The sequence below is a fragment of the Arvicanthis niloticus genome, chromosome 4 (genome assembly GCF_011762505.2).
Source record: "Arvicanthis niloticus isolate mArvNil1 chromosome 4, mArvNil1.pat.X, whole genome shotgun sequence".
Classification (NCBI taxonomy): Eukaryota; Metazoa; Chordata; class Mammalia; order Rodentia; family Muridae; genus Arvicanthis; species Arvicanthis niloticus.
Genome location: NC_047661.1, coordinates 77,959,905 through 78,031,993, shown reverse-complemented (window position 1 = coordinate 78,031,993; position 72,089 = coordinate 77,959,905). Strand labels below are relative to the sequence as shown.

The window sequence follows — 72,089 nt, the reverse complement described above, 5'->3', positions numbered from 1 at the left end:
ACCCTTGACTAAAACACATCAACTAGCTAGCTAGCTATATGATAGTATTACTAAGTACCAAGCATACTACTTATAAGTGGTTTTATTCACCAGCAATCACAGGCATTTTATAACCAGAATTTCTCTGTTAAAAGCCTAGACTCACTCACCCATCCTCCCATAAAAAGTAAAGAAACAAGTAAGGGCTAAAAGCAGAAGAGGAAAAAGAAAATCTTTTAGACATGAACTTGGGAAGAAAAACAGATTGAAATATTCTGTGGCCCCTCCCCCAGTCCATTTTCTTTTTTTGTTTGTTTGTTTGGTTTTTTATATTAATTTATTCTGAATATGTTTTAAAAGATAGCATTGGTTATTTTATTTATTTACATTTTAAATGTTATCCCCTTTCTTAGTTTTCCCTTCGAAAACCCCCATCCCATCCCCTATCCACCCTGCTTCTATTTATTTTTTTAAATTGGATATTTTATTTACTTTCATTTCAGATGCCATTCCCTTTCCCCATTTCCCCTCCCTAGAAAACCCCTATCCCATCCCCCTTCCTCCTTTTTGTTTTTATACTATTTTAATTACATGCAAGTAATAAGGTCAGTTCTAGGTTGAGGAGCTAGCAATATAATACATGCAAGCTTACTCTAAACTGAGGAATAACTATTCCATAAGCAAAAGGTAAACATAATTAGGCAAGGTCTGTCAAGGTGTGGTCTAATTGATCATTTTCTCAGTCCAGCTTCTTCAATGTTGCCCAAAGCAGTCATTCTTGTTTAAGATGAGAAGGTGAGTTTCAGAAATTGATTACTTGCCATCAAGGATAATTGCTCTTCTCTTTTGTTAATGTATAATCTCAATACATCAGAGGAAACTGATATATTGATTTTGTTTCCCGAGAGGTGCCAGGAAGCACATGACTGTAGATCACACCCCTTTCATGCCATTCTCTTCCTGTAGGTCTCATCACACAATTATTTCATAAAAATTAGCACTGTGATTTAGAGACAACTAAAACATGTGGAAAACAGTGTCCCAGTGCACAGGAACAGACAAACTAATAATAAATAGGGGTCGAAACATTCCACCGCTTTGTCACTGTTACAGAGGATACCCAACATGAGAGTCTTAAGGATGGAAGCTCTGGATCAGACTGTTGCCAGATGGATCTCAGAACTCCATGGGTTTGAACTAAAGCTCCCATCCTCACCAGCCCTCCAAAGATAAGAACTATAGGAATTATTTCTATGTCTTTTGCTCACCAAAATATACTTCATGAAAGTAAAAGGAAAAACAAGAAATGGTGGCAGCAAGAAGGTGTGTTGCCAAAGAATTCTGTCATTGTTCAAGTGGTCTGACAGTAGCTAGTTGGGCAGAGGATTTGGTTTTAAAGCTGCACAGTGGAGAATATGCTTGGGTTAGTACAAGAGCCATGGAAGCAGAAGGCATACCATTGTAGAACTCTACATGACTAAAACTGACACCCCAAGTGGGGTGACCAGCCTAGTGGAATAAATAAAGGGCACTCTAGTCATTAACTTGGCACTAAAACAACATAATATCAGAGACAATGGGCTGCAAACTTAAAGTGTTTGAACAGGCATCATGTGATAAGCTGAGTCACTTTTACCTGAGTCTTGTTTGGGAAGCAGGGTGATGAGGTGAGCACTGCTCCCTGAGGAGGTCCTCTCAGACCTGGGCTGTATCTTAGTGAAGGCTGAGTAGATACAATGGTTGACGAAGACAGGCTTTCACAGAAGGCATACCTTTTTACCAGACTTTTCCTGAAGTCCTTATCTGTTTTACCTGCTACTGTGGAAGAAGAAAGTGTATCTAATGAGGAAATCTCTCTCCACCCTGAAGTGTAAAACAGAAACTATTCAAGTCAGAGGTTAGATTAAATAGGTGGTGTGTGTGTGTGTGTGTGTGTGTGTGTGTGTGTGTGTATGTATGTATGTATGTATGTATGTAAAAGTATTCAAAAGTATGACATTTTGCTTTCCATATCACTTGAAAGATCATCTCCTAAACACCAAGGGTATGGTCCTGGGAGCAGTATTCAAGCAACTGAAAGTGCTAAGCTATGGACAGAGCCCATGGAAACTATTTTCAGACTTCCTGGAGGTCTAGGGTGAAGTGGACCATATTGGGTGCTGACATATCAGCTGGTTGTCCAGATATCCCCTGAGTTCTATAAGCTGTAGCTTACCCTACTACTGCATGCAAAAGAAGTTACTTATTATACTAGAATTGTTCCATGCAGTCTAGATGGGCACGAGGCCTCACCTAATGTCCCTTCCAAATGTGAAAATGTTTGAGTGTTGATGAATTGGGAGAAAAAAGGGGAGCCCCTGAGAGAACAAACGGGAAAAATGGGCTGTAACTTGTGGGTATCTTATTTCACATCTACAGTTCCAACAAGGCTAGAGTACAACACAATATTATTTCATAGCCCAATTATACCATATGTCTGACAGGCAAGTGGATGCTTGCCAAAATCTTGAGGAAGTGTAGTGGCCCATTCCCTTGAAAAATATATTCAGATAGTATGAAACACTGAATGTATTAATAAAGGTTGAATTGAATCCCATTGACTTATTAGATTTTTAAATTATGTATCTGTTTGACATGAAAAATTTGGAAAAACAAAACAAACAAATGGGCTATGGCTTTTTGTTGAGGCCCACACTCTGCCTCAACACTTTGCCTCAACGCTTTGGGGCTAAGTGCTCTGGTCAAGAGAGAGAGTGGGGCTGCAGGGGCAGGAGACACGACAGGGTGTGATCAAGTCTCTCTTTTATCAAGTCTCTCTTATTGAAGGGAATTCTGAAGTATTTATATACGAAAGCAGGAGAACACAAGTGAAAACACTTTACCACATGCACCATACAGCTGAGGTCACTAAACAGCAAAACCAGCTATGTGGGATAAACAATATATTTATCAGAGTGTGCTTCAGCTGTTATAGGCTTTTGACAACCAAGTCTTTCATCAGGGTATATGGTTCCAGATGGCTGCAAAGTTGATCTAGCCGCTTTCTACTAAAGTCGGCTCCCAACAGCTTTTGATACTACCATTTAAAAGTTGTGCTCTTTCTCTGCAGTACATGACTTGAGTCTCATTCCAAAGTGGGCTGTGGCTGCTTGACAGAGCCTTCCTATACCAGATGGCTTCTGTCTCACAGCCTCAAGGAAGAAACGGCTGAGGGATTTCAAAAGACACGACTTACTGGGCCACCTATCTAGTTCAATTGCACTTGGCTAAACTCTGTGTCCTGTCATGTTTGGACAAAATTGTACATGGTTCAAACATGCCCATAAATGGAGTATAAAAGACAGATCAACAGTGACAGGTTCCCTATGTTCCAGACACTGAATCTGTAGAGCTTTCTGGAGGCTGGTATATTCCCCAAGAGCATAGAAACCCCAGAGCATTCATTCATGCTTTACTCCATGACTTCCCTCATCACCCCTCACCTTCATAGCCAAAAAAGTTATGCAACATTTCTGTGGGTCCAAGAACTGCTTATGTAACTGAAACAAGCCTAGTAAAGATATATTGAGCCCCAATTTGTGACCATTTGTTCAGAAGCACAGGTGAAATAACCCAGGCTTGCAACAGGCATTTAGGTAAAGGAGAAATCTTGTGACACAGCCACACCCTGTGAATTGACAGCTTCTTGGAACACATTAGAATACATCTATTTGTGCTGTGGAGAAATTGCCCCTTGTCTTGTGATCTGTGTTGTGAGAAGTTTGTGGGAGAAACTGGGTTTGGGGAAATCATCAGATCTCTCTTTCTAGCCTTCTCCAGGGCCATCATACATCAACCCTACTTGCACTGTGATCTGCTTCCTGTGTTGACCATGCCTGGGTGGAGCTGCCTGGTGACTGGAGCAGGAGGGTTTTTGGGCCAGAGGATCGTCCAGTTGTTGGTGCAGGAGAAAGATCTGGAGGAGATCAGGGTCCTGGACAAGGTCTTCAGACCAGAAACCAGAGAGAAATTCTTCAGTAAGTGAACTTGAAAATTTGCCACATGACTGCATGGCCACAGCCTGGATGGGGGAGGGCTCCTCCATTGTCTAGGAAACAAAAGACACTTGCAGTCATAACACTTCTCCATGTCCACATTCATCAGAAGGAAACACCAACACAGCATTAAAAGACAGTTTGGGAGAGACTGAGTTTGGACTGAAAAGTTCTCTCTCTCTCTCTCTCTCTCTCTCTCTCTCTCTCTCTCTCTCTCTCTCCTCTCTCTCTCCCTCGCGCTGTCTCTGTCTCTCTCTCTCTCTCTCTCTCTCTCTCTCTCTCTCTCTCTCTCTTTCCAGTAGTTCTTTAATATGGACTTGCCTGTTGCTAGGCCTTATAGACCATTCAGATGGGGGAGGGGGCTCAGCACTAGCTCTCTCTTCCAGTTGCTACTGATCTAGTTGCTTGTTTTGTGGTTGGTTGTTTTGTGGGGCGTCTTTCATTTAGTATCTTGGGAAGAAGTAAAATAAAAAGTGAAAAAGACATGAATGGGAGAGAAATAAGAAGACAGAGAGAGGGCTAAGGATATGGACATCAGACAGAAAGAGGCAGAAATGGGGACTGAGAAAGCAGATTTATGAACAAGCACATGTGGTCATACCAAGGGACAGACACAAAGCCAGCATGAGCAGGACTGCCATACCTTTCCTGGACTATTCTGAATCATTTGTCCCCATTCCTCATTGGAGTTTATCATCACTCTGAATAAGAGTGCAGAATTCACTGGTGCAAGCTGTTAACCTTTTGTCAGTTTGTTTTATTGGGGAAATGCAAACCAGATGATTTTGAAATATATTTTATCACCTATTCAAAACCCCTGGTCATTAAAATAACTTTTTTTGTTTGTTTGTTTTTCAAGACAGGGATTCTCTGTGTAGCCCTGGCTGTCCTGGAACTCACTCTGTAGACCAGGCTGGCCTCAAACCCAGAAATCTGCCTGCCTCTGCCTCCCAAGTGCTGTGATTAAAGGCATTTGCCATCTCACCCAGCCATTAAAATAACTTTGCAGGGAATGTAGGAAATGCTTCTCACCTGAACAGTGAAAACTTTAAGTTGGGAAAAGGACAACGACTACATCAGTGTCCTATGATTAATGAGTATCACAGGTCAAGCTAGAGGTCCCTCACTTAAGCTCCATAATTTTGTCAAGGGGTCAACTATTGGCCCCAGAGTCTTCATCCTTGTTGTCTGTATGTGACCCAGGCTAGTTGTTTGCCCTTTCCTCAGCTTCATTGTTAAATGCACACTACCTAGGGATCTGCCCTGCACACAGGGCCCTCCATAGCCCTCTGAGACAACACCCATCCTCTGCATCTTGTCTTTGACCTCTTCCTGAATCAGCTTTCTCCCCTATTAGTTTCAGTGTTGCTTCTAGAAAGCAATATTAACACACAGCCAATTCTATTAGCTAGAATCCTGATGTTTCAGCAATATTTGCAAACAGCCAAGGCACAGTCTCGAGGAATAGCTCTATAGTGGGTATGGATAGAGAAGCCCCTGCCTGAACAAAGGAGTGGAGATTCCTAGAAGTGTCCTTTCTGTGCCAGGCTCTGTGGGGGCTTGCCATGGTGAAAAATCATTGTCTGTGGGTAACATTTCTGGAATGTAGTTAATATTTCTAGCCTCTACTTCTGTAGATGCAGATAAACAAGTACAGAAGGTAACTGACTTCCCCAAAGGTCACAGGTAGAATAAACAAACTAGATAGGATCCCAGGAAGTCTAGCTGCAGCCTTAGCAGTCTTCACATCCAGTGTGTGTGTGTGGGGGGGGCTTCTCTGGGCTCTTTGTGAGATAGCTCATATGACAGGATTCCATGATGTTGCTGTGCAAATATCTGCCACATCCAGGTGTATTAGATACGGGTGTTGCTATGGCTCCACCAGGAAACACTCTACAGGAGGTCTCCTGGGATCTCAGTGTCCTCCAAGAGCTCACGGATGAGACTCTGTGTCACTACAAGTCTGGATTCCTCCTCTCTTGTGACAGAAACATTCCTGAACCAGTATATCTAAAGCTGAAGCAGTAGATCTCAAAGGAAGAGTTAGCCAAGTGACTCCTTGGGAGGAGAATGACCCTTTTCACAGGGGCAGCATATCAGATATCCTGTATATCAGACATTTACATTTACATTATAATTTATATCAGTTGCAAAATTAGAGTTATGAAATAGCAACAGAAATAATTTTCTGTTTGGCAGTCACCACAACATTAGGAACGGTATTAAAGGGTTACAGCATTATGAAGGTTGAGAACCACTGGTTTTCAATGAAGGGGAAGGAAGAGGTGGGTACATAGGATCATGAGCAGAGAATTCAATCCTCAGGCAGGTACCTACTTCTTCTGAGCAGGCCCTTGCTTGCATCTCTCTAATTCAGGCCCTTCCCGGAGATGTATGGCAAAAGGAAGGGGGCCTGGATAGGACATACTTCCTAGAGAATTAGGTAGAGAATTAGGAGCAAGCCATTCTATTTGATATTTCCACCCTGGCTTTCTCTGGTCTTTCTCAGTGTTTGGCTTCATGGGAAATTTCAGTTCATGATCTTAATCTGTCTTTGAAAAATTGACTCCAGGAAATCCCAGAGAATGGGCTAATGGTGCAGGAGGGGGAGAGAGCAAGTGAGGTATCTTCAGTGGGTATAGCCAAAACTGTGTGCCCAGATTTCTTGAGCATCACTCTCCTCATTTATTAAGTAGACCCAGAGGACCAGTCTCCAGAAGTATGAGAAGGAAGGAAGGAAATATAGTCTTGAAGCTGTGTGAGAATTAAGAAGCCCTTCCAGTGCCCGGTGCTGGCACAGACTGTATATGGCTTTGTGAGTTAATCAACAAGTAGATAGTGCTGTCAACAGAGTTCAGAACCTGAAGATATGAGCACTGTATGCAGTGTCTTAGAATAGAAGGCTACAAGGAAGTCTGTCCTGAGAAAGCCTCAGTTATAGCATTGACATCTGTGTTGATAGTATCTTAGAGGAGATATTCCATTGTATCCCAGCTGGAGCTTATCCTAATTTTATTGCCAGTTCCCCTGATCTCCATGAGTCATTTAAGTGGAAGAATTGGCACTGATTAAACTCTTCCTTTTGTTCTTAGCACAGACACAGAAAATACCATGCTCTGGCAGGGTCGAACACCAAAGGTTCACATCTGTGTGTCTTCCTTCTCTGCTGCCACTACTGGGAATGGGTTTCTCATCAAAACCCTGGGACATACATTCTGATTGCTAATCTCACCTGTAATCAGCTCTCCATTACCTCCTGATTCACTCTGATGAATGGGTCAACTTCCCACCACTCTCTTGAACATTTGACTGCTTACTAACCTGATTTGTTTTCTGCAGTGGGAACAAACGTTTTCCTGTCTTTCCATATGTCAGCCTTCCTCTCCAATACTTTTCCCACTATGACAATTCTTGATAATCTAGGTAACTGATACCTATGTACAAGCCACAAAGAATCTTCTCAATGACCTGTCTTGTGTTGCACAGACATAGGAACAAACATCAAGGTGACAGTGTTCGAAGGAGACATTCTTGATGCCCAGTACCTGAGGAGAGCCTGCCAAGGCATCTCTGTTGTCATCCACACCGCCGCCATCATTGATGTCACAGGTGTCATTCCCAGACAGACCATCCTAGATGTCAATCTGAAAGGTAATATATCTGGAGAGGACAAGATAAAAATAGAACAGTTGAAAATGTCCACACAGACCAGGAAAGGATGCTTTTGCACGGAATACCTGTCATACTCTGAGTCTAATGCCTATGCCATCTAGATCCAACTGGTAGAGCTCAGAGCTATTACATGGCCCAGGCCTGGCAGATAGAAAAAAAGTAACTCAGGATGTGAGGCCTGTCCACCATGCCAGGGAGACTGGACTCCAATTGCAAACAATTGACAACCCCAGACCCATCACCTACTGTGAGCCAGATCTAGACCTTGCAGGTGCCTACTCTTCATGCTGCTGGTTCAGCTAAAGCGTCTGTGCCTGACAATATTCTGCCAATATAGAAATGCACAGCAGGAGGTGAACAGACTCTTTTAGTTTTCTTCTAAGAGCAACAGATGAGAACAGTCAGTGGTGGTTTCCAGAATGAACACTAGAAGGAATATTTATCACCTCTACTTTATATAACTGGGTAAATGAAGTCATAGATAGAACCAAGAATGCTATAACATTGTGTATACAACCAGAAACATAACTATTCTCTTTATCTCCCCAAACCCAACAGTCATTTGTCCCCTTCCTGAGAGTCTCATCAAATGACAAAAACAAAACAATAAGAGAAAAGAAAACTGTACCTATGAATTATCTGTGTAACACACACATCACCAGTACACAACTGTACTTGAGTCTGAATGATGTTAAACCTTCAATAATCCTTAGTTTAAAACTGTTCCTGTTCATAATCTAATAAATGATCTTCTGGTTTTTTTAAACTTAGAAAACATGCATGAATCTCTATGTGTAAAATTATGCTTATTTCATAGACACATTAGGAATGAATAAATGAGATAATTTAGGTGCCTTTTAAAGTTAAAAATGAAAAACAGTCACACACACACACACACACACACACACACAAGTACACACTCAGTGCTGAGAACACAAAAGCCAAGAGATATTTGCTCTGTGGAATCCATCTGTGATCCCCTGGCTATAGCATGGTAGCTGTGAGTCCAGTTAGTGAAGGTGCACCTTAATAGTGAAGAGGTTGCTATGTTGGGCTAGGGGTTGAAAGTGAGCATGACGCTGTGCACATGGTGAACCTCAGATTTATCTCTGACACTGACAATGTCTTGTCTGTGATTAGGTACCCAGAACCTACTGGAAGCCTGTGTCCAAGCCAGTGTGCCAGCTTTCATCTTCTGCAGCTCAGTTGATGTTGCAGGGCCCAACTCCTACAAGGAGATCATTATGAATGGCAGTGAGGAAGAGGGTCATGAAAGCACATGGTCTGATCCATACCCATACAGCAAAAGGATGGCTGAGAAGGCAGTGCTGGCAGCCAATGGAAGCATCCTGAAAAATGGTGGCAGGTTGCATACTTGTGCCTTAAGGCCCATGTATATTTATGGGGAGAGAAGTCCATTCCTTGCTAACATAATAATTAGCTCCCTCAAAAATAAGGGTATTCTGGGTGTTATTGGCAAATTCTCCATAGTCAACCCAGTGTATGTGGGCAATGTAGCCTGGGCGCACATTCTAGCTGCCAGGGCCCTTCGAGACCCCAAGAAGTCACCAAATATCCAAGGAAAGTTCTACTACATCTCAGATGACACCCCTCACCAAAGCTATGATGATTTAAATTACACCCTTAGTAAGGAGTGGGGTTTCCACCTTGATTCCAGTTGGAGCCTTCCTCTGCCCCTGCTCTACTGGCTTGCCTTCCTGCTGGAAACTGTGAGCTTCCTGCTGAGTCCAGTCTACAGGTATCGACCTCTCTTTAACAGGCACTTGGTCACAATATCAAATAGCAAGTTCACTTTCTCCTACAAGAAAGCTCAGCGAGATCTGGGCTATGAGCCACTTGTCAGCTGGGAGGAAGCCAAGCAGAAAACCTCAGAGTGGATCAGGACACTGGTGAAGCAACACAGGGAGACACTGGACACAAAGTCTCAGTAATTGGAAGAAGCTGGGGACATGGTCTTGGGTGTTACCAGGTCCTCCAGCAAGGGTAGAAGCACAAGCTTGGTCCTGCTACCTTTTGACACAGAGGCCAATTTAGTGCCTTAATTGAGTCACCAGAAGCCTTGCCAGTCACTGACAGCACAGGCAGCTGTGCCCCAACTCCTGGGTCCAAGCTCTTCAGCACCTCTTGTACCTCAGAGCTCTCTCCATTATTTTTTCTCCCCATTCAAAGCATGTCTAGCCTTCAGAAAATTCTGCTTGCTTTATGAAGCCCAGTGGAAGGAACAATAAATATTTGTTAATATCTCATCTGTGGACTGTGTTTTTCCATAAATAAACAATTGTATGTCCCTTCTATGTCCAGACATGGTCATGACAGAATCAGAAGGGGATCATGAATCTGAGGTGGACTGAGGGAAAGTTGGGAACAGATCAAGATGTGAGATTAATTCCAAGCTATTGTCCTTCAGGTATGCACTAGATAACTGGAATGGATTACTTTATTTTGTGTACTAGGGACCATAACAGATGGAATGTTACAGAGTTAGTTTCTTCCTAATATCCAGGGTGTTCTGTGAAGATTCATCCAAGGAATAAAAGGATAATGTAGATACAACAAAAGTTCTGATGGGTGTGAGACAGATGTACTCTCCAACCCACTCTGGTAATGAGAGAACCAGAGTATTAGCAGCAATGTCAGGTTTCTGACCTGATGACATGCATCTGTCACATAGAGAATCTTGCTCTGTAGCCCTATCTGTCCTAGAATGCACTCAGTAGACCAGGCTTGCCTTGAACTAATAGAGATCCTCCTGCTTCTGGATCACTAATGCTGGGATTAAAGCCACTCACCACCACCTTCAGACTCAGGTCCTGTTTCTGCAGTGAAAGGAACTGCAACAACTCCTTTGGGAGGGGGCTATCAGGTGTTTAGGAAAACTTCATCTACCCCTGGCATTCTAAAGAGGAAATGACTGTGTACCTGCAATGGCTGTGTTTTTGCATCGATTCAGGCTGTACTCATGCAGAGTGTGAGTACAGTTCTTGTCCTGTTTACTCTAAAAATATTTTTGCAAATGCATATGTGGATCCTATTATTGTAACATTTATTTATTTATTTATTTAGTGTCTGCACTTACATGCCCAAGCATGTGAGCCAAGAAAGCTGTATTCAGAGGTCAAAGGACAAAATGTTGGAGCTAGTCCCAAGGATTGAACTCAGATTATTAGGCATTAGGGCAGGAGCTTTTTCCGCTGAGCCTTCTCATTAACTTTTACACTCAACCTTTAAATGTAAGTGAGAGACTTTTCTCTCTATGATGGTCCCTACTCCAACCCAGACTCTTTGTTCCTCTGCCAAAAAAAAAAAAAAAAAAAAAAAAACAGGTCAAACTTTGTTCCTTCGTGGACAAGCAGTTTGACCTTGGCTAGCCAACTCTCCCCAATAAACCCCTGCTGATTGCATCCAGGTATGGTGTCTTGTGATTTTTGGGTGGCCATGATTTCCTGAGACTTGAGTAAGGGTCTCCCGAGTTTGAGGCTCTTCATTTGGGGGCTCATCCTGGATTTTGCGACCACCCTAATATCCAAGAAACCCACTGAGAGGTGAGGAAACACCCGAGGTTTTCTGTCTGGTTGTTGTGTTACCATTTGCCTAAATTATCTGATTTCTCATGTGCCGTTTTGTCTAGGTTTGTCTAAGTTATTTGGTTTCTAAGTTGTTTGTGCCCACCTGTCTGAATTATTTGGTTTCTGAAAAGTGTACTTTCGGTTTGGACTGGCAGCTGTTTTTGTCTCGTGAGGGGCAGTAAACTGTTTCTGTCTTGAGAGGAGATAAATGAGTGACTGGCAGACGTGCTGTGAGGTCACTAGCTGCTGCACCCCCAGAGACATCTGGGGGTTCATCTAGGTGCCAGAGAGGATGTGGAATCCCTCTCGGCTGGCACTGGCGATTGAGACGGGTTTTGTTAACAATGGGGCAGAGAGAAAAGGTCAGAAATGGCCACCACTGCCTAGGGCAGCAGTTGTGCTCTCATGACAGTGTGTCTATTTTTGGGTTGTTCATTGCTGGCATGTTAGAAATCTGTTAGACTTGGTCCAGCATAGGCTAGCCAAGTCATCTGAATCTGTTAAATCTGAATCTGTGAAGATTGACCACATTGTCTGGTAATTGGAGTCTTACTTGAAAGGCAGAGGCAGGCAGATTTCTGGCTGTCTTTCTATGCCCTTATTGTGTAACTTGGTCTCTGCGCCTATGGCAGAGGCAAGAATTGTCTATATCACCTGGTTTATGTGCCGCCCGTGAGAGGGGTGAACTATCTGTGTTGGTTTTTTTTTTTTGTGTGTGTGTGTGTGTGTGTGTGTGTGTGTGTGTGTGTGTTTTCTTGGCAAATTTTCTGTGTGTTAGCCATTAATCTGTGTTAAACATCCTGAGTTAAAAAGAGATAACATGATCGCTGGCAGAGAAAGAGATGAAGCCACTGGTACAAGAGTGCCTCTGCAGAGCAGAAAGGCAGGCAGGTCCTTTAGTAAGGGGCACCAACCGTGGTTCAGGTTTGGACAGCCCGCCTACCACATGTAGGGTGCTCTCTAGATAACACCACATGGAGAGCACCCTCGACCAGCCCGAAGTTGGCAGGAGACAGCTCCTGGTTCCCCAGCACAGCCCCCTTGAACCACCCAGCCATGCAAGTTGGCCGCCACCTAATTTGGTGTGTGTGACTGTACTGGGGACCTCAGGGTCGCTGCTGTAACAAATCAGTGGCTTTCCATCTGTGTCCTATGAAGATAGATAGGGCCCAGGTGATTAAAAACCTGACAGTGGAGCCAGGGAAGCTAGACAAACAGCCCCAGCAAGAGTATTCACCTGAGAGTTATAATTATATATTTTTTATTTAAAAAAAGTGAATAAGTAGCACTGAGACAAGTCACGTGATGTGACTCCAGCTTAACACTGAACAAAACTGCCTGCAGACAGGTCAGACAGGTCAGGCAGGTTGCCTACTACAAAAAGTTACAGGCTGTCCTGAGTCAGAAAGCCAAAACAATAGGCCTCCATTTTGGTACAGATACAAATTTATAGTAAAAAGTAAGTTAGTTATCAAAGCAATAGATAGGCCAGGGTTCCTCAGACATCTAGATCTAGTGCCCAATATAGTCACCTAGATAAATCTAGTGGAGGAATACCCTTCCCCCCATAAAAGCCTTTTTTCCACAAGTCCCTTGTAGGTTCTGGTCTTCAGGAGTGAAGAACAAGAGAAGATACTGGGAAAAGAATGTTCCCTCAGACATGGGGACCCCATCAATTGATCAGGCCGTGGTCAACAGTGGGTTACAGAAGATAAGGGACACCCAAAGGCCCACGCCAGATCCCACTGATAGATCTTGAGAGAGAGAGAGAGAGAGAGAGAGAGAGAGAGAGAGAGAGAGAGAGCTACATGAGACCCAACTAATTTTCACTAAGGCACATGAGATTAAGCAGGGATCAGATGAGTTGCCACAGCCTTTCTAGACATTCTGTCAGCATAGGCAAGGCTTCAGAGGCTAGAGAGACTACAAGATAAGTCATTAAAAGGATTTAGTGTAAGTTGCTAAGAAAGTCTAGAAGAAAGGAGTGAAAAAGAATAGTGGAGAAGGTTTAGTGTAAGACTAGAGGAGAGAAATAGAGAAGATAAAAGGTTTAGTGTAAATTGCTGAGACTAGAGAGAGGTGAAGAAAAAGAAAGGTGACAGGAAAAGAATTTACAGAAAGCAGAGAAGAGGGACTCCAATCAAAGGGAGATAAGAAACTCCTTGAAAAAGACCAGTGTGCACATTGCAAGTGAAGGAGCCAGCTTTGGGTCCAAGAGGGCCCCAACAAATAGAAGCCAGGGTCAGGAAATCCCAGGCCTTGAAAAACACTCCAAATGGCGAAGATATTAGCTCTGTGTGAAGACAGCGATCATCTCAAGATAGACAGGGTCCTCCTCCAGGCCAATGGGCCAAAATGTATTCATGGACTACCTGAAAATGGTGGACTAAGAGATGGGCTGGGTATCCCATTCATTTATGGTCATCCCAGACTGTCCCTACCCTCTGTCGGGTTGAGACTTACTCCCCCGGATGGGGGCCCAGATACACTTCCTACCCAACGGGCTGCAACTAGCTGACAAGAACTCACAGGTAGAGGAAAGGCTTCTCCTACTGACTCCAGCTGGGAGCCAAGGTAACCTGCTTTACAAATGGGAGCAGTTTTCTCCATGCTGGTCAGAGACAAGCCAGTGCTACTGTGATGGACACAAATGTCATCTGGGCTGACTCCCCACCCCTGGGATCGTCGGTGCAGAGAGCAACCTTGGAACTTGGGGCCGACAAGAAAATCAATATCTGCATGGACAGCAGGTATGCTTTTGCCACAGCCCAAGTCCTCAGGGCTATATACCAAGAGAAGAAACCCTGATGAAGCCAGCAGCTGTAAATATTCATTGCCCAGGACACCAAAAGGGAGGAGACTCAGTGGCCTGAGGCAATTACTGGACAGATCAAGTGGCTTGATACAGGAGCCCTTCCCGGTTTTGGACCTAAGAGATGGCCTCACTTAAAACACAGAGTAAGAGAAAGAACGCAGATTGCTAGCCATCCTGCCAGCTACTATCTAGAGGAAAAGAGGCAATGATGCACACAAGAAGGGAGAACTATACTCCCCAGAAAACAAAAGACTTACCAGGCTACATACACAGATGGACTCTTAAGATATGAGTGCAACCAAGCAGCCAAGAGATTTAAAGCATATAATGGACCTCAGGTTTTGGGCCAGAGAAATAATAAGACAGTGTAAGATATGCCAGCAAGCAAAGGCTTATGAGACTTAGAGTAAATAAGAAAATACTTAGGAGAAAACAGCCTAGAATAGGGACCTTCCTGAGGTTTCAAGTGTCCTAGGTAATTACATCAGATAGCAGTTTTACTTTTGTTTTTAAGGTAAGACAGAAATTGTCAGAGATATTAGACAATAATTAGAGGCTCCACTGTTTATACTGTCTCCAAAGCTCAGGACAGGTAGAGAGAATATACAGAACACTAAAACTAAATTGCCCTCGGGAACTGGCACTGGCTAGAGTGTTCCTTGTCCTTGTTCCACACCCAGAATGTCCCTTATTTTGTGAGAAATGATTTTTCATGCTACTAAGAGACTGTTCCTGGTGCTGGTGACCATCCGACCTCCTTGAAGTTCACCAACACCTGTGCCTGATGCCAACTGGAGAACATCCAGATGCCAGAGCAACCCCCTGCTGGTTAGCTCAAGGTCACCTGCTATTCTACAAGGCCAAAGAGCAGCACACCTTTGTTGCAGCCCAGGCAAAATGTTGAGGCCTGGGCCGACCCACGTTTGGGCGGCCACTGTATCCCGGCCCAAGCTGCTGCTCCGGTCTGCAGGTCCGGGTTCAGCAAGAGCAAGGGTGACGGCAGATTCTACCTAATGTCTGATGTGTATGAATCTCTCTCTCTCTCTCTCTCTCTCTCTCTCTCTCTCTCTCTCTCTCTCGTCTGATGTCTGGTTCTGTCTTCTATAGTCTGATTCTAAGCCACACCTCTAAGTTACACCTTTAATCATGCCCTTAGGTCTTGTCTCTAACTCTGATCTCTATACTTCTAAATCATACTCTTAAGTCACACACCTTTAATCTCACACACCTTTAATATCACGTACCTTTAATCTCAAGGTATCTAAACCAAGATTATCGGAGTGTTTTCAGCTGTTGTAGGCTATTGTAATTCAAGTCTCATGTCAGGGTATATGGCTCAAGATGGCTGCAAAGCTGATAGCCACTTTCTGCTAAAAGTCGGCCCCCAACACGCCTTGACTCCTGAGACATCCCCACTCTAGAGGCACAGGGGTAATGCTGCCTTAGAGGGTGGGACTTAGGGTGTGTACACCCAAAGTTAAATGACAGCTTGTGATACCAAGATTGAAATTGAAATGTGAATCTCGAGTTATATAGGTTTGGTCCTTTTACAATTTCTCTTTATTATATATGTGATTATATGTGTATGTAGACAACTATATGCCACAAAATATGTAAAAGTCAGAGGACGACTTTGAACGTGTGTTTGAAAGAAATAGAAACTTTTTGAGACCCCCTAGCCAATAAAATAGAGCCCAAGGACCCCTGCTAACAGATACTTAGAGACCAAGATTGATAAATGGTGAACTTGCAATTCAAGATTAACCCTTTATATATCTACTTCTGTCTTAGATGAGGCCAAAGATTATTATATGCTTGTCCAGCTAGTTCCCCGGGTTTACTACCACCCTGAAGGTATCTTAAACATGAGTTTGAGATACACCCTAGACGCTTCCACAGAGAGCCAATTTTTTTTGACTCTAGCTGTTACATTGAGACTAGGAGTGGCCGCAGGTATAGAGACAGGTGCTGCTACATTGATACAGACACCTTATTATTTTCATCAGTTTAGAGCTGCCATTGATATAGATTTGAGAGCCCTAAAACAGTCAGTATCAAAATTAAAAGAAGTGGGGTGGGGTTTATAAAATCTAAGTTTTTATAGTTAAAAACTGTCAAAAATTAAGAGGTGGGAGATGTAGAGTGAAAAATTATAAAGACCATTTTGTGAAATATATGCAGGCCTTTTCTTTGACCTTATACCTGAGCAGAAAGAGTGCAGGTTTCAGAAAGCAGAACTGGGTGTAAGATTTCAGGCCTTTACTGCCCCAGGATACATTCAGGGAAGACCAACATTCCTCAAGCCTCAGGGTGGGGAAGTCCCAAAGCAAGAAGACACATTCCTGACCACAGAGAAAGATGCAAGTCATCTGGGTGGTTCCAAGAACTAGCTAACTTTCCACTGTTCTTGGTTACCCGGCTCCCCTTGAGTTTTTCCCAGTGTTACAGCCTGCTGATGTTCAAAATTTGTAAAACAACCAATCATGTGTAACCAGGCGAAAATGCAACCAATCATGTGTAACCGTGCAAAGATGTAACCAATCATGTGTAACCACATGAAAATTTCTCCCTTTCCCCACCCTGTGCTATAAAAAAAGCCCCTCAGCTTTCTGGCCTTTTGTCAAACTTTGTTCCTTCGTGGACTAGCAGTTTGACCTTGGCTAGCCAACTCTCCCCAATAAACCTCTGCTGATTGCATCCAAAAAAAAAACAAAAAAAAAAAACAAAAAAAACATGTTAAGAAAGGTTTTAGTTTCAGCTCATCTAGATGGAAGGTCAGCACTAAACAGGAAATTCTCATCATAGGCAGTTATTTTTTTTAAAATATATTCTTTATTGGATATTTTATTTACATTTCAGATTCCATCCCCTTTCCCCATTTCCCTTCCCTAGAAAACCCCTATCCCATGCCCCCTTTTCTGTTTTGCTTTTATACAATTTTTTAAAATGTTAATCAAAGGCTTTATAAGTTTGGTAATGCTCAATCAGAAGTGTAACCCAATACCCAACCTAGATATATCAACTATCTTTGGCTGGTGGAGACACGTGAACATCTGCCTCCATGTCTCTCTCTCTCTCTCTCTCTCTCTCTCTCTCTCTCTCTCTCTCTCTCTCTCTGTCTCTGTCTCTCTCATCACCTAGCTTCTTCTCTCCTTCTTCTTCTCCTCTCCTTGTTCCTTCTCTTCCTCTCAGTACTCCTCCGACCTTAGCTCCTTCCTACATATCACCCTTCCTGTTAAAATAAAACTTTTCTCTCAAGATACAATTAGAGCATAATTATGCCTATTTGTACCAGTGAGGTATAAGATAGTCCTAATACCCAGTCCATCATTTTGTTGACTAACCAGAACCTCTGTCATCTCTCCTAATTAAAACACTTAGTTCTGAACCTGTTTTTTTTTTCTTCTTGGCTTTAGAATGAATGTCAGCTGAAAGCCATCCACTCAGATCTTTTCTCTCAAAGTAAATAGCCAGGATTGGCTATGAGACTATAAGTTTTCAACCCCATCAGAAATCCAAGATGACTGGGTTAATTGAAATTATGGGAAGCACAAAGCATAGCTTCTAAACCATAGCCAATTTATAGAGTCCTCTGAACACCTGGACAGTCCCTATACTACAGAATATTGGAGCATCAAATTTTCAGCCTTCTGGCCCAGGATCATCTGACAGACCTTAGTGATGCAGAATTATTAAGGGCTGATTACTCTATCTAGGCAGATATAATCAGTCGACTATTCTGCAAGTATGTCCTTTTCTGGACAGTAATTTGTCTGTAGATGGAAAGAGGCAATTCTTGCCTAGTAGCTGTCTCCCCACAACTGGAGTAACTCCAAAGATGCTCAATTTTTTTTTTTTTTTTTTAGAATTCAAGACAGGAAGCTGTCAGGGCCAGACAGGACTCTAATCAATATGAACATTAATATAGAAGTGTTTATAACGTCAATTCTGTGGACTTCTGACGTTTTGAAAACCAAGTATCCATGTAAAGTTATCTGGACTGTTGTCTGTTAACTCCTCTCAGCTATTTCTAAATAAAATATAGAAAACACCCTAACAATAAACTCAAACCCATGAATTTGCTATAGTCCCTTAACTCACAGGCTAACCATCTCAAATCAGTTAAAAAAGTTAAAGAAGGACTGGGTCTAAGCCTTGTATTATAGGCAGTTATTTTTGAGGCAGAAGCTGGATGATCTCTGAGTTCATGGCCAGACTGGTCTCCAAAGTGAGTTCTAAGACAGACAAAACTACACAGAGAAACCCTGTCTCAAAAGACAAGAGAAAAGAAGGAAAGAAAAAGAAGGAAAGAACGAAAGAAAGACAGACAGAAAGAAAGAAAGAAAGGAAGGAAGGAAGGAAGGAAGAAGGGAAGGAAGGGGAGGGAGGAAAGCAGGAAGGCAGGAAGGAAGACAGGAAGGAAGGAAGGAAGGAAAGAAGGGAGGAAGGAAGGAAGGAAGGAAGGAAGGAAGGAAGGAAAGGAAACAAAGGAAGGGAGTTAACTCAAAGATTAATTAATTAATTCTTTATTTTATTGCCAGTTAGAGATTTGCAGAAAGAGTAAAAGATCCCATTTTTTCAGAACAGAGCCTGCAGTGGCCTATCCTTACACACTACCTCCTCCATTCCCTGGGAACTCCTGGATCCTGGCAGTACACCCACCTTTCCTTTCTCCTCCCATCCCTCTGTGTGAGCAGCATATATCTAGAAACAGCCTCTATCTGGAACCCTAGTGACCATGCCAGGCTGAAATGCAAGTAGGTGATTTGCATTCTTCTTCCTGTCCTTCATTACACTCTTGAGCCTCACTCCATCCCTGTAGCAGATGGCTTACAGGAGCCTGACTTCTCATCCAACCTCCATTTCTGGGGCTTAGTGCTTTTCTCCTTCCTGTGGACCTTCTTACTGCCCTCCCCTGATTCACTCTAATCCTGTCTGTCTGTCCCCAATACCTAGAAGCACTTTCAACCCTAGGACCACAGGGACCACAGCTGGTAGGCTCTCAGTTTAGGGAATCCCTCTTTCCTACCTGTCCTCCAAAATGACCTCTCTACTCTCACTCTAGGATTGGTAACAACCTGCTTACAGGTGCCCTCCTCCCCCTCAAGTCCTTTCACTGGAGACTCCTACTCTTGTCTCACACCCAGTCTCCCTGTAGCCCACTGAACCCTGTCTCTCCAGATCATTCTTTGCCTTACTGCAACCTAGTTGCAGAAAGCCTTCCTTCCACTAAACATCCAGCTCCCTGGGGACCCTATCTCTTGATGAAGACTGTATCACCTTAGCTCTTTCCTGAAGCCCCTCTCAGCTTGTGTTCTAGCCTACCTCTACTCCTCTTTGCCATCTACTAACCTGCAGAAGTGGTCACTATGAGACATCTCACAACAACACAGGTTCATAACATCCAGAGAGGGCAACAGAAACCAAGGAAGATAATAACCACCCAACAGAGACCAGATAGTCGCACCTAGAATCACCTCTGTGTTTACAAACATATTTGCCTAGACACCAGCATGAAAAAAGACAGATTTTTTTTTTGGTTTATTTTGGGTTTTTTGTAAAAATCTTTATTGGATATTTTATTTCCATTTCAAATGCCATCCCCTTTCCCCATTTCCCCTCCCTAGAAAACCCCTATCCCATCACTACTCCTTTTTGTTTTATACTATTTTATTAATGTTAATAAAAGGCTTTATAAGTTTTGTAATGCTCAACATCAGTCAGAAGTGTAACTCAATACCCAACCTAGATATATCAACTATCTTTGACTGGAGAAGACATGCAAACATCCACCTCCATGTTCCTCCCCTCTTGTCACCTAGCTCCTCCTCTGTTTCTCCTCCCCTCCTTACTCCTTATCTTCCTCTCCTTATTCCTCCCATCTTAGCTTCTCCTACATATCACCCTTCCTGTTTAAAAACGAAACGTTTCTCTTAGAATACAATTAGAGCATAACTACCAATTTGTGTCAGTAAGATACAAGATAGACCTAATACCCAGTCCATCATTTTGTTGACTAAACAGAACTTCTGTCATCCCTCCTAACTAATAGACTTAATCCTGAACCTGGCTTTTTTTCTTGGCTTTAGAATGAATGTCAGCTGAAAACCATCCTCTCAAACCTTTTTTCTCAAAGTAAATAGCCAGGATTGGCTATGAGACTATAAGTCTTCAACCCCATCAGAAATCCAGAATGACTGAGTTAACTGAAGTTATGGGAAGCACAAAGCATAGCTTCTAAACCATAGCCAATTTATAGAGACCTCTGAACACCTGGACAGTCCCTATACTACAGAACATTGGAGCATCAAATCTTCAGCCTTCTGGCCCAGGATCATCTGACAGACCTAGTGATGCAGAATTATTAAGGGCTGATTACTCTGCCTTGACAGATATAATCAGTCGACTATTCTGCAAGTGTGTCCTTTTCTGGACAGTAATTTGTCTGTAGATGAAAAGAGGCAATTCTTGCCTAGTGGCTGTCTCCCCACAACTGGAGTAACTCCAAAGATTCTCAATTTCTTCTTAGAATCCAAGACAGGAAGCTGTCAGGAGCAGACAGGTCTCTAATCAAAATGAACATTAATTCAGAAGTGTTTGTAACATCAATTCTGTGGACTTCTGACCTTTGGAAAACCAACTATCCATGTAAGACAATCTGGACTATTGTTTGTTAATTCCTCTCAGCTAAATAAAATATAGAAAACACCCTAATAATAAATTTAGGGCCATGAGTTTGGTTTATACCCTTAAGTCACAGGTTAACCATCTTAGATCAGTTTAAAAAGTTAAAGAAGGACTGGGTCTAAGCCTTGTATTCCTAAATGAGTTATATAGGCACAATGCCTATGAGAGTAACAATATTAATTTCACTTTTATATCAATAAGAAGCTCGTATCAATGAAAACCTTAAATTTGAAATCAAAGTAAAATTTGTACCATTTAAGAAATTATAACCTCATCTTAATAACAATTATACATATTTCTACCAATAGGTTATGGCTATGCAATAAATTCTAGCTAATCCTCCCTGTTCCAACAAAACCACTACTTTTCTGTAGAAAGACAGCCCAATATTAACCACCTCAGTTCCCAAGCCCAGGGAATAGGGGCGCCCACTCTTCATTAACTTCTTCAAGCTGATTATGGGCATTGAGATATTAGAAGAGGGGCAGGGAGAAGAATAAATTGATAAGCCTCTGACATCTGTGTCTTCACTGCATCCAGCTGCAATTCCAGGACATCAGAGGTTCGAGCAGGTCTGCTCAGCTCACTTGATGAGTAGATACACAGAGGCTGTGTATTCTGCAATATATAATTCTCATAACAAATTTTAGTATCAAGATAATTTTTTGTTTGAATTCGGGAATCTAGTCTTCTGGTGGCCTGCCTCTGTCATGTCTAATTCATATAATTCTGGGAGTTTCTATGAGGGTGTGCTCCCACCATCCTTCCATTTTCACCTCCCTGCTCTCAAATTCCCCAACATCAGGGAATCCAAACTTTCAGGCACCAAGGCCCTCTACTTCCACTGATGCCTAACTCCTTACCCCATCTCCCCTCCTCCAATTACTATGAGGGTGTGCTCCCACCATCCTCTCATTCCCACCTCCCTGCTCTTGAAATTCCCCAACACTAGAGAATCCAAACTTTCAGGTACCAAGGCTGTCCACTTCCACTGATGCCTGGCAAGCTACCCTCACCGACCTATACAGGTAGAGACATGTGTCCCTCCCTTTGTGCCCTTGGTCTGGAGATTTTAGAATGGCTACTTCATCTTGTTTCTTAGGGCCATTTGCTTGAAAAATTGTTTTCCAGCATTTTACTCAAAGGTGGAATCTGTCTTTGTCACTGAGGCGGGTTTCCTGTATGCAGCAAAATGCTGGGCCCTGTTTATATATCCAGTCCATTAGCCTATGTGTTTTAATTGGGGGATTGAGTTCATTGATGTTAAGAGATGTTAAGGAACAGTGACTGTTGCTTCTTGTTATTTTTGTTATTAGAGGTGAAATTATCTTTGTGTGGCTATCTTCTTTTGGATTTGTTAGAAGAGGGTTACTTTCTTGCTCTTTCTAGGGTATAATTTTCTTCCTTGTATTGAAGCTTTCCTGCTATTATCCTTTGTAACGCTGGGTTTGTGGAAAGATATTGGGTAAATTTGGTTTTGTCATGGAATATCTTGGTTTCTCCATCTATGGTAATTGAGAGTTTTGCTGGGTATAGTAGCCTGGGCTGGCATTTGTGTTCTCTTAGGGTCTGTATGACATCTGTCCAGCATCTTCTAGCCTTTATAGTATCTGGTGAGAAGTCTGGTGTAATTCTGATAGGTCTGCCTTTATATGTTATTTGGCCTTTTTCTCTTACTGCATTTAATATTCTTTCTTTATTTTGTGCACTTGGTGTTTTGATTATTATGTGACTGGAGGTATTTCTTTTCTGGTCTAGTCTATTTGGGGTTCTATAGGCTTCTTGTATGTTTATGGGTATCTTGTTCATTATATTAGGGAAGTTTTCTTTTATAATTTGTTGAAGATATTTATTGGCCCTTTACATTGGAAATCTTCACCCTCATCTGTACCTATTATTCTTAGGTTTGATCTCCTTATTCTGTCCTGGATTTCCTGGACATTTTGTGTTAAGAACTTTTTGCATTTTGTGTTTTCTTTTACAGTTGTATCAATATTTTCTATGCTATCTTCTGCAACCTGAGATTCTCTCTTCTATCTCTTGTATTCTGTTGGTGATGCTTGTGTCTGTGACCCCTGATTTCTTTCCTAGGTTTTCTATCTCCAGGGTAGTCTCCATTTGTGATTTCTTTATTGTTTCTACTTCCATTTTATGTCCTGGATGGTTTTGTTCAATTCCTTCACCTATTTGTTTGCGTTCTCTTGTAATTCTTTAAGGGATTTTTGTGTTTCCACTTTTAGGGCTTCTACCTGTCTACCTGTGTTCTCCTCAAATTCTTTGAGAGTGTTATTTATGTCCTTCTTAAGGTCCTCTATCATCATCATTAGAAGTGATTTTAAATCTAAATCTTGCTTTACTGGTGATATGGGGAATTCAGGACTTTCTAGTGTGGGAGAACTAGGTTCTAATGATGCCAAGTACCCTGGGTTGCTGATGCTTATATTCTTGTGGTTGCCTTTTGCCATCTGGATCTCCTTGGTGCTACCTGCCTGTTTCTGACTGGAGCCTGTCTTTCCTATTATCTTGGTTTTATCAGAACTGTGTTACTACTGGGGTAAGAGCTGGGTCCCAAAATCTGCTCTGTGCTCTGGGCCAGGAGTGACTTCCTGGGTCCCTGTGGGTCCCAGTTACTCCTTGTTTGGGGTAGGTGTTACTGTCTGCTTACCTAAGATAATGCCAGGGTTAGAGCACCTGGGAGCCCTGCTTTTTCTGGGTTCTGTGAGATTGGTGGCAAAGCTGCCGCCAAGGATCTGCTCAGTGCTCAGGCCCAGATTGGAAGGAACCAGTGCTCTGGGCCAGGAGTGACTTCCTGGGTCCTTGTGGGTTCCAGTCACTCCCTGTTTGGGGTAGGTGTTACTGTCTGCTTACCTAAGATAATGCCAGGGTTAGAGCACCTGGGAGCCCTGCTTCTGGGTTCTTAGAGATTGGGGGCAGAGCTGCCACTTGGGATCTGCTCAGTGCTCAGGCCCAGACCAGAAAGACAGATTTCAAAATAGCAATTGTGAAGATGTTCAAGGAACTGAAAGGATATGAAAAAATCCTTTAATGAAGTTATGAAAACACAAAAGAACAGAAAGTGAAATGTTGAAACCATTCAAGACATCAAAGTAGAAACTGAATTCCTACAGAAAACTCAAATGGAGATAAAACTAGAAATGAAAATGTTAGGTGGTAAAACACAAGCCTCAGAGTGCAAAACATGGAAAAGAGAAACTTGGGTGCTGGAGACAAAGTAGAAGACACAGATATCTCAGTCACAGGAAATGATAAATTTCTCCAAAGCTCGGCAACCATTGCTCAGTCACTCAGGATGGTCCTTTGACAATGTTTATTGCCCTCACAAAGTGAGAACAGTTCCAGCATTATGATGCCTGTCTCACTGTACAATTGCCTGTGTACACTTGAGTGTGGCATTGCAGCATATGGATTATCAACTGTCCTCGAATGTGACTGCATTCTTTATATTTAGTTTGAAAATTGCTTTCTATAATGAAATCACAAGTTTTGATTTTTTAAAGCTGTGTTGACAAAGCATACAGTAGAAAGACTTTGTCCTTTTCTATAAAGTCCTTGGGATCAGAAAGAGGGTGGGGAGGCAATCTATCGAAGCTGGAGACTATGAACCTTGACAACAGCACACTAGAAGTTACCCCATTGTTCTTTCAATGGTCATGTAACCGTGCCATGGTCTTATTTTTCAAGGAACATACAAAAACACACAAGGAAGCCAGATTAACTTGGAAATGAACACGAATCATGGGGATTCTCTGGTTTATTTCATGAAAGTGATTGTGTGTTGCCTGTGTTTAAGTATCCAGAACCTGTTGGAGATTAGTGTCCAAGCTGATGTGCTAGATTTTTTCCATCACTTCAGTTGAGGTTGCAAGGCCCATTTCAAAAAGGATATCTTCCTGAGTAGACATGAGGAAGACAACTATGAAAAGACATGGTCTGATCTACACTCACACAGCAAAATGTTAGACAGGAAGGCAGTGCTAGAAGCCAATGGCTGACCCTGAAAGACAGAGACACTTTATATATTCGAGCCTTACTACTCCTGTACATTTATAAGAAGAGATGTACATTCATGTCTCACACAATTAGGGCTATCGAATTTACTGCATTCTGATTATTATAGGCATATCTTCTATAGTCAACTAAATGTGTGTGGACAATGTGGCCCAGGCACATATTCTGGCAGCCTGGGGTTTACAAACCCTAAGTAGTCACTCCATATACAAGGACAGTTCTACTGCATCTCCAATGGCACCCCTCCCCAACGCTATGATAATTTCAATTGTTCACTGAGCAAGCTCTGGGGCCACTTGCCTTGATTATATAAAGCCAGCCTTCCTCTACCCCTGCTGCATCAGTTTTTTCTCAGCTTACTTTCTTTGCTAAGTAATAAATAAATAAATAAATAAATAAATAATCAACAGAGAGACTGGTTTGAAAGTCTTCATCTTCCCACAGAAACCTGTAGCCTTTACTGGTTTGCTGGAGGAACAGCAGAGCCCTAAATATAGGATCCTGGCCCCTGACAGAGCCATACATGTGTAGGCTTCTCTCCTGTACAACCATCAACATAATACTCCACAGAATCAGGAAAAGCTTTAGGGGCACTTAGGATGCTTACATATACTTTAACACATGGTTCTAGACAGAAAAGAGAGAAACAGAAATGTCCTCAGCCCATACTTTTGCTCTGTAGGAGGACTATCTCACAAATCCAAAGGATGGCTGTCTTAGGAAGTCCAGGTGGGCCTAAATGTGGAAGATCATCCCAGCTGGACTGTCAATCCTTGACATTATCTTGTAGAAGAAGGAGCAGGGAGGCTCTTGGAACCTTCACCTGAGCATCTAGCCACTCCATACAACAGGTTTTATTCCCTTATATGCTAACTGCATGTGGCCTTGGAAACAGGCTGGGGTATGTAGGTGGGGAAGACTATTGTGAGGAAGGCTTCATCTATTCAGCTATGAGACAGTCATCACCATGCTTGGGAAAGAGTTTCAAATGCAGCCCTTTTCAGGGAGAATCCACACTCATGTAAATAACCCCTCACCTCTGCACTGTAAGTAAACCCTATAAATCCATTTTTATGGAAGGATAGAAATGGGTGGCAATATACTTTGTCGTGTCAATGGAACATTAGGAAGGGAGAAGACATTGTTATTCTTCAATGGAAAGGATTTTAGCAACAACACACAGTGTCAGTAGCACTGAAAGTTCTAGAACATAGCTGAGGTGTGTGGTCATTCTGAGCTTTGAGTTTCTACCTTTCCATTTACACAGTGAAGACATGAGTCTGAGAAAAATAAGACAAAATATTTAAATTCTTCCCAAAATGTATCTCCTTCTGAGCATGAGCTGTACAACACTATTCTTCCCTTCATATTTAATTGTTTCTCCTTCTTCCTCTATAACCATATCTCTCCCTGTATATACAATCATCCCCCTTTCATCTTTAGCCTATTTCCTTTCTTGATATCTCCCTATATTGCCCATCTTGATTTTCCTGAAAAAAAGAGAGCTAGTCAAGACAGTATTGAGACATGGCAAGATTCAGAGAATAAAGGCGCTTGATATCAAAATGGACCACTTCAGTTAAAACCTTGGACCAATCACATGGAACTAAAAAACAAAATAGAGCTATATGTACCAAGGCATGTGCCTATGTGCATGAGCGCACACACAGACACACACACACACACACACACACACACACACATGCATGTGTTAAATAAATAAATAAATAAAAATAAGCAACCAATTGTAAATGAAAAAAAATAATTTGCAGTTCCTTATATCATGGTTCTTAAAAGATCAAGGAAACAAAACCCAGAAACCCTGTCACATACACATGGACAGTGACAGTTCAAAGCAGGTTTGGGGTTAGCAATATTGTAGGGATAAAGTTGACATCTTCCAAACTTCGATATTGTCTCTTCTGCCTTTACATACCATAGACAGCACAAGAGTCTAACCTAGCACAAAATTTTTCCCTTCCTCCTATTCAATAACACATTTACATAGACAGAAAATTCATAAAACCAAAATTGGAAACCATATTAGGTAAGCAAAGGATTCATAAGGTAGACAATCAAACAAACAATAAAACTCCAATACCATTGGGTTCATTTTGCCTTGGCCAACTACTGTGGGTCATGGAGCCTGTCATTCAGTGTGGTTTGTATTTACTCAGTTGAGATTTCATTGGGGAAAAATAACACTTCTTTTTCTTAAAAGACATTAGCAATTGGAGATAGCATCTGAGTTAAGGAAGAGGGTTTGTGTCTGCTTCCACTCAACGTTCTGGAACCACATTTGGCTTAGTCCTGGGCAGATTCTATGTATGCTGCCACAGTTTTTGTGAGTTGTATTTGTATGAGTCCTGTTTTGACTAGAAAGCCTTGTTTTCTTGGTTTCCTCCTCCCACTCTGGATCTTGAAGTACTTGTACCTCCTCTTCTGCAGGAAGATAGAGATTTGATTAAGACAACTCATTTAAGATTGAGTATCAAGGTCTCTGTTCTCTACTTAATGTCCAGCTGTGTGTCTCTGCTGCAGGAGGAAGCTTCTCTGATGACAGCTGAGCAAGGCACTGATCCATGAGCATAGCAGATGTCATTAGGAGTCATTTAATTGCTACATACCTGTAGGAGAACAATAGTTTTTGGTTTCTTCTAGGTGCATAACCTATTTATTCTGATTCTTGGCCACTGGAGCAGTGTCAGGCATGGGTTGTATCTCAGACAGTAGACCTTAATTACAACCAGAGAGTGGCTGGTTGCTACCACAACTTTCTTGGCACTGTCACACCAAGTTATCTTTGCAGGCTAGTTGCCATTGCTGATTGCAGGCATTGAATCTGGGTAGGAATTTACATGCCTCATCTAGTAGTGTACAGATGTCTTCCAGCACCATGAACACTACTTTTCAATAGGGTTACAACCTCTTGATAGTTACCAACTCAACTACTTCATATTCAGTGAGTTAAGTAGGTATTGTCATCAGCTATAAGGCTGAAGTTTGTGGACCATAATCAATAGCTTTGACAATAATTGAGGTATCTGAGGGTTTCCATGGTGCCCCTGTGGGCAACAATCTAATTTGATGTAGTCCATTCCCAGCACTGGTGATTCACTCATTGGTGAGAGATGTCTTATTGGGGCTTTGTCTCCCCTATTATTGACTATTCCAGTTTAGATTTACTTCATGTCATATATGTTAATTTTTTTAAAGTTTCTACTGTATTAAGTTTCTATGACTTCTCAAATGGCACTTAGATTGAGCTGTCTTTCCTAGTATTCCTGTCTATCCCTTCCCACTCCATGATTGGTCATCCCTCTGACCCCTCCCCATTTAACCATAACTATTTATTCTATTTTACCTTCCCAAAATGTTCCTTCCCTTCGTGTTAGTTCCTTATCTATAACTACCTCTGTAATTATAAGGATAGTAATTTGCTTATCAAAGACTTAACACCTAACATATATGCAAATATATTTGTCTTTTTGGGTCTAGATGACATTACTAAAGATAATTTTCTTTAGCTCTATCTATTTACCTGCAAACTCTGTTTTTGTTTGTTTGTTTGTTTGTTTGTTTAAGTTGAATGGGAGTATAGCTGGAAGTATTTGAAGAGAGGGAGACGAGGGGAATATGATCAAAATATATTGTATGAATATATCAAAAATCAATAAAATATTTTATGAAGTGTTGAATCCAAATTGCTCGCATTACATAGTATAACAAATTAAGATTTATGCCCATAAAATTGTCAAACTGTAAGAGTTTTGCCAATTACAACTTCTTAGTCAAATCTCATGTTGCTTGGATTTCATTAAATGTTTTTTTACACATTGATTGACTTCTCTCTGAAAAGTCTGAGTATTACAAGGTGCCACATTGATTTAGAGCCAGTTAAGATAAAGAGACTTCCAACTAAACATGAACAGTGAACTCTCTTTGCAATCAGATACAAGCAGAAGGGAAAATAAAGCAGAGAGCCAAATAAATTTTACAAGTTAACCATTTTGTCTTAGTTAAGGTTTCCATTGCTCTAAAGAGACACCATGTCCAAGGCAACTGTTATAAAAAACAACATTTAACTGAGGCTAACTTACAGGTATGGAGGCTCAGTACATTATCATCAAGGCAGGAGTATAGCAACATCCAGACAGACATAGCACAGAAGGAACTGAGAGTTCTGCATCTTGATCTGATGGCAGCCAGGAGAAAAGTGACTCTTTTGCACTGGGTGGAGCTTTGAAGCCCACCTCCAAAGAGGCACACTTCCTCCAACAAAACCACACCTCCTAACACTACCACAGTCCACTCCCTGGCCCCCCGGAGGCTTGTTCAAACACACGAGGCTATGGGGGCCTTACCTAGGCACAGTGTAATGCAAAATACATTTAGTCCAACTTCAAAAATTCCATAGTTTATAATAGTCTCTACAAGGTTAAAAATCCAAAGTTCACCCTCTTCTGAGATTCATGAAATCTCTAGACTGTAATCTCTTAAGAAATCAAAAGGTGGTCACATACTTCCAACGTCATTTAGGCTATACATAACCATTCCAAAATGTCATAGTGAGGAAATATTGTACCAAAGCACGACCAAAAACCAACTGGGCAAACTCCAAACTGCACATCCCCATATCTGGTATCAAAGTGCTCTTTAGATCTCCAATCCTTTCATCCTTGTTGACTGTTGTTGGCAGATCTGGCATTCAGCAGCAACAAACTCCATTCTCTTGGGCTGGTTCCACTCCCTGTTAGCAGCTTTCCTCAACAGTTATACCACAGCACCGACATCTCTAACATCTTGGGGTATCCAAAGCAACTTCAACTTTACAACTTTTTGTTCTATTGTCTAGGGGCTACACATGATCTTCTGGGCTCCTACAAAAGGCTTGGTTCACTCCTTTAGCTCTGCCCGATATAGCACTCTAGGCTCTGGTTGACTCCACTCCACTGTTGCTGTTTTTGGTAATCATCCCATGGTATTGGCATCTCCAATACCCTGGGGTCTTCTGATGCAACTAGGCTTCACCAACACCTATCATAGGCTCCCTCCATGGTGCCAAACCTCAACTATTTTGCATGACTCCTTCAGTCCTAGGCCATCAACTGTGACTGAGACTGCACCTCCACCAGTGACCTTCTCTGGCCTCACACAGTGCCAAGCCTCAGCTGCTTTCCATAACCCTTTCATAACTTCAAAACCAGTATCACCTAGGTGATTCTTACTCATTACCAAGTCCAGATGCAGCACAAGGTACAACTTTGTCTATCTCTGGAACACAGTTTCTTTGTGCTCTCAGAAAACACTTCCCAGAAGATTTCACCTAAGTGAAGCTGGTCTCTTTTTAATTACCACTAATTTCTTAGGTCTAGCTAAACAGCATCAATTGTTCCGGTAGTCCCTTCTATTCTTGACTCTAGGCCAGAGCCACATGGTCAAAGCTGCCAAGTTCTGCTTCTTGTTGGGGCTGTAACATGCCTTCCTTGTTATATTATTTTATCATCAGCTTTCTATTTTCCAACTCCTTCAATGCCTAAGCATGACTCTGTGGAACTTGCTCTGTAAATTGACCTTGAACTTGAAGGTGTGCATGGCTCTGTCTCCTGAATGCAGGGATTAAAGGTGTGTACTACCACACTTGAACTCAAGTTTTCTTTACCCAGAACCTGCTCTGTCTTAGGCTGGCCTTGAACTCAGAAATCTGTTTGCCTTTAGCTCCTGGGAATAAAGGCTTGTACTGCCATGCCTGGACCTAAACTTAGCTGGGTGGGATCTTGCTCCAAGATCACTACTCCCTTAATTCAATTTAATATCATTGAACACAGGACTCAGCTCCAATTCACTTCCAGCTGCCCCTTTAATACAGGAACCATATATTTTATATTTTACATTTTGTATTTTATATTTTGTATTTTATATATTTTATATTTTATATTTTCCCCTTCTAAGCTTGTTATGCATGTTCAAAACGCTTCATGTGAAGAAAGTCTCTGCTTTGATGTTTTGAGATTTCCCTTGCCAATCAGATTAATATAAATCTCCTTCCCTTACCCTCCAGTAAGAGAGTCTTCAGCCAACTGCAAAAACAGCCACATACTTCACAAAGGATTGTGAAAATTGGCAGTGTGCCTGTCATAAACAACAACCAACCAACCAACCAACCAACCAACCAACCAACCAACCAACCGAAAAACAAACAAAACCTACCCTTTCAGAAGAGAAGAGGCTAAAAAGAACCTGTTGTATGACAGAAGGTATGGGCTGGCTTACTTTCCAGAAGGCCCTCTGAGGAAACAGACAGGAATTACAACAGACAATTCTAGATAGGATCTATTAGGGTCTGAGGTCCATAGTGTAGGAGTTAAGGAAAACAGTTTGAAGTCTGAATAAAGAGTAGGCAGGGTATTTTGAGCCTGTAAATGAATGACAGAGCTGTGATGAAGGGTTTGGGGGGACAGTATCTGACAGAGTTATACTGATATTTACTCAGAGCCAGGCAAAGTTAGTTTTGATCTTAGAACAGAGCATACTGAAAAGAATTTGTGGCAGTGAGAAAGAATTTTCTTGGAGTAAAGGGGAAGCATAAAGGTCACTGAGACACTTCCCACCAGGACAATTTTAAAAGCAGAAGCTCTGTGTCATAAGCCTTTTTATTTGATTATCTATGGCTGGCCTCTGGACTTTCCTTTAAAGGGAAAGTATGTGTACTTGTTGGCTTAGTGCTCAGTAGGCTCTCTTGCAGCTCGCTCTGGTCATTCTCTAGAAAGTAATCTTGACCCCTGTCCAGGTAAAACTCATTATAGTAGCATTTGACAGCCATTTTGATTGATTAATTAGTAATGCAACTAAACCCCTTTGAAATTGGCTAAGACCAGTCACTCTACTGACTCTTCTATATTTCTTTAGGTCACCTGACTGAATGAGGTCAGTCTGGACACCTAAATAAGGGGCTGGAAGCAGCAGTTTCACAATTTTGACAGTTTGATTTGGGGCATTATTTTTTCCTGTTGAGTGTTTAAGACCAAATAGGCTACCAATAGTTAACCTTTTAGAATAGTAATTCATCCAAATCTGGGGGAGGGGGTAGGTCACCCTATCAGTTGGTCACCTTCAGGGTTGAGTCAAAGGTCTTAATGTTCACCTGGGTTTTTGTTAAAGCATGTGAGACCTTTGCCTCCTGATGATCCTTTTAACAGAAAACTCTGCTTGATCTTCACCCATGGTGTCTCCATGGCATCTTTCATCAAAAGGAATGCTCTTTCTGGAGTTGTAGTGTTTGTGGAAATAAAAGTCTTTCCCTGGGTTCTGACTGACATTCATGAACAAAGACATTGCCATTCTTCTTTGTTCTTATCATTTAAACATCTACACTCAGGATGTTGAAGATTCAGAAGGACTTTGAGAAATCTCCAAATGCAGGTGAGAAGGACTTTGTTAGAACTTTCATGTAAATTTACATAAAAATTAGATAAAAAATTTACATGTTAAAATAGTCATTTTTATTAGGTATTGTGAGTTTTCATGTTAATTTTGCTTTATTCTTGAGAGTTTCATATTTGTATACATGAAGCATGATCATATCCATCTTTCAAACCACCCCAAGCAGTCCCTCCTCCAATGCTCCCCCAACACCCCCTTACCCTGTCAGCACTACCTCTCCACAACTACACACCTGTGTTTGGAGACTATGTGACTATGTGAATGATCGTGGAACTACCCACTGGAGCAAAAGACATCTGCCAGAGGTCATGGTCACACATTCAAAATGAAATTGCTGTCTAATAACCTCTCTGTGTCCTAAAATGTCTCCAAAATGTAAATGAGGGTTTTCACCAGCCTGAACTTGACAATGATGGTAAACCAACTTCTACAAACAGGAAACCATGCACACAGGACAGTGCAGAGAGTAATCTCACTCTCTTGGAATTTAGTGCACCCTCATCCCATGTTGTCTGTATCCCAGTCAGCAAAAACACAGTTAGCTGTAGCCCTGGGCCAGGTTCCATGCCTTGTGACCTCTGCAGCATTCCACCTACCTCTGTCTACTCCCAATCTGATAAAAATGAAAATCTGATTGTCACTATTAAAAATTATTTCAAAGGTAGATTGATCTGTAGTTAAACATATAAAAAAAAAATTGTCATAGGTCAAGTAGAGAAGCTCCCCCATAAACTATGGGGACCTGTATTTACAAAAATGTTTTGACTTCATTCTAAGTTAATCAAATCTATTTTCCTCATATCTTATTGGTTTAGGCTGGTGTTTAGGTTGTAGGACAGGATGTTCTCTTTAGCTTAGGAGGAGCTTTCCCCACAAAAATACACAGAAAGACTGGCTCAAAGAAGTGTCCTGATCACATTGACTGATGTGGGAAGGCCCACCCTGATTGTGGGTGGCACCCTTTAGCAGCAGCCCAGATAAAAAGGTCCTGTCGAGGAAGAACATCTGACACCTTGCTGTCTTTGCTTTCCTCTCTCATCTGAGTTGATTGGCAGTGCTGCTGCTGCTGGATCCTTTGCAGAGACCAGAACCAGCCTTTCTAAGCTTGCCTCATTGTGGACAAGAAACCAGGTGAGTTCCAGAAACTTTTCTTCCATGATTCCAGCTCCAGGTTGGGACTACTGACACACCACGCCCTGAGGCTGAGTAAGTACAGTTTGTCTCCTTGCAGTGAGGGACAGCCATTGTGGGACTATGGCAGCTGTTGAGTCATTTAGCCTCCAGGACCAAGTAACCACTAGGTTCTGAATTGTGATTTAGCTGTTCTTACTATCTTAAAGCCAATTTAATAAATTGAATATATATATACATATATATGTATATATATATATGTATATATATATATATTCTTTAATATATATGTATATACATACATATATATATTTTAATAAAGTTCTCCTAGTGACCTATGACTAAAACACATCAACTAGCTAGCTAGCTATATGATAGTATTACTAAGTACCAAGCATACTACTTATAAGTGGTATTATTCACCAGCAATCACAGGCATTTTACAACCAGAATTTCTCTGTTAAAAGCCTAGACTCACTCAGCCATCCTTCTGTAATAAGTAAAGAAACAAGTAAGGGCTAAAAGCAGAAGAGGAAAAAAAATCTCTTAGATATGAACTTGAAAAGATGAAAAACAGATAGAAATATTCTGTGGCCCCTCCCCCAGTCCATTTTTTTCGTTTGTTTGTTTTATATTACTTTATTCTGAATATATTTTTAAAAATTCTATTGGTTACTTTATTTATTTACATTTTAAATGTTATCCCCTTTCTTAGTTTTTCCCTTCGAAAACCCCCATCCCATCCCCTATCCACACTGCTTCTATTTGTTTTTATTTTAATTGGATATTTTATTTACTTACATTTCAGATGCCATTCCCTTTCCCCATTTTCCCTCCCTAGAAAGCCCCTATCCCATCCCCTCTCCTTCTTTTTGCTTTTATACCATTTTAATTACATACAAGTAATAAGGTCAGTTCTAGGTTGAGGAACTAGCAATACAATAGATGCGAACTTACTCTAAAGTGAGGAGGAACAATTCCAGAAGCAAAAGGTAAACATAATTCAGCAATGTTTGTCAAGTTGTGATCTAATTGATCATTGTCTCAGTCCAGCTTCTTCAATGTTGCCCAAAGCAGTCCTTCTTGTTTAAGATGAGAAGTTGAGTTTCAGAAATTGATTACTCGCCATCAAGGATAATTGCTCTTCTCTATTGTTAATGTATAATCTTAATACATCAGAGGAAATTGATATATTGATTTTGTTTCCCGAGAGGTGCCTGGAAGCACATGACTGTAGATCACACCCCTTTCATGCCATTCTCTTCCTGTAGCTCCCATCACACAATCATTTCTTAAAAATTAGCACTGTGATTTAGAGACAACTAAAACATGTGGAAAACAGTGTCCCAGTGCACAGGAACAGACAAACTAATAATAAGATAGGGGTGAAACATTCCACCGCTTTGTCACTGTTACAGAGGATACCCAACATGACAGTCTTAAGAATTGAGAGCTCCGGATCAGAGTGTTGCAAGATGGAGCTCAAAACTCCATGGGTTTGAACTAAAGCTCCCATCCTCACCAGTCCTCCAAAGATAAGAACTATAGGAATTATTTCTATGTCTTTTGCTCACCAAAATATACTTCATGAAAGTAAAAGGAAAAACAAGAAATGGTGGCAGCAAGAAGGTGTGTTGCCAATGAATTCTGTCATTTGTTCAAGTGGTCTGACAGTAGCTAGTTGGGCAGAGGATTTGGTTTTAAAGCTGCACAGTGGAGAATATGCTTGGGTTAGTACAAGACCCATGGCAGCAGAAGGCATACCATTGTAGAACTCTACATGACTAAAACTGACACCCCAGGTGGGGTGACCAGCCTAGTGGACTAGATAAAGGGCACTCTAGTCATTAACTTGGCACTAAAACAACATAATATCAGAGACAATGGGCTGCAAACTTAAAGTGTTTGAACAGGCATCATGTGATAAGCTGAGTCACTTTTACCTGAGTCTTGTTTGGGAAGCAGGGTGATGAGGTGAGCACTGCTCCCTGAGGAGGTCCTCTCAGACCTGGGCTGTATCTTAGTGGAGGCTGAGTAGATACTATGATTGATGAAGACAGGCTTTCACAGAAGGCATACCTTTTTACCATACCTTTCCTGAAGTCCTTATCTCATTTACCTGCTACTGTGGAAGCAAAACGTGTATCTAAAAAGGAAATCTCTCTCCACCCTGATGTGTGAAACAGAAACCATTCAAGCCAGAGGTTGGATTAAATAGGTGGGGTGTGTGTGTGTGTGTGTGTGTGTGTGTGTGTGTGTGTGTGTGTGTGTGTAAATGTATTCAAAAGTACAACATTTTTCTTCCCACATCACTTGAAAGATCATCTCCTAACCACCAAGGCTATGGTCCTGGGAGCAGTATTCAAGCAACTGAAAGTGCTAAGCTATGGACAGAGCCCATAGAAACTATTTTCAGACTTCCTGGAGGTCTGGGGTGAAGTGGACCGTATTGGGTGCTGATATATAGGCTGGTTGTCCAGAAAGCCCGAGTTCTATAAGATGTAGCTTACCCTACTACCGCATGGGAGAGAAGTTACTTATTATACTAGAATTGTTCCATGCAGTCTAGATGGTCATGTGGCCTCACCTAATGTCCCTTCCAAATGTGAAAATGTTTGAGTGTTGATGAAAAGGGGGAGCCCCTGAGAAAAAAAAAGTGGAAAATGGGCTCTAATTTGAGGGTATCTTATTTCACATCTACAGTTCCAACAAAGCTAGAGTACAACACAGTATTCTTTCATACCCCAATTGTACCATATGTCTGACATGCAAGTGGATGCTTGCCAAAATCTTGAGGAAGGGTGGTGGCCCATTTCCTTGAAAAATATATTCAGATAATATGAAACATTGTATGTATTAATAAAGGTTGAATTGAATCTCATTGACTTATTAGATTTTTAAATTATGTATGTTTTACATGAGAGATTTGTAAAAACAAAACAAAACAAACATATGGGCTGTGGCTTTTGATACTATCATTTAAACGTTGTACTCTTTCTCTGCAGTACATGACTTGAGTCTCATTCCAAAGTGGGCTGTGGCTGTTTGACAGAGACTTCCTATACCAAATGGCTATTGTCTCACACCCTCAAGGAAGAAACAGCTGAGGAATTTCAAGACAGGACTTACTGAGCCACCTATCTAGTCCAATTGCACTTGGCTAAACTCTGTGTCCTGTCACGTTTGGACAAAATTGTACATGGTTCAAACATGCCCATAAATGGAGTATAAAAGACAGGTCCACAGTGACAGGTTCACTGTGTTCCAGACACTGAATCTGTAGAGCTTTCTGGAGGCTGGTATATTCCCCAAGAGCATAGAAACCCCAGAGCCATTCCTTCATGCTTTACTCCATGACTTCCCTCATCACCCCTCACCTTCATAGCCAAAAAAGTTATGTAACATTTCTATGGGTTCCAGGAACTGCTTATGTAACTGAAACAAGCCTAGTAAAGATATATTGAGCCCCAATTTGTGACCATTTGTTCAGAAGCACAGGTGAAATAACCCAGGCTTGCAACAGGCATTTAGGTAAAGGAGAAATCTTGTGACACAGCCACACCCTGTGAATTGACAGCTTCTTGGAACACATTAGAATACATCTATTTGTGCTGTGGAGAAATTGCCCCTTGTCTTGTGATCTGTGTTGTGAGAAGTTTGTGGGAGAAACTGGGTTTGGGGAAATCATCAGATCTCTCTTTCTAGCCTTCTCCAGGTTAGCCATTCATCAACACCACTCCCACTGTGATCTGCTTCCTGTGTTGACCATGCCTGGGTGGAGCTGCCTGGTGACTGGAGCAGGAGGGTTTTTGGGCCAGAGGATTGTCCAGTTGTTGGTGCAGGAAAAAGATCTGGAGGAGATCAGGGTCCTGGACAAGGTCTTCAGACCAGAAACCAGGGAGAAATTCTTCAGTAAGTGAACTTGAAAATTTGCCACATGACTGCATGGCCACAGCCTGGATGGGGGAGGGGAGGGCTCCTCCCTTGTCTAGTAAACAAAAGACACTTGCAGTCATAACACTTCTCCATGTCCACATTCATCAGAAGGAAACACCAACACAGCATTAAAAGACACAGTTTGGGAGAGACTAAGTTTGGACTGAAAAGTTCTCTCTCTCTCTCTCTCTCTCTCTCTCTCTCTCTCTCTCTCTCTCCTCTCCCTCCCTCCCTCCCTCTTTCCCGGTCTCTCTCTCTCTCTCTCTCTCTCTCTCTCTCTCTCTCTCTCTCTCTCTCTCTCTCTCTCTTTCCAGTAGTTCTTTAATATGGACTTGCCTGTTGCTAGGCCTTATAGACCATTCAGATGGGGGAGGGGGCTCAGCACTAGCTCTCTCTTCCAGTTGCTACTGATCTAGTTGCTTGTTTTGTGGTTGTTTGCTTTGAGGGGGGTCTTTCATTTAGTATCTTGGGAAGAAGTAAAATAAAAAGTGAAAAATACATGAATGGGAGAGAAATAAGAAGACAGAGAGAGGGCTAAGGATATGGACATCAGACAGAAAGAGGCAGAAATGGGGACTGAGAAGTAGATTTATGAACAAGTACATGTGGTCATACCAAGGGACAGACACAAAGCCAGCATGAACAGGACTGCCATACCTTTCCTGGACTATTCTGAATCATTTGTCCCCATTCCTCATTGGAGTTTATCATCACTCTGAATAAGAGTGCAGAATTCACTGGTGCAAGCTGTTAATCTTTTGTCAGTTTGTTTTATTGGGGAAATGTAAACCAGATGATTGTGAAATATATTTTATCACCTATTCAAAAACCCCTGGTCATTAAAATAACTTTTTTTTTTTTTTTTTTTTTTTTTTGGTTTTTCCAGACAGGGTTTCTCTGTGTAGTCCTGGCTGTCCTGGAACTCACTCTGTAGACCAGGCTGGCCTCGAACTCAGAAATCCACCTGCCTCTGCCTCCCAAGTGCTGGGATTAAAGTCATGTGCCACCACTGCCGGGCCTTTAAAATAACTTTGCAGGGAATGTAGGAAATGCTTCTCACCTGAACAGTGAAAACTTTAAGTTGGAAAAAGAACGACTACATCAGTGTCCTATGATTAATGAGTATCACAGGTCAAGCTAGAGGTCCCTCACTTAAGCTCCATAATTTTGTCAAGGGGTCAACTATTGGCCCCAGAGTCTTCATCCTTGTTGTCTGTATGTGACCCAGGCTAGTTGTTTGCCCTTTCCTCAGCTTCATTGTTAAATGCACACTACCTAGGGATCTGCCTTGCACACAGGGTCCTCCATACCCCTCTGGGACAACACCCATCCTCTGCATCTTGTCTTTGACCTCTTCCTGAATCAGCTTTCTCCCCTATTAGTTTCAGTGTTGCTTCTAGAAAGCAATATTAACCCACAACCAATTCTATTAGTTTGAATCCTGATGTTTCAGCGGTATTTGCAAACGGCCAAAGCTCAGTCTCAGGAATAGCTCTATAGTGGGTATGGATAGAGAAGCCCCTGCCTGAACAAAGGAGTGGAGATTCCTAGAAGTGTCCTTTCTGTGCCAGGCTCTGTGGGGGCTTGCCATGGTGACAACTCATTGTCTGTGGGTAACATTTCTGGAATGTAATTAATATTTCTAGCCTCTACTTCTGTAGATGCAGATAAACAAGTACAGAAGGTAACTGACTTCCCCAAAGGTCACAGGTAGAATAAACAAACTAGATAGGATCCCAGGAAGTCTAGCTGCAGCCTTAGCAGTCTTCACATCCAGTGTGTGTGTGTGTGTGGGGGGGGGTTCCTCTGGGCTCTTTGTGAGATAGCTCATATGACAGGATTCCATGATGTTGCTGTGTAAATATCTGCCACATCCAGGTGTATTAGATATGGATGTTCCTATGACTCCACCAGGAAACACTCTACAGGAGGTCTCCTGGGATCTCAGTGTCCTTCAAGAGCTCACGGATTAGACTCTGTGTCACTACAGGTCTTGATTCCTCCTCTCTTGTCACAGAAACATTCCTGAAAATCTAAAGCTGAAGCAGTAGATCTCAAACGAAGAGTCAGCCAAGTGACTCCATGGGAGGAGAATGACCCTTTTCACAGAGGCAGCATATCAGATACCCTGTATATCAGACATTTGCATTTACATTGTAATTTATATCAGTTGCAAAATTAGAGTTATGAAATAGTAACAGAAATAATTTTCTGTTTGGCAGTCACCACAACATTAGGAATGGTATTAAAGGGTTACAGCATTATGAAGGTTGAGAACCACTGGTTTTCAACATCAGTAGCAAGGGGAGAGAAAGAGGTGGGTATATAGGATCATGAGCAGAGAATTCAATCCTCAGGCAGGTACCTACTTCCTTCTGAGCAGGCCCTTGCTTGCATCTCTCTAATTCAGGCCCTTCCCGGAGATGTATGGCAAAAGGAAGGGGGCCTGGATAGGACATACTTCCTAGAGAATTAGGTAGAGAATTGGGAGCAAGCCATTCTATTTGGTTCTTCCACCCTGGATTACTCTGGTATTTCTCAGTGTTTGGCTTCATGGGAAATTTCAGTTCATGATCTTAATCTGTCTTTGAAAAATTGACTCCAAGAAATCCCAGAGAATGGGCTAATGGTGCAGGAGGGGGAGAGAACAAGTGAGGTATCTTCAGTGGGTATAGCCAAAACTGTGTGCCCAGATTTCTTGAGCATCACTCTCTTCATTTATTAAGTAGGACCGAGAGGACCAGTCTCCAGAAGTATAGTCTTGAAGCTGTGTGAGAATTAAGAAGCCCTGCCAGTTCCCAGTGCTGGCACAGACTGTATATGGCTTTGTGAGTTAATCAACAAGTAGACAGTGCTGTCAACAGAGTTCAGAACCTGAAGATATGAGCACTGTATGCAGTGTCTTAGAATAGAAGGCTACAAGGAAGTCTGTCCTGAGAAAGCCTCAGTTATAGCATTGACATCTGTGTTGATAGTATCTTAGAGGAGATATTCCATTGTATCCCAGCTGGAGCTCATCCTAATTTTATTGCCAGTTCCCCTGATCTCCATGAGTCATTTAAGTGGAAGAATTGGCACTGATTAAACTCTTCCTTTTGTTCTTAGCACAGACACAGAAAATCCCAAGCTCTGGCAGGGTCGAACACCAAAGATTCACATCTGTGTGTCTTCCTTCTCTGCTGCCATTACTGGGAATGGGTTTCTCATCAAAACCCTGGGACAGACATTCTGATTGCTAATCCCACCTCTAGTCAGCTCTCCATTACCTCCTGAGTCACTCTGGTGAATGGGTCAACTTCCCACCACTCTCTTGAACATTTGACTGCTTACTTATCTGATTTGTTTTCTGCAGTGGGAACAAACGTTTTCCTGTCTTTCCATATGTCAGCCTTCCTCTCCAATACTTTTCCCACTATGACAATTCTTGATAATCTAGGTAACTGATACCTATGTACAAGCCACAAAGAATCTTCTCAATGACCTGTCTTGTGTTGCACAGACATAGGAACAAACATCAAGGTGACAGTGTTCGAAGGAGACATTCTTGATGCCCAGTACCTGAGGAGAGCCTGCCAAGGCATCTCTGTTGTCATCCACACCGCCGCCATCATTGATGTCACAGGTGTCATTCCCAGACAGACCATCCTAGATGTCAATCTGAAAGGTAATATATCTGGAGAGGACAAGATAAAAATAGAAAAGTTGAAAATGTCCACACAGACCAGGAAAGGATGCTTTTGCACGGAATACCTGTCATACTCTGAGTCTAATGCCTATGCCATCTAGATCCAACTGGTAGAGCTCAGAGCTATTACATGGCCCAGGCCTGGCAGATAGAAAAAAAGTAACTCAGGATGTGAGGCCTGTCCACCATGCCAGGGAGACTGGACTCCAATTGCAAACAATTGACAACCCCAGACCCATCACCTACTGTGAGCCAGATCTAGACCTTGCAGGTGCCTACTCTTCATGCTGCTGGTTCAGCTAAAGCTTCTGTGCCTGACAATATTCTGCCAATATAGAAATGTACAGCAGGAGGTGAACAGACTCTTTTAGTTTTCTTCTAAGAGCAACAGATGAGAACAGTCAGTGGTGGTTTCCAGAATGAACACTAGAAGGAATATTTATCACCTCTACTTTATATAACTGGGTAAATGAAGTCATAGATAGAACCAAGAATACTATAACATTGTGTATACAACCAGGAACACAACTATTCTCTTTATCTCCCCAAACCCAACAGTCATTTGTCCCCTTCCTGAGAGTCTCATCAAATGACAAAAACAAAACAATAAGAGAAAAGAAAACTGTACCTGTGAATTATCTGTGTAACACACACATCACCAGTACACAACTGTACTTGAGTCTGAATGATGTTAACCCTTCAATAATCCTTAGTTTAAAACTGTTGCTGTTCATAATCTAAGAAATGATCTTCTGGTTTTTTAAACTTAGAAAACATGCATGAATCTCTATGTGTAAAATTATGCTTATTTCATAGACACATTAGGAATGAATAAATGAGATAATTTAGGTGCCTTTTAAAGTTAAAAAATGAAAAACAGTCACACACACACACACACACACACACACAAGTACACACACAAGCAAGTACACACTCAGTGCTGAGAACACAAAAGCCAAGAGATATTTGCTCTGTGGAATCCATCTGTGATCCCCTGGCTATAGCATGGTAGCTGTGAGTCCAGTTAGTGAAGGTGCACCTTAATAGTGAAGAGGTTGCTATGTTGGGCTAGGGGATGAAAGTGAGTATGAAGCTGTGCACATGGTGAACCTCAGATTTATCTCTGACACTGACAGTGTCTTGTCTGTGATTAGGTACCCAGAACCTACTGGAAGCCTGTGTCCAAGCCAGTGTGCCAGCTTTCATCTTCTGCAGCTCAATTGATGTTGCAGGGCCCAACTCCTACAAGGAGATCATCATGAATGGCAGTGAGGAAGAGCATCATGAAAGCACATGGTCTGATCCATACCCATACAGCAAAAGGATGGCTGAGAAGGCAGTGCTGGCAGCCAATGGAAGCATCCTGAAAAAAGGTGGCAGGTTGCATACTTGTGCCTTAAGGCCCATGTACATTTATGGGGAGAGAAGTCCATTCATTGCTAACATAATAATTAGCTCCCTCAAAAATAAGGGTACTCTGGGTGTTACTTGCAAATTCTCCATAGCCAACCCAGTGTATGTGGGCAATGTAGCCTGGGCGCACATTCTAGCTGCCAGGTCCCTTCAAGACCCCAAGACGTCACCAAATATCCAAGGAAAGTTCTACTACATCTCAGATGACACCCCTCACCAAAGTTACACTGATTTAAATCACACACTTAGTAAGGAGTGGGGTTTCCACCTTGATTCCAGTTGGAGCCTTCCTCTGACCCTGCTCTACTGGCTTGCCTTCCTGCTGGAAACTGTGAGCTTCCTGCTGAGTCCAGTCTACAGGTATCGACCTCTCTTTAACAGGCACTTGGTCACACTGACAAATAGCAAGTTCACTTTCTCCTACAAGAAAGCTCAGAGAGATCTGGGCTATGAGCCACTTGTCAGCTGGGAGGAAGCCAAGCAGAAAACCTCAGACTGGATCGGGACACTGGTGAAGCAACACAGGGAGACACTGGACCCAAAATCTCAGTGATTAGAAGAAGGTGGGGACATGGTCCTGGATGTTACCAGGTCCTCCAGCAAGGATAGAAGCACAAGCTAGGTCCTGCTACCTTCTTTTGACACTGAGGCCAATTTAGTGCCTTAATTGAGTCACCAGAAGCCTTGCCAGTCATTGACATAGCCACAAGCCTTCTTTCTGTAGTACCTACCCAGAGATACACAGGCAGCTGTGCCCCAGCTCCTGGGTTCAAGCTGCTCAGCACCTCTTGTACCTCAGAGCTCTCTCCATTATTTCTTCTCCCCATTCAAAGCATATCTAGCCTTCAGAAAATTCTGCTTCTTTATGAAGCCCAGTGGAAGGAACAATAAATATTCATTAATATCTCATCTGTGGATTGTGTTTTTCCAAAAATAAACAATTGTATGTCACTTCTATGTCTAGACATGGTCATGATAAAATCAGAAGGGGATCATGGATCTGATGTGGACTGAGGGAAAGGTGGGAACAGATGAAGATGTGAGATTAATTCCAAGCTATTGTCCTTCGGGTATGCACTAGATGACTGGAATGGATTATTTTATTTTGTTACTAGGCACCATTACAGATGGAATGTTACAGAATTAGTTTCGTTCTGAGATCCAGTAGGGGATGCCATCTAAAAGAACATTCTCAGAGTTACAATTTTTCTTACAGCTAAATCTTCATATTTTTTGGATGATTTTTGTTACAGCTTTTCCTTAAAATTGTAGCACTGGTATGAGAAAAGTGGAGAAAAGCTAAGACTGTTCTTCTTCCTAGTCTAGATAGAAATATAAACAAACCCACTCCCCTTTACAACCTACTGCCTCTTAGTTTTCTCTTTGTAAAGCATAGATAACAGGCCCTCAGATGCAGGACTCTAACACCAGGTTCTGACAAACCTAGTCAGTTGTGGAAGGCTTTGTGTAGTGCAGGGAGCTCCCAGCAGGTTTTTTGGATAGGGAGATCCTACCTTTTCAGAGCATAGTTTTATCAACTGCCTATAAAAAGATACTGGTTAAGAGACCTGGCATTGGGTTCCAGCTAAGGCTTTATTTAGAGGGAAGCTCTGCAGTTGGGTTCTGAGACTGAAAAGATCTCAGGAAACTGTCCTTAACCATGCTTCGTTCTTCTCATTCACTTTCTCCAAGAGTGCTTGCCTCTCAGAACCCTTGGCTTAGGGATAGCCTGTGCATTTGAACCTAATTAATAAAGAAGTTTGCCTAAGAAACATGGGCATTTAGAAATGCTGCCATCTGGAAGCATCTTCTCTCCACAGCTGAAACTCCATTACCACCTGATTCCTTTGGATAATCCCATCTATCTATCTATTTCTCTATCTATCTATCATCTATCTATCTATCTATCTATCTATCTATTTATCATCTATCTATCTGGTCTATCTATCTATCATCTATCTCCTCTCCCTTTAGTGTGCAGAGAAACTGACTTTGGCTCTTTGAAATTTGCATTCCACAGATTTGTTAGAAATTTCCTGAGAATGTGTGTAACAAACAGAAGTCAGTGGCTTCTGGGATTGTATAATATGAGCTTTGGACAAAGCTTGGTCTGCACCTAGGGCTCCTGGGAAGTAATAACCTGCCTTCACATTTCAAAAGAGCATGTCTTTTCTGAGCTTATCTTGGTATTCTAAGTTCATATAATTTTCTTATCATTGTGCTGTCTTACTTTTCATCTAGACCTGTGAAGATTCACCCAATGAAGAAAAGAATAGTGTAGATACAACAAAAGTTCTAATGGAGGTGAGACAGATGTACTCTCCAACCCACTCTGGTAATGAGAGAACCAGAGTATTAGCAGCAATGTCAGGTTTCTGACCTGATGACATGCATCTGTCACATAGAGAATCTTGCTCTGTAGCCCTATCTGTCCTAGAATGCACTCAGTAGACCAGGCTTGCCTTGAACTAATAGAGATCCTCCTGCTTCTGGATCACTAATGCTGGGATTAAAGCCACTCACCACCACCTTCAGACTCAGGTCCTGTTTCTGCAGTGAAAGGAACTGCAACAACTCCTTTGGGAGGGAGCTATCAGGTGTTTAGGAAAACTTCATCTACCCCTAGCATTCTAAAGAGGAAATGACTGTGTACCTGCAATGGCTGTGTTTTTGCATCGATTCAGGCTGTACTCATGCAGAGTGTGAGTGCAGTTCTTGTCCTGTTTACTCTAAAATATTTTTGCAAATGCATATGTGTATGTGGATCCTATTATTGTAACATTTATTTATTTATTTATTTATTTATTTAGTGTCTGCACTTACATGCCCAAGCATGTGAACCAAGAAAGCTGTATTCAGAGGTCAAAGGACAAAATGTTATGTTAAATTCTCCTCTAACTTAATGTGCTCTCAGGGACAGGCTGGAGTATATAGGAGGGGAAAACTACGGTGAAAAGAGCTTCATCTATTGCTCTGAAATAGTTATCATCATGTTAGTATTGAATGGTGGTTTTTATTAAATATATAGCTAGCAAAATTACATGGAAAAAGCAACAGAGGAAGACAGAGAGAGAGAGAGACAGAGAGAGAGAGAGAGAGAGAGAGAGAGAGAGAGAGAGAGAGAGAGAGAGAATACCAGCAAACAGACAAAAGAACATTATCAAATCAGGGGCTTACACTACCCAGTAGATATGATTAGAGTAACCCAGGTGGGAGAGTAAACAAAAAAAAAAAAAAATCATCTCAAATCAGGCTCTTGAAACAGCCAGTAGAAATGACTAGGGAGGTCCTGCTGAAACAGTCCTGCTGGAGCTCAGAGGTTTATGGTGTTTGGATGCAAACATCCACACAGGCACACATGTTTAAACCTATAGTACCGATTGGTGGAAATGCTGCAGACTTAAAAGCTTCTGGACTTAAAAGCTTCTAAAGAATGCTGCCAATCATACTGCAAGCTCTGCTCTCTGCTTCCAGACCCAGAAGGGAGTTCTTAACTGTGCCTGCCTTCAGGATCTCCAACCCCTGGAAACAAAATGAAAGTCCCATTAAATGCTTTCTTTTAGAAGTTGTTTTGGCTGTGATGTTTGGCATCAGCAGTACAAAGTAAAGAATACACTGCCTGGTAGGAAGGCTTCTACTTCCCTGGGTGAGCTTCCTATTGGTTATTCCCACATTAGGTCGATTTCTACCAAGAGAGAAGCAATACTAACTTCTGTTGGCAATGGTAGTTCTAATGTTCTCATGGACACAATGTCTTCAATAGCCTTAACTACTTTTTGTGCCTTTCTCCATATCAGAGTGGTGAAGGAGGGGGACATTTTCCAAGGAAAAACTCTAAAAGACATTTGACATAATTATGCTTGAGTCTGGAATCAGATGACTGGTCTGGTTCTCAGATTTGCCTCTCAATATGTGTAAACAATGTGTGTAAATTTACAACTAGAAGGAATAATGAGATGTGTTCTCTCTTAACACATTTTTCTCAAGTCCTTATTCCCTATACAAGGCTTCTCATTTCAACAGATCCATGTCTCATCCATAGATAAGAACACTGCCCTTATAAATATGTTGAGTGTCATTTACTTTGTTTCTGTGTGAGGGATATGTCATACAGCACCTCTATGTCAACAGTGTCTGAGCAGGCAGGCAACACTGAGTGAGTGAACAGAAAAGTAAGATACAGCATAAACAGATTTTATCAAAGAACAGTCACAGGAGGGAAGATGGGCCAAGAGGTTCAATGCTTTAAATATAAATATACATGTGAATCTAATGTACTGCTTAACATGAGCAAGTTGTACAATCATGATGAGAATCAGGAAACAGAAATTCACTGGGATTCTATAGCAGAAAAATTAATCATTTTGATAGATAAGAGTAAAGGGGAGAGGGGGGCATATGGAAGGATGGAAAGAAGAAGGGAAGCAGTGAGGAAGAAAAGCATCTTTCACCATCACTTGACAACAAACCATCTACATTATGGCTCCTTCAAAAAAAAAAAAATACTTCCTTGCAGTAAATTTGACTCCCTGTAAAGGAGTTCCTCAACCACTTCCACTTGCTCAGAGCTGCCCTTTGCAGGGAATCACCAGCCTGATGGAGCGAGTACATACTGGTTCAGGGAACCTCTTCCAGTGGACTGTGGTGTTCACTAACTGATTGGTCATCCAAGTCTATCTAGACTTCAGTGGAATACCTGAGGACCTAGCACCAAATACTTGTTCTTATATCCACATTGGTCCAAAATGAGTATTGCATGAACTTACAGAAGGTAAGAAGGAAAGAGACAATGTCCTTAAAGAGTGACTTTTTCCCTCCATGACCAGTATGTTCCAAGAGGGATGGGCAGTCTTATCCCTATGGCTTTGCTATTGGTAGCACACATGATCTCTCAGTTTAGCTGGCTCCACTGGCTGGCTAGGTATCTCTCTATATTTGCTTTATATTTACACACCTCTTGTGTCTTAGGGTCTATACAGCAGGCCATGCCTCACCATCGTAGCCTCATGCATCAGTCTCTCATGGAATCCAACCTAGCTACACATTACTCTTGAGTTCACAGGCTTTTTAAAAATCTAGATAAAAGGTTCCATGATCCCAGAACTTGTGCCTGAAAACTAGTATGTTGTAAAAGATGCCAAGTTCTGTTGAATATTCAAGCATCAGTTAGTCCCTCATGAACCAAGGTCTCAATAATCTCTCAGGGTTTCAACCTACAAAACCACTTCCCTTAGCAAGCACATTTGAGGGTAAAAGGTACTTTTACAATGCCAAGCCCTCCTGAAAATTCAAGCATCATCAGGACCTCTTGGACAAAAGCAGCAGTGACCTCTAAGTGTTTGTACTGACAGAAACACTTCCCTCAGCAAGCACAAGTGTGTCCAGCATCCTGCAGCAATCTTTGAAAGTACTCACAGGCACTTCATACTTTTAAACAATGGAGCCTGGGATCAACAAACATGAGGTCCCATTGGAATTTCTTTTCTTAGGTTATTGACCCACTATTTATTGGGATATTTTTTGCACTGAGTTTTGCTCAAAATTTTTAGAGGAGTGAGATGAAGACAAATTTTTCTCAAATCCTAACAGGAATGGATTCTGGCCCAATAAAGACCTTGTTCACATTTGAAATGGCACTCCTTACATTGAAATAGTAGTGTTTGCTGTCAATACATCTTTACCATTCTAGTCTTCTAGAATCCAGAATCGCACAAATCATGGGTTAAGATCTACTTGTGATTTTCTAAGAATTTCTTAGCCTGTTCACACCATGTTGAGCCATGAATCAGAGAACAAAGGTAAAACCAGGGCTAGACTATTGCCTTCAAAGCCACCCTACTACAGCTTCCCAGTGTCATCACTGGCATTCAGGTTGTGGCACTGACTATGCCTGGCTGCTCTTAGATAGGTTTAGTCTAAGAATCAAGGGAAAAATACACTGCAGGATTAGAGTGTTGGATTAGTGGAAAAGAGTATTTGCTCCTGTTTCCAAGGACCCATGTTCTGGCCCCAGCACACAGAAATAGCAGTTCTCAACTGTGGATAAGAAAAAAGCAAAATGCACTTGCCAGGATCCCAGTGGCTGGAGCACTCACACAGCTGATCTGCTCCCCTTTGGAAACTGCTTCCGGAAGCATCCTAAAGAAGTCACGGAACACAGCTGCAGGCATCCTAGAGAGATCAGGGAACACAGAGCTGCAGGCATCCTAGAGTGGTCACAGACTGCAGAACTGCAGAGCAGGGGACACCATATCCTGAAGCATCCTAGAGGAGCGACTACACTAGCTGGTCTACTACCTTGGAGACACCATATCCTGAGATATCCTAGAAAAGCCACTGTACCCAGAACAGCTGGAGCTCAGGATCATAGAGACATCTGGACTCCAAGGAAATCTGACACAACCAAGATAATTGGAAAGGCAGACTCCAGTCAGAACCAGTGAGTGTGAGTAGCACTACAGCTAACCAAATAGAGAAAGGCAAGCTTAAGAATGTAAACAGCAGTTCCTCAGAAAACTGGACATAGCATTACCTGAGGATCCAGCTATACCACTCCTGGGCATATACCTAGAAAGATGCTCCAACTTATAACAAGGACACATACTCCACTATGTTCATAGCAGCCTTATTTATAATAGCCAGAAGCTGGAAAGAACCCAGATGTCCCTCAACAGAGGAATGGATACAAAAAATGTGGTACATTTACACAATGGAGTATTACTCAGCTATTAAAAATAATGAATTCGAGAAATTTTTAGGTAAATGGATGGATCTAGAAATTATCATCCTGAGTGAGTTAACCCAAACACAAAAGAACACACATAGTATTTATTCACTGTTAAGCAGATGTTAGCCCAAAAGCTTGGAATAGCGAAGACTCAACCTGCAGACCACATGAAGCTCATGAAGAAGGAAGACCAAGAGGGTATGCCTCAGTTCTACTTAGAAAAGGTAACAAAAATGTTCAAGGGAACAAATAGGGAAACAAAACATGGGACAGAAACTGAAGGAGGGGCCATCTGGAGACCATTCCACCTGGGTATCCATCCCTTGTACAATCACCTAAGCTAGACATTGATATGGATGGCTGGAAGTGCATGCTGTCAAGAACATGATATAGCTGTCTCCTTAGAGGTCTGCCAGAGACTGACACATTCAGAGGAAGATGTTCACAACTAACCACTGATATAATCAAGGGTTTCCTAATGGAGAAATTAGAGAGAAGACTGAAGGAGCAGAAAGGATTTGTGACCCCAGAAGGAAAGCAACAATACCAAACAACCAGAGCCCCCCAGGGTCTAAACCACCAGCCTGGGAGTACATAAGAGGGACCCATGACTCCAGCAGTGTATGTAGGAGAGGATGGCCTTGTTGGGCATAGGTGGGAAAGAAGATTCTTGGTCCCATGAAAAAAGAACACAGAGTGTGTGTGTGTGGGGGGGGGGGGGGAGGATGTGATAGTGGGCAGGGGGTAGTTGGGGCGAGGTGTAGGTGAGGGCACAGCCTCATAGAAGCATGAGGAGGGGGGGTGGGATAGGAGGTTTCTGGGTTGTGGGAGGAAGTGGGGTAAGGAGATAAAATCTGAAATGTTAATATAATACCCAATTTTTAAAAAAAGACGAAAAAAAAAGAAAAAAAAAAGAAAAGAAAAAAGGAGATTAAATAATACAAATGGAAGGATTTAGAAATTTAGGAGGCAGTTTATGTTAATGGAAACAGCATCATAGAAACAGGAAATTCACACCTTCACAGAAGCACAAGGAGGGGGGATGGGATAAGGAGATAAAATTTGAAATGTAAATATTATAACCAATTTACAAAAGGGGGGGAAAAAGCAAAGCTCTTGTCTTAAAAATAGTAAGAGAAGGATGGTTTTGGAGCGATTGTGAGTGACCATGACTGCGAAAAGATTTCGATAACTCTGAATGCCACCTTCCAACACGGAAGAAATTTCACAGGATTTTTTTTTCATTTTACAGAACAAGAAAATCATAAGCCAAAGCAACTTTAAAATACACCAGAAAGTACACCAGAAACTCAGGTAAAACAAGATGTGGGAGAATATTCTAGAGACATAAAATACTATCTGATGTTATTCTTAGCTCTTGGATTAGTAGAAGTTAATGTTCTGCAAGTGGAAGTTTCTAAAAGGCTTTTACTTATTATCACCAAGTGTCAGTTCTAAGTTAATAGCTTAATTATTATCAAGAGGTGTTAGTTTAGATATAGACTGAAGCAAGAAATCAATGTTCCAGAAGTGTAATTAGCCAAAGATAATTAGCCTGTGACCCTACAAAATTCCAGTGTCTGCAGGGTACTGAAATTCCAGTGGGCCAGGCAGTCACTGCATACACAGTAAGTCCTTCGAAGAGTTTTTTGGTTCACAACCAGGAACAGATTCTTTTCAGGAATTTTTTTTTCACAACCATCTGCAATCCTAGTTCTAGGAAACTGAATGTCTTTGTCCTCTGGCCTCCAAAGGCACCTGGCACATATAAGATGTACAAACATACATGCATGTGAAATATTTTATATGCATAATTTAATACCACAACTGAAAGTATTAGAAGAAATGGACAAAATATACACTTAAAAGAAGTAGACAGGGAGAAACAATCAAACTCATGGCTGAAATGTAGATAATAGAAATGAAGAAATCAATAGGGGGAAAGAGTTCTGTCTGAGAAATTCAGCAATACTGTCAAACTCTTATATAAATTAACTAAAATGTATGAAGAGACTAAGATAACAAAATTAGAGTTCAAATACTAGACAGTGAAGATATTCTAAGATTATAAGGACATATTTTTTTTATTTTTTTTATTTTATATTTTATTTACATTTAAGATGCCATCCCCTTTCCACATTTCCCCTCCCTAGAACACCCCTGTCCCATGCCCCCCCTTTCCTTTTTGCTTTTATACGATTTTTTTAAAATGTTAATCAAAGGATTTATGTTTGGTAATGCTCAATCAGAAACGTAACCCAATACCCAACCTAGATATAAAAACTATCTTTGACTGGTGGAGACATGTGAACATCTGCCTCCATGCCCCCTCTCTCTTTCTCTCTCTCATCACCTAGCTTCTCCTCTTCTTCATCTTCTCTCCTTGCTCCATCTCTTCCTCTCAGTATTCCTTCCCACTTAGCTCCACCTATATATCTCTCTTCCTGTTAAAGTAAAACTTTTCTCTCAAAATACAATTAGAACATACTTATTCCTAATTGTACCAGTGAGGTACAAGATAGTCCTAATACCCAGTCCATCATTTTGTTGATTAACCAGAACCTCTGTCATCTCTTCTAACTAAAACACTTACTTTTGATCCTGGTTTTTTTTAGAATGAATATCAGCTGAAAACCATCTACTCAGATCTTTTCTCTCAAAGTAAATAGCCAGGATTGGCTATGAGACTATAGGTCTTCAACCCCGTCAGGAATCCAGAATGACTGAGTTAACTGAAGTTATGGGAAGCACTAAACATAGCTTCCAAAACTTAGCCAATTTATAGAGACCACTGAACACCTGAAAAGCCCCTATTCTACCGAAGGTTGGAGCATCAAATCTTCAGCCTTCTGGCCCAGAATCATCTGACAGACCTTAGTGATGCAGGGTTATTAAGGGCTGATTACTCTGTCTAGGCAGATATAATCAGTCGACTATTCTGCATGTGTGTCCTTTTCTGGACAGTAATTTGTCTGTAGATGGAGAGAGGCAATTCTTGCCTAGTGGCTGTCACCACACAACTGGAGTAATTCCAAGGATGCTCAATTTCTTCTTAGAATCCACGACAGGAAGCTGTCAGGAGCAAACAGGTCTCTAATCAAAATGAACATTAATATATAAATATTTGTAGCATCAATTCTATGGACTTCTGATGTTTTGAAAACCAACTATCCATGTAAGGTAACCTGGACTGTTGTCTGTTCACTCCTCTCAGCTATTTCTAAATAAAATATGGAAAACACCCTAACAATAAACTCAAAACCATGAATTTGCTATAGTCCCTTAACTCATAGGTTAACCATCCCAAATCAGTTTAAAAAGTTAAAAAAGGGCTGGGTCTAGGCATTGTATTCCTAAATGTGTTATACAGGCACAATGCCCATGAGCGTATCAATATTCATCTCTTTTTTATATTAATAAGAGGCTCGTTCCAACAAAACCATTACTTGTCCCTAGAAAGACAGACCATTATTAACCACATTAGTCCCCAAGCTCAGGGAATAGGGGCGCTGACTCTTCTTTAACTTCTTCAAGCTGATTAAAGGAGTTGAGATTTTAGAAGAGGGGTGGGGGGAAGATTAGGTTGATAAGCCTCTGGCGCTGTCTTCATTGAATCCAGATGGAATTCCAGGACATCGGAGGTTTGGGCAGGTCTGCTCAGTATGCTTGATGAGTAGATACACCAAGGCTGTGTATTCTGCAATATACAATTCTCAGAACAAGTTTTAGTATCAAGAAAAAAAAGAATCCCCCCCCCAGGGGGCTGACTTTTTTTTTTAAAGTTGTTGGTTCTGACAACTTTTTTTTCACTTTTTAAAATTGGTTGTAATATTTACATTTCAGATTTTATCCCCTTACCCCACTTCCTCCCTCCACTCAGAAACCTCCCATCCCGTTCCCCTCCTCATGCTTCAATGAGGTAGTGACCACACCTACCCCCCCACTATCCCCTCCCCGCCCTCACAATTCCCCACACACACTCTGTGTTCATTTTTTTTTATGGGACCAAGAAACTCCTCTCCCACCTATGCCCAACAAGGCCATCCTCCCCTACATATACCTCTGGAGGCTTGGGTCTCTCCCTATGTGTTCCCAGGCTGGTGGTTTAGACCCTGGGGGGCTCTGGTTGTTTTGTATTGTTGCTTTCCTCCTGGGGTCACTAACCCTTTCTGCTCCTTCAGTCCTCTCTCTAAGTTCTCCATTGGGAAACCCCTGATCATATCAGTGGTTAACTGTGAGCATCGTCCTCTGAGTGTGTTAGTCTCTGGCAGACATCTAAGGAGACAGCTATATCATGTTCCTCATATTATGCACTTCCAGCCATCCACAACAATGTTTAGCTTAGGTGGCTGTACATGGGATGGATACCCAGGTGGAATGGTCTCCTGATGGCCCCTCCTTCAGTTTTTGTTCCATGTTTTGTTTCCCTATTCTCTCCCTTGAGCATTTTTGTTACTCGTTCTAAGTAGAACTGAGGCATCCCCTCTTGGTCTTCCTTCTTCATGAGCTTCATGTGGTCTGCCGGTTGAGTCTTCCCTAATCCAAGCTTTTGGGCTAACATCCGCTTAACAGTGAGTAAATACTATGTGTGTCCTTTTGGGATTGGGTTAACTCACTCAAGATGATAATTTCTAGATCCATCCATTTTCCTAAAAATTTCTCGAATTCATTATTTTTAATAGCTGAGTAATACTCCATTGTGTAGATGCACCACATTTTTTGTATCCATTCCTCTGTTGATGGACATCTTGGTTCTTTCCAGCTTCTGGCTATTATAAATAAGGCTGCTATGAACATAGTGGAGCATAGGTCCTTATATGTTGGAGCATCTTCTGGGTATATGCCCAGGAGTGCTATAGCTGGATCCTCAGGTAATGCTATGTCCAGTTTTCTGAGGAACCGCCAGACTGATTTCCAGAGTGGTTGTACCAGCTTGCAATCCCACCAACAATGGAGGAGTGTTTCTCTTTCTTCGCATCCTCGCCAGCATCTACTATCACCTGAGTTGTTGATCTTAGCCATTCGGATTGGTGTGAGGTGGTATCTCAGGGTTGTTTTGATTTGCATTTCCCTGATGACTAAGGATGTTGAGCATTTCTTAAGGTGCTTCTCAGCCATTCGAGTTTCCTCTGTTGAGAATTCTTTGTTTAGCTCTGTACCCCATTTTTAAATAGGGTTATATGGTTGTCTAGAGTATAATTTCTTGAGTTCTTTGAATATCTTGGAAATTAGCCCTCTATCAGATGTAGGGTTGGTTAGGATCTTTTCCCAATCTGTTGGTTGCCGATTTGTCTTATTGACAATGTCCTTTGCCTTACAGAAGCTTTGCAATTTGATGAGGTCCCACTTGTCAATTCTTGATCTTAGAGCATAAGCCATTGGTGTTCTGTTCAGGAATTTTTCCCCTGTGCCTAGGTATTCGAGGGTCTTCCCCAACTTCTCTTCTATTAGTTTCAGTGTATCTGGTTTTAAGTTAAGGTCTTTTATCCACTTGGATTTGAGCTTTGTACAAGGAGATATGAATGGATTGATTTGCATCCTTCTGCATGTTGACCTCCAGTTGAACCAGCACCATTTGCTGAAAATGCTGTCTGTTTTCCACTGGATGGTTTTAGCTCCTTTATCAAAGATCAAGTGACCATAGGTATGTGGGCTCATTTCTGGATCTTCAGTTCTATTCCATTGATCTTCCTGCCTGTCTCTGTACCAATACCATGCAGTTTTTATTACTATTGCCCTCTAGTATAGGTTGAGGTCAGGGATGGTGATTCCCCCAGAAGATCTTTTGTTGTTGAGAATAGTTCTCGCTATCCTGGGTTTTTTGTTGTTCCAAATAAATTTGCAAATTGCTCTTTCTGTCTCTATGAAGAATTGATTTGGAATTTTGATGGGGATTGCATTGAATCTATAGATTGCTTTTGGCAAAATGGCCATTTTTACTATATTAATCCTGCCAATCCAGGAGCATGGGAGATCTTTCCATCTTCTGAGATCTTCTTCGATTTCTTTCTTCAGAGACTTGAAGTTCTTGTCATACAGATCTTTCACTTGCTTAGTTAGGTTCACTCCAAGATATTTTATATTATTTGTAACTATTGTGAAGGGTGTCGTTTCTATAATTTCTTTCTCAGCATGTTTATCTTTTGAGTATAGGAAGGCTACTGATTTGTTTGAATTGATTCTATATCCAGCCACTTTACTGAAGTTGTTTATCAGGTTTAGGAGTTCTCTGGTGGAAGTTATAGGGTCACTTAAGTATACTATCATATCATCTGCAAATAGTGAAATTTTGACTTCTTTCTTTCCTATTTGTATCCCTTTGACTTCCTTTTGTTGTCTAATTGCTCGAGCTAGGACTTCCAGTACTATATTGAATAGGTAGGGTGAGAGTGGGCAGCCTTGTCTGGTCCCTGATCTTAGTGGGATTGCTTCAAGTTTCTCTCCATTTAGTTTGATGTTGGCTACTGGCTTGCTGTATATTGCTTTTACTATGTTTAGGTATGGACCTTGAATTCCTAATCTTTCCAAGACCTTTAACATGAAGGGATGTTGTATTTTGTCAAATGCTTTCTCAGCATCTAGTGAGATGACCATGTGGTTTTTTTCTTTGAGTTTATTTATGTAGTGGATTACATTGATGGATTTCTGAATATTGAACCATCCCTGCTTTCCTGGATTAAAGCCTACTTGATCATGATGGATGATTGCTTTGATGTGTTGTTGGATTCAGTTTGTGAGAATTTTATTGAGTATTTTTGCATCGATATTCATAAGAGAGATTGGTCTGTAATTCTCCTTCTTTGTTGGATCTTTGTGAGGCTTAGGTATGAGCATAATAGTAGCTTCATAGAACGAATTGGGTATGGTTACTTCTGTTTCTATTCTGCGGAATAATTTGAAGGGAATTGGTATTAGGTCTTCCTGGAAGGTCTGATAGAATTCTGCACTAAAACCATCTGGTCCCAGACTTTTTGGGGTGGGGAGGTTTTTAATGACTGCTTCTATTTCTTTAGGGGTTATGCGACTGTTTAGATGATTTATCTGCTCCTCGTTTAACTTTGGTACCTGGTATCTATCTAGAAAATTGTCCATTTCATCCAGATTTTCAAATTTTGTTGGGTATAGGCCTTTGTAGTAGGATCTGATGATGTTTTTAATTTCTTCTGTTTCTGTTGTTATCTCTCCCTTTTCAGTTCTGATTTTATTAATTTGAGTACTGTCTCTGCACCCTTTGCTTAGTCTGGCTAAGGGTTTGTCTATCTTGTTGATTTTCTCAAAGAACCAGCTCCTGGTTTTGTTGATATTTTGTATAGTTCTTTTTGTTTCAACTTGGTTGATTTCAGACCTGAGTTTGAATATTTCCTGCCGTCTACTCCTCTTGGGTATATTAGCTTCTTTTTGTTCTAACTCTTTCAGGTGTGCTGTCAATTTATTAATGTATGTTCTTTCCATTCTATTTTGTGGGCACTTAGAGCTATGATTTTTCCTCTTAGTACTGCTTTCATGGAGTCCCACAAATTTTGATATGATGTGTCCTCATTTTCATTTAATTCTAAAAAGTCTTTAGTTTCTTTCTATATTTCTTCCTTGACCAAGTTATCATTGAGTAGAGCATTGTTCAGTTTCCACCTGTATGTGGGCTTTCCGTTGTTTTTGTCCAAGTCAAAGACAAGTCTTAGTCCGTGGTGGTCTGATAGGGTACAAGGAATTATTTCAATCTTTTTGTATCTGTTGAGGCCTGTTTTGTGACAGGTCTATGGTCTATTATATGGTCTATTTTGAAGAAGGTACCATGAGGTGCTGAGAAAAAGGTATATTCTTTTGTTTTAGGATGGAATGTTCTATAGATGTCAGTTAAGTCCAATTGGTTCATAACTTCTGTTAGTTTCATTGTGTCTCGGTTTAGTTTCTGTTTCCATGATCTGTCCATGGCTGAGAGTGGGGTGTTGAAGTCTCCCACTATTATCGTGTGAGGTGCAATGTATTCTTTAAGCTTTAGTAAAGTTTCTTTTATGTATGTGGGTGCCCTTGAATTTGGAGCATAGATGTTCAGAATTGCAACTTCCTCTTGGTATATTTTTCCTTTGATGAATATAAAGTGTCCTTCTTTATCTTTTTTGATTACTTTTGGTTGAAAAACGATTTTATTTGATACTAGAATTGCTACTCCAGCTTGATTCTTAGGGCCATTTGCTTGGAAGATTGTTTTCCAACCTTCCACTCTGAGGTACTGTCTATCTTTTTCACAAAGGTGAGTTTCCTGTATGCAGCAAAATGTTGAGTCCTGTTTATGTATCCAATCTGATAGTCTATGTCTTTTTATTGGAGAATTGAGTCCATTAATATTAAGAGATATTAAGGAAAAATGAATGTTGTTTTCTGTTATTTTTGTTATTGTCGGAGGTGTTATGTTTGTATAGCTACCTTCTTTTAGGGTTGTTGTAAGATTACTTTCTTGCATTTTCTAGGTTGTGTTTCCCTCCTTGTGTTGGAGTTTTCCACCAATAATCCTTTGAAGGGCTGGATTTGTGGTAAGATATTGTATAAATTTGGATTTGTCATGGAATATTTTGGTTTCTCCATCAATATTGATTGAGAGTTTTGCTGGGTAAAGTAGTCTGGGCTGGCATTTATGTTCTCTTAGGGTCTGTATGATATCAGTCCAGGATCTTCTGGCTTTTATAGTCTCTGGTGAGAAGTCTGGTATAATTCTTATAGGTCTCCCTTTATATGTTACTTTATCTTTTTCCCTTACTGCTTTTAGTATTTTTTCTTTGTTTTGTATATTTGATGTTTTGATTATTATGTGACGAGAGGTATTTCTTTTCTGGTCTAGTCTATTTGGGGTTCTGTAGGCTTCTTGTATATTTAAGGACATCTCTTTCTTTAGGTTAGGGAAGTTTTCCTCTATAATTTTGTTTAAGATATTTACTGGCCCTTTAAGTTGGGAGTCCTCACCTTCATCTATACCTATTATCCTTAGGTTTGGTCTTCTCATTGTGTCCTGGATTTCCTGGATGTTTTGGGTTAGGAACTTTTTGCATTTTGCATTTTCTTTGACAGTTGTGTCAATGTTTTCCATGGTATCTTCTGCACATGAGATTCTCTCTTCTATCTCTTGTATTCTGTTGATAATGCTTGCATCTATGAATTCTGGTCTTTTTTTTTTTAGGTTTTCTATCTCCAGAGTAGTCTCCTTTTGAGATTTCTTTATTGCTTCTACTTCCATTTTTAGATCCTGGACAGTTTTGTTTAATTCCTTCATCTGTTTGATTGTGTTTTCTTGCATTTCTTTAAGGGCTTCTACCTGTTTACCTGTGTTCTCCTCAAATTCTTTGAGAGTGTTATTTATGACCTTCTTAAAGTCCTCTAACATCATCATGAGAAGTGATTTTAATTCTAGGTCCTGCTTTTCTGGTGTGATGTGGTGTCAGGACTTGTTATGGTGGGGGAACTGGGTTCTGGTGATGCCAAGTAACTTTGGTTTCTGTTGTTTACATTCCTGTGCTTGCCTTTCGCCATTTGGTTAGCTGTAGTTCTACTCACACTCACTGGTTCTGACTGGAGTCTGCCTTTCCAGTAATCTTGGTTGTATCAGAACTCCTCGAGGTATGGATGACTCTATGATTCTGATCTCCAGCTGCGCTGGGTTTAGTGGCTCCTCTAGGATATTTCAGGATATGGAGTCTCCACAGTGGTAGACCAGCTAGGTGTTTGCTGTTCTGAATATAGTTGCTCCTCTAGGATGCTTCAGGATATGGTGTCCCCTGCTCTGCTGCTCTGTGGGCCATGTCCTCTCTAGGATGCCTGCAGCTCTAGGGTCCTTGACCTCTCTTGGGTGCCTCTGCAGCTCTGTGGTCTGTGCCTTCCCTAGGGTGCCTCTGGACTCAGTTCCCAGAGGGGAGCAGATCAGCTGGAAGGCTGCTCTAGCCACTGGAATCCGGGCCAGAGGCAGAAGGGGCGTGGTTCTCCGAAGGGGCAGGGTCTGGCTGCCAGGGTCTGGCTGCCAGGTGCCCTCTGTGGGGCTCTCTACTGCCAGTTGTGCTTCTAGGGCCTAGGGCTGTGGGCGGGTTCTCCTACCTTCTGCTCTGAGATCTGTGCCCTCCCTAGGGTGCCTCTGGACTCAGTTCCCAGAGGGGAGCAGATCAGCTGGGAGACTGCTGGAGCCACTGGTATCCAGGCCAGAGGCGGAAGAGCATAAGGACATATTTTAAAAACCTATACTATACCAAATTGAAAAAGGTAAAAGAAACGGATAATTTTCTCAATACATATCATTAATCAAAGTTAAATCAAATCAGATAAGCAATGGTAGAGACTTATAACCCCTACTGAAACAGAAAAACAAAGGTCTCCCAAACAAGAAACAAAACAAAAATATCTTAGGCCCAGATGGTTTCAACAGAGAATTCTACCAGACTTTCCAAGTAGTGTAAATGGCAATACTCCTCAAATTATTTCACAAAAGAGAAAGAGAAACAACATTGCACAGTTTGTTTTATGAGGTCAGAATTACCCTGATGCCCAAACCAAATAAAGACCCAACAAAGACTGAGTGTTACAGAAAAATACTTTTGTGAGCATAGATACAAAAATTCTCAATAAAATACTTTGAAACTGAATCCAAGGACCCATCAAAAACATCATTCACCATGGTCAATTCGACTTAATCCTAGAGTAGATTCAGTCCACTCTGAATCCATGGTGGTTCAACATATGTAAATTAATAAATGTAATCCACCATATAAACAAACTGAAAACCAAAAACCACAGGATCATTGAGTGGGTTTCAATTTTGGCCAGTCATTGGTTGGCCATTCCCTCCATCTTGTCTCTATTTTTGTCCCTTCACATCTTGTAGGTAAGACACATGTGGAGTCTAAGGTATGGTGGGTGGGTGACTGCTGCCCTTATCCCTTCTCTGAGAGTCCTGTCTGGCTACAGGAAGTGACCATTTCAGGATCCATATGCCCCACTGTTAGTCTTCTCAGCTAGTCATCCCCTTACCACCCTGGGACCTCACCACCCATCCAACCCCACTCCCACAACAGTTCTCTGCCATTTTCTACTCATGTCCCCCCTCCATTTCCATTTTCTCTCCCTTGCTCTTGCTCTCTTTTGGAATCCACTTGGAGTTGTTGAGTTTTGTGCAGAGTGAACATTTTGGATCAATTTGCATTCTTCTAAATGCAGACCTCCAGTTAGACCAGCACCATTTGTTGAAGATGCTCTCCTTTTACATTTTGGCTTCTTTTTAACAGTAAAGTGTATGTAGGTGTGTGGGTTTATTTCTTGGTCTTTGATTTGATTTTATTGATCAACCTGTCTGCTTCTAAACCAATGTCATGTAGTTTGTATTACTATAGCTCAGTAGTACAGCTTCAAAGCAGGGATGGTGAAACCTCCAGAAGTTCTTTTATTGTTCAGGATTGTTTTAGCTATCCTGAGTTTTTTGGGTCTTTTTCCCCCCATAGGAAGTTGAAAATTGTTCTTGCAATGTCTGTAAAGAATTGTGTTGAGACCGCTCTGCCCCATATTTGGGGGCCAAATGTTGGGGATCACTCAATCAATGTTGGAACCTGCAGTGCCAGAAGTGTTGGGGGCTAAGTTGTTAGAGCCCACACTGCCCCAACCTGCTACAGTTCTGGGGTTGGAGTTCAGCAAGAGAGAGATTTAGGATGGACACGAAGAATCGAGACCAGAGTGTGATTCAATCCCATTTATTTTTCAGTCTCTCTTCTTCTCTCCAAGTCTCTAGTTCCAAGTCCCTAGTTCCTAGCACCAAGTCTCTAGTCCTAAACCCTAGTGCTAAATTGCTAGTCTCTTTCTTAGTTCCAAGTTCTTCTCCAAGTTCCAAGTCTCAAGTACAAGTGTCTAAATATTTCTTCTGTCTGCCTCTTGCCTTTTATATGTCTCACTTCTTTCTTTTTTTTTTTTTTTTTTTTTTTTTTTTTTTTTTGGTTTTTTCGAGACAGGGTTTCTCTGTGTAGTCCTGGCTGTCCTGGAACTCACTTTGTAGACCAGGCTGGCCTCGAACTCAGAAATCCGCCTGCCTCTGCCTCCCAAGTGCTGGGATTAAAGGCGTGCGCCACCACCGCCCAGCTAAGTCTCACTTCTAAGCCACGCCTTTAAGTCATGCCTTTAAGTTTTATCTCTAAATTACACCTTTAAGTCACACCTTTAAGTCTCGGCTTTAAATAACACCTTTAAGTCTCACACACCCAAGAGAAAATCATGGGTATCTAAAACAAGATGTTATCAGAGTGTGCTCAGCTGTTGTAGGCTATCGTAAACAAGTCTCTTGTCAGGGTATATGGCTCAAGATGGCTACAAGGATGCTAGTCGCCTTCTGTCAGCTCCCCACAGAATTGTGTTGGAATTTTGGTGGGAATTGCATTGAATCTGTAGAATACTTTAGGTGAGATGTCCATTTTCACTATGTTAATCCTACCAATAATTCATGAGCATGGAAGATCTTTCCATCTTCTGTGGCCTTCCTCAATTTTTTTCTTCAGAGATGTGAAACTTTTGTCATATACATCTTTGAAACTCTTCTCATATACATCCTTCGAGTGCTTGATTAGAATTACACCAAGATATTGTAGGCATAAATTTTTTGCAGTCTAATTTAATAAATATTCAGCCTCTCCTCTTGCTCACCACACACCAAGACAGTGGAAGAGAAAAATTATTGGGATGTGGGGGAAGTGATCATGTTTAGCAATAGTTCTTTGGGGGTGAGCTCAATCTTCTTTGTCAGCAGTTCAATCCCATAGCAAATACCAAATACAAATCAGCAGCTACATTCCAGTCCTCTTCGCAGGCAGACAACCCACACAAACTACCAGCTGTAGTTGAATCCTTGAGAAACCAAAAGGCTTGGCAACTGGCCTGAGAAGAGGCCACAGAAGCTGCAAGCTGCCACAGGAACTTCACAAGCAGTTCTGTAGTGAGTTGCTTTCAATAGAGCCATTAACCACTAGTGGAGCTCAACAGTGCTAAATCAGGTGAACCAATATCTGTATGTAGTTAGCAACAAATAGCAAGGTGGAGCAAACAAAACCAATGTTTCAGCCCATACTGTCTGTGGGGCCATATTTATATCCTTCATCATACATCCTTTCACATGTCCACTGTAGCAAAACATCCTTTCACTTGTCTGCCCAGGAAAATATTCCTTGACATTTCTACTTTAGCAAGACATCCCTTCACCTGTGTGCCCCAACAAAACATCATTTGACATAACTGACTTTTAAACCTACAAGTTTCAACTTTAACATGTTTTATATTATTTGTGGCTATTTTGAAGGGTATTGCTTCCTTAACTTCTTTCTCAGCTTGTTTACCATTTGTATAAAGGAGAGATAGTAATATTTTTGAGTTAATTTTGTATCCAGCCACTTTACTGAAGGTGTTTATTAGATATAAGAGTTCTCTGGTAGAATTTTGAGGGTCACTTACATATACTATCATACCATTTGTGAATAGTGATACTATACTTCTTCTTTTCCAGTTTGTATTCCCCTGATCACCTCAAATTGTCTTATTGCTCTAGCTAGAACTTCAAGTACTATATTGGAGAGAGGGGGCAGCCTTATCTTGTCCCTGATTTTAGTGGAATTGCCTCAAGTTTCTCTCTATTTAATTTGATGTTAGTTATTGGCTTGCTGGATATTGCCTTTAATATGTTTAGCTATAGCCATTGTATTCTTTATCTCTCCAATACTTTTAACATGAAAGGGTCTTGGATTTTGTCAAAGGTTTTTTCAGCATCTAATGAGATCATCATGTGTTTTTCTTTCTATTTTTTTAATATGGTAGATTACATTGCTGGATTTTCATATATTAAACCACCCCTATATCTGTGGGATAAAGTCAAGTTAATCATGGTGGATGATTTCTTTAATGTGTTCTTGGATTTCTGTAACAAGTATTTTACCAACTATTTTTTCATCACTACTCATGAGGGAAATTGCTCTGAAATTCTCTTTCTTTATTGAGTATTTGTGTGTTGTAGGTATCAAGGTGACTGTAATTTCACAGAAGGAGTTTTGCAATGTTCCTTCTGTTTATATTTTGTAGAATAGTTTGAGCAATATTGGTATTATCTCTTCTTTGAAAGTCTGGTAGAATTCTGCACTAAAACCTCTGGCCCTGGACTTTTTTGTTGTTATTGTTATGAGACTTTTAATGACTTCTTCTATTTCCTTAGGAGTTATAGGAGTATTCAGATAGTTTACCTGATAGTGACTTAACTTTGGTAATAGGTATCCATCTAGAAAATCATCCACCATTTCGTTCATATTTTACAATTTTGTGGAGTACAGCCTGTTGAAGTAAGGCTTAAAGGTTCCTGACATCCACATCAGTGTCTACAGGAAGTGCATGCTGACAAGAGCCTCATATAGCTGTCTCCTTAGAGGCCTTCCCGAGTCTGACATATTCAGAGGCAGATGCTCACAGCTAACCATTGATCTGATTAAGGGGTTTTTAATAGAGGAGTTACAGAGAACACTGAAGGAGCTGAAAGTGTTGGTGGCCCCATGAGAAGAGCAACAATACCAATCAATCAGAGCTCCCCAGGGTCTAAACCACCAGCCTGGGAGCACATAGGGAGGGACCCATGACTCCATTTGTATATGTAGGGGAAGATAGCCTTCTCAGGCATAAGTGGGAGAGGAGATCCTTGGTCCCATGAAGTCTGAACACCAAGTGGAGGGGAATTTGAGAGTGGAGAGGTGGGAGTCGGGGGGTAGGTTGGGGGCACATTCTCATAGAAGCAGGAGGAGAAGGATGGAATTGGCGGTTCCTGGATGATGGGGGAAATGGGGTAAGGGGATAAAATCTGAAATGTAAATGAAATATCCAATTAAAAATAGAAAAAAAAGACTTAAATGTTCTTTTAATTTCTTCAATGGCTATTGTTATATTTCCTTTTTTGTTTCTGATTGTATTGATTTAGGTACTGTCTCTGGCTTTTTGATAATTTGACTAAGAATTTCCCTATCTTGTTAATTTTCTCAAAGACTCAACCCTTGGTTTTCTTGATTATCTGTATTGTTTTCTTTGTCTTTAATTGATTGATTTCAGCATTGACTTTGATTATTTCTTGCCATCTACTCCTCCTGGGTGTGTTTGATTCTTTTTGTTCTAGATTTTTCAGATGTACTTTTGAATTGTTTGTAAGAGAACTCTCCAATTTATTTATGAAGGCATGTAATCCTATGAACTTTCCTCTCAAAACTGTGTTCATTGTATCCTGTAAGTTTGGATATGTTGTGCCCTCATTTTAATTGAATTCTAGAAAGTTTTTAATTTTTTTCTTTATTTCTTTTCAGACCCAGTGATCATTGAAGAGAGAGTTGTTCAGTTTTCATAAGTAAGTAGATTTTCTGTTGTTTCTGTTGTTGTTGAAGTTCGACTTTAACCATGGAGATCTGATAATATGCAAGGGGTTATTTCAGTCTTCTTGTATCTGTTAAAGATTGCTTTGTGACCAATTATATGGTCAATTTGAGAGATGGTTCCATAAGATACTGAGAAGAAGACATATTCTTTTGTGTTTGGATGAAATAGTCTATACATATCTGTTAGGTCCATTTGAATTATAACTTCTGTTAAATTTACTATTTCTCTTGTTTAATATCTGTTTCAATGACCTGTCCATTGGTGAGAGTAGGGTGGTAAAGTTTCCCACTATTAATGTATGGGGTCTAATGTATGACTTAAGCTTTAGTTATTTATTTTTGTGAATGTGGGTACACTTGAATTTTGAGCATGGATTTTCAAAATTGAGAAGTCCTCTTGGTGGATTTTTCCTTTGATGAGTATGAAGTGTCTTCCCCTGTCTCTTTTGATTACTATTAGTTGAAAGTCTATTTTATTAGATATTAGAATGGATTCTCCTGCTTGCTTGTTGGGTCTGTTTTCTTGGAAATCCTTTTTCCAGTCCTTTACTCTAAGATTATGCCTATCTTTGTAACTTAGATGTGTTTCTTGTATACAACAGAATGATGGAGCCTCTTTACACATCCATTCTGTTAGCCCATATCTTTTGTGTGTGTGTTAGGGGTGGGGAGAAAATTTATTCAATTGATGTTAAAAGATAATAATGACCAATGATTGTTAATGTTCGTTATTTTGATGTTGATGGTAGTAGTGGGGGTGTGTGTGTTTCTCTTCTTTTGATTTTCATGTTGTGAAATTATGTATTCTTTTTTTTTTTAGTATAATTAGCCTCATTGGATTGGATTTTTCTTTCTATTATTTTCTGTAGGGCTCAGTTAGTTGAAATATATTGTTCAAACTTGGTTTTGTTGTAGAAACCTTAGCTTTTCATCTATGGTGATCAAAAGTTTTGCTGGGTATATTAGTATTAGCTGACATCTGTGGTCTCTTAGGGTCTACAGGACACCTGCCCAGGCTTTTAGAATGTCTGTTGAGAAGTTGGATGTAATTCTGATATTTATGTCTTTATATGTAACTTGGACTTTTCCCCTTGCAGCTTTTAATATTTTTTCTTTGTTCTGTACATTTAGTGTTTTAATTTTTATGTGGTGGGAGCATTTTTTTCTGGTCCAATGTGTTTCGTGTTCTGTATGCATTTTGTATGTTTATAGGCATGTCTTTCTTTAGGTTAGGGAAGGTTTCTTCTGTGATTTGTTGAAGATGTTTCCAGGGCCTATGAGCTGGGACTATTCTCCTGCTTCTTCTTTTCCTATTATTCTTAGGTTTGGACTTTTCATAGTGTCCCAAATTTCCTGGATGTGTTGTGTCATGAACTTCTTGGATTTTATATTTTTGTTGACCAATGAATCAATTTCTTCCAACATATCTTCTATGCCTAAGATTTCCTCTTCCACCTTCTGCATTCTGTTGGTGATGCTCATGTCTGTTGCTTCTGTTCTCTTCCCTGACAATCCATGATTGTTTCTGTTTTCTTTATTGCTTCCATGTCCATTTTCAGTTCCTGGACAGTTTTGTTCATAACCTTCACCTGTTTGCTTCTACTTTCCTGTACTTTTTTAGAATTATTTATTTCCTCTTTAGAGGCCTCAACCTATTTAAGTGTATTTTCCTGTGTTTCTTTAAAGGGTTTGTCATTACCACTTTAAAAATTCTATCATCTTTATAAGATTGGATTTAAGATCATCTTCTTGAGCTTCAGGAAGATCATAACTTCAAGCCCAGGCTGGACTATGTATTAAGACTCTATTTGGAAAGTGAAATGAAAAACAATCACTCTATACCTGTGTGGGCATGCTATAAATTCTGAACTACTTCTAATAATATGTTACCTTGCATTTTTTAATTAAAAAATAACCCTCGTTTAATGAAATGAAACAAATGAAGATTAGTAACTGTTTACTTGTATTTGGTGGGAAACTCTTTTTTTTAAAACTATTTGTTGTTTCTGGGGATCAAACCCTGCACACAAGGCAAAGGCTCATTCACTGAGCAATATCCCAAACCAATGTATTGATGTCAGTATTTAGAACATATAAAGGAGTACTTTTTCAGAGGAAAAAAATCTTAGGAAGTACTTTTCAAAGTAAAAATGTTGGTTAGTTTTAGTCAGCATGACACATAGTAGTCACCTGGAAGACAGAACCTCAACTTCAGAATTGCTCCCATCAGATTAGGCTGTGGATGTTTCTGTGGGTTATTATTTTTTTTTATTAACCATTGATATGAGAGGGTCCAGAGCTTGTGGTCTGTGTTAACACTGAGCAAGTAGTTTGTCCTGGGTTCTATATATAAGCGAGCTGAGCAGCCATAGGAAGCAAGGAAGTGAGTAGCATTTGTCCATGGTTTCTGCCTTTGTCCTTGCAGTGCCTTTCCTCCATGTTGAACTGTGATTGGGATTCATGAACCATGACAACCATTCTGTCCCACTTTTCTGTAATCATAGTGTTTATCACAGAAACTGAAGGAAACTAGGACAGTGACTCAGTGGGAGGGGCCTTTTGTAAAAAGTGGAAGAAAAGTGGTTTGATCCCTATCCCTGAAATAAAATTAGTACAAAGAAACACACATACTCATGGTGTGTGTGTGTGTGTGTGTGTGTGTGTGTGTGTGTGTGTGTGTGTCTGAGAGAAGGAGACAGAGAGAGAGAGAGAGAGAGAGAGAGAGAGAGAGAGAGAGACCCTTTATGAACTAAGAAACCTAGAAATCTTTTTCACCAGAATTTGTATGTCATCTCTTCTAATTTGGCGTTATTCCAAACTATAAAATGGTATGTTTGATTCCATATAAAATGGGAATGCAATTAGGTCTATAGTAGCCCTTCCCCCGGAAGTGGAATGAAGACCAATGTAACCCCATTGCCACCATGGGCCCTTTGTCTTATTTGGTAGCAATAATGGTACACTTACTATGAGCAGGTACTCAACAACAATTGGATGCTTTTAAAGAGGCCTTCATCTATAGCAGCTCAATAATTGTGGCTGGACCAAATTCCTACAATGAGATCATCCAGAATGGCTGTAAGGAAGACCATCATGAGAGTACATGTACTGTTCCATACCTATACATTAAAAAATATGGCTGAGAAGGCAGTGCTGGCAGCCAATAAGAGCATCCTGAAAAATAGTAGCACTTTGAATAGTTGTGTCTTAAGACCCATCTACATTTAGGGAAAAAGAAGCTCAAAACTTTCTAACATAATGATTAGGTCCCTCAAAAATCAGGGTATTCTGAATGCTACTGGAAAATTCTCCATAGCCAATACAGTGTATGTGGGCAATGAGAACTGGGCACACATTTTGACTGCCAGGGGCCTTCAAGACCCCAAGTAGTCACAAAGCATCCAAAGACAGTTCTATTACATCAGATGATACCCCTCACCAAAGCTATGATGATTTAAATTATACCCTGAGCAAGGAATGGGACCTCCATCTTAATTCCAGCTGGAGCCTTGTGTACTGCTCCTGGTGTACTGACTTGCCTTCATACGGAAACTGTGAGCTTCCTGCTATGTTCAGTCTACAAATATAAGCCACCCTTTAGCTGCTTATTGGTCACAATGTCAAATAGTGTGTTTGCCTTCTCCTACAAGAAAGCTCAGTGAGACTTGTGCTACGAGCCACCTGTCAGATGGGAGAAAGCCAAGCAGAAAACCTCAGATTGGATAGGAAACTGGTGGAGCAGCACAGAAAGATACTGAATAAAAAGTCTCAATGATGGGAAGAGGGTGGGGATGTGGCTATGGGTGTTAACTGGTCCTCTAGGAGGGACAGAGGCCCAACTCAGGTCTTGCTGCCTCCCTTTGATACAGAGGCTAGCTTAGCATTAATCAAGTCACCAGAAGCTTTGCCAGTCACTGACATAGCCAATAGCCTTCTTCTTAAAGCCTCTGCCCACAGGCAAAGACACACAGGCAGCTGTGCCCCAGCTCCTGGGTCCAAGCTCCTCAGCACCTCTTGTACCTTAAGGCTCTCTTCATTATTTCATCTCCCCATTCAAAGCATTTCTAACCTTCAGGAAATTCTGCTTCTTTATAAAGTTCTAAGTAAGGAACAATAAATATTCATCAATACCTCATCTGTCGATTGCGTTTTTCTGTAAATAAACAATTCTATGTCCCTGCTGTGTCCAGACATGGCTGTTCTGGAATCAGAAGGAGATCATAGATCTGAGGTGGACTGAGGGAAAATCAGGAACAGATGTAGATGTGAGACTAATTCCAACCTCTTGTCCTTTGGGTATGCACTAAGCAACTGAAATAGATTACTCTATTTTGTGAACTGGGGACCCTGACAGAAAGAATGATAGTTACAGTTCCTTCCTGACATCCCTGTGGACTGCTGTCTATATGCAGCTGAGGGCAGGCACAAGTTAATGCTAGGGCCTATTGTTGGGCCTTGGCCATTTAACCTGCACCATCAATCACATAGGATGCAGGTAGAGGGCATGATTAGCAGGTCTCCACCTCCAGAGATTAAAATATTAATGAGTTATCTAAAGGCCGGGAGGCGGAGCTAATTAAGTTATTCCCACCCCTTTTCCCCCTCCCTATAAAAAGCCAGGCCCCCTGACTTTTTGGGGGGCCCTCGAACCATCTATACCCACTCACCATGCCATGAACAATAAAAGCTTTGGAAAACCAGACTCCACGTGTCTCCTGGGCCTGCCGCTGCCAGGTTCCCAGCCTTTGGAACCCTGAACCTTCCTGAGGCAGCTGCATGAATGTGGGACCCTCCTCCAGCGTGTTGGAAGCCCACCCGGGAACCAGCTGCCAGACTCCCCCCACGAGGTTTTTATTCCCACAGCCTAGGACTGGGCAAAGAAGGCGGGTTAAGAGTGTTAGAGACCACAGAGGCAGAAAGAGAGAGGCTGGGAAAGATGGAGATAAGATGAAAGGAAAAGATGGAACCTATAGGGGAGGAAAGGGAATCAGAACTTCGCAGTCCTGGGAGCCATAAGAATTGGACATTTGTTAAGTAGATGATTAAGTAATAAGCAGGGTGTTTTGGCCCCACCTAGGTGTCTTATGGGGATTTGTGACAACTAACCACAGAGGGCAAATGGCTTGGAATGTGAGTAGTATCCACTGCAAGAGAACAGCAGATGGGCAGCTGACACTTGGGGAACCATGGAGACCCTAGAGGTGGGGAAACCACTAAACTAGAAATTAGCTGGCCCTGGCGTACCAGCCATTTTTTTTTATATATATATTTCACTCAACATATCCCCTCCTGACTCAGTCCAGGAAGGGGTGCCATCTAAAAAGACATTTTCAGAGTTATACATTTTCTCATAGCTAAATCTTCATGTCTGTTGGATGTTTTTTGGTCTCCTTACAATAGTATAGGTTTCAATTCTTGTTGTGTCTAATCTAAAACATTTTTGTAAATGTATGTGTATAACTAACTGGATTCAACTCTTATAACACCTAGTAAGTTAGCAAGTTAGTTAGTTAGTTAGTTATAGTTAGTTAGTTAGTTAGTTAGTGCATGTGTACCCCAGTGGATATCTGCAGAGATCGAAGACCAACATGCTGGAGCTGATCCCAAGGATTGAACTCAGATTATCAGGCTTTGGGGAAGGAAGTTTTGCCTTCTGCATCATCTGGCCAATCCTTAAACTGAAGTTGTAAATTAAATGTAGAGACTGTGTGTGTCTCTGTATGCAGTGTAGACTTAATATTTTCTGTGTGCTTTGTTTTGTTTGGTTGTTTTTAATGGATTTCTTTTTTGTTGTTGTTTCTGTTTTTGTTTTGCTTTGCTCTTTTAAAAAGCTTAGGGAAGATTTTTATCTCAGCTCACCTAGATGAAAAGTCAGCATTTAAGAAGGAGTTCTCAGCACAGGCAGTTATCTCTTGGGCAGTAACTGAAATATCTCTGAGTTCATAGCTAGTATAGGCTACAAAGTGAGGTCTAGGACATCTAGAGCTAAGAAAGAAAAAAGAAAGGAAGGAAGGAAGGAGGGAGGGAAGGAAAGAAGGAAGAAAAAAAGAAATGAAGGATTGGAGGAAGGAATGAAAGAAGGGAAAGAAGGATGGAGGAAGGGACACAGGAAGGTATGGAGGGAGGGAGGGAAGGAAGAAGGTAAGAAAGGAAAGAAGGACAAATGAGAGAGAGGGGACACAAAGGACATTAAAAGCAAAAAATACATTAATTAAACTCTCTATTGCTGCCAGTTAGAGATTTGCAAAAACAGTAAAAAAAAAAAAAATCCCATTTTGAAATAGATCATAGCTTGCAGTGGCCTCACCTCAGACACTACCTCCACTATTCTCTGGGAACTCCAAGATCCTGGCAGCATACCAAGCCTTCCTTTCTCCTCCCATCCCTTTGTGTGAGCAGCACATATCTAGAAACAGCCTCTATCTGGAACCCTAGTGACCATGCCAGGCTGAAATGCAAGTAAGATTTGCATTCTTCTACCTGTCCTTCATTACACTCTTGAGCCTCACCCCATCCCTGTAGCAGCTGGCTTACAGGAGCCTGACTTCTCATCCAACCTCCATTTCTGGGGCTTAGTGCTTTTCTCCTTCCTGTGGACCTTCTTACTGCCCTCCCCTGATTCACTCTAATCCTGTCTGTCTGTCCCCAATACCTAGAAGCACTTTCAACCCTAGGACCACAGGGACCACAGCTGGTAGGCTCTCAGTTTAGGGAATCCCTCTTTCCTACCTGTCCTCCATAATGACCTCTCTACTCTCACTCTAGGATTGGTAACAACCTGCTTACAGGTGCCCTCCTCCCCCTCAAGTCCTTTCACTGGAGACTCCTACTCTTGTCTCACACCCAGTCTCCCTGTAGCCCACTGAACACTGTCTATCCAGATCATTCTTTACCTTACTGTAACCTACTTGCAGAAAGCCTTCCTTCCACTAAGCATCCAGCTCCCCGGGGACCCTATCTCTTGATGAAGACTGTATCACCTTAGCTCTTTCCTGAAGCCCCTCTCAGCTTGTGTTCTAGCCTACCTCTACTCCTCTTTGCCATCCACTAACCTGCAGAAGTGGTCACTATGAGACATCTCACAACAACACAGGCTCATAACATCCAGAGAGGGCAACAGAAACCAAGGAAGATAATAACCACCCAACAGCAACCAGATAGTCACACGTAGTATCACCTCTGTGTTTACAAACATATTTGCCTAGACACCAGCATGAAGAAAGACAGATTTTAAAATGGCAATTGTGAACATGTTCAAGGAACTGAAAGGATATGAAAAAAATGCTTTAATGAAGTTATGAAAATACAAAGGAACAGAAAGTAAAATGGTGAAACCATTCAAAACATCAAAGTAGAAATTGAATTCCTATAGAAAACTCAAATGGAGATAAAACCAGAAATGAAAAGGTTAGGTGGGCCTTCCGGTCTGGGCCTGAGCACTGAGAAGATCCTGGGTGGCAGCTCTGTCCCCAATCTCACAGAACCCAGAAAAGGCAGGACTCCCAATGCTTTAGCCCTGGCATTATCTTAGGTAAGCAGACAGC

General features: G+C 41.2%; 2 protein-coding genes and 1 pseudogene across 5 annotated transcripts in view; all 3 read left to right on the top strand.

Annotated features, from left to right (window-relative positions):
* The window catches only part of LOC117707219 (3 beta-hydroxysteroid dehydrogenase/Delta 5-->4-isomerase type 4), a 16,552-nt gene extending 6,600 nt beyond the window's left edge, over positions 1–9,952 (top strand). For all 4 annotated transcript variants that reach the window (XM_076933017.1, XM_076933016.1, XM_076933015.1 and 1 more), the window contains 3 exons: positions 3,789–3,995; positions 7,500–7,664; positions 8,826–9,952. In XM_076933017.1, the coding sequence (XP_076789132.1) occupies positions 3,851–3,995; positions 7,500–7,664; positions 8,826–9,637 (1,122 nt within the window). In that variant the 5' untranslated portion in view covers positions 3,789–3,850 and the 3' untranslated portion in view covers positions 9,638–9,952. The remainder of the gene's footprint in view (positions 1–3,788; positions 3,996–7,499; positions 7,665–8,825) is intronic.
* Positions 9,953–32,238: 22,286 nt separating this feature from the next.
* On the top strand, positions 32,239–43,320 carry LOC117707247 (3 beta-hydroxysteroid dehydrogenase/Delta 5-->4-isomerase type 6-like). The gene is made up of 4 exons (XM_076933018.1): positions 32,239–33,377; positions 37,083–37,289; positions 40,813–40,977; positions 42,153–43,320. Exons 2-4 carry the CDS (start codon positions 37,145–37,147, stop codon positions 42,962–42,964), a joined length of 1,122 nt encoding a protein of 373 aa, XP_076789133.1. The 5' UTR covers positions 32,239–33,377; positions 37,083–37,144; the 3' UTR covers positions 42,965–43,320.
* An 85-nt stretch (positions 43,321–43,405) lies between these two features.
* LOC117707395 (3 beta-hydroxysteroid dehydrogenase/Delta 5-->4-isomerase type 2-like) lies at positions 43,406–68,320 on the top strand (annotated as a pseudogene).
* The last annotated feature ends 3,769 nt before the right edge of the window (positions 68,321–72,089 follow it).

What these genes read in the sequence shown, in the direction of transcription:
- LOC117707247 (XM_076933018.1), top strand. Translation starts at nt 37,145, where the DNA reads ATGCCTGGGTGGAGCTGCCTGGTGACTGGAGCAGGAGGGTTTTTGGGC. An exon ending in AACCAGGGAGAAATTCTTCA is followed by an intron (nt 37,290 to 40,812) that starts GTAAGTGAACTT and finishes TGTGTTGCACAG; the next exon opens with ACATAGGAACAAACATCAAG. An exon ending in CCTAGATGTCAATCTGAAAG is followed by an intron (nt 40,978 to 42,152) that starts GTAATATATCTG and finishes GTCTGTGATTAG; the next exon opens with GTACCCAGAACCTACTGGAA.